General features: G+C 30.2%; 7 protein-coding genes across 10 annotated transcripts; 3 read left to right on the top strand and 4 right to left on the bottom strand.

Annotated features, from left to right (window-relative positions):
* Window positions 1–5,516: 5,516 nt before the first annotated feature.
* On the bottom strand, window positions 5,517–8,209 carry LOC137827651 (uncharacterized). The gene is made up of 6 exons (XM_068633868.1): window positions 7,798–8,209; window positions 7,457–7,612; window positions 6,560–6,640; window positions 6,333–6,458; window positions 6,094–6,180; window positions 5,517–5,835 (listed from the first exon to the last, which is right to left on the bottom strand). Exons 1-6 carry the CDS (start codon window positions 7,886–7,888, stop codon window positions 5,759–5,761), a joined length of 618 nt encoding a protein of 205 aa, XP_068489969.1. The 5' UTR covers window positions 7,889–8,209; the 3' UTR covers window positions 5,517–5,758.
* Window positions 8,210–10,683: 2,474 nt separating this feature from the next.
* On the bottom strand, window positions 10,684–12,375 carry LOC137827650 (uncharacterized). Its single transcript, XM_068633867.2, has 2 exons — window positions 11,653–12,375; window positions 10,684–11,084 (listed from the first exon to the last, which is right to left on the bottom strand). The coding sequence occupies exons 1-2, from the start codon at window positions 11,847–11,849 to the stop codon at window positions 10,802–10,804; spliced, it is 480 nt and encodes a 159-aa protein (XP_068489968.1). The 5' UTR covers window positions 11,850–12,375; the 3' UTR covers window positions 10,684–10,801.
* A 10,664-nt stretch (window positions 12,376–23,039) lies between these two features.
* Window positions 23,040–25,650, top strand: LOC137828766 (protein IQ-DOMAIN 19). The gene is made up of 4 exons (XM_068635451.2): window positions 23,040–23,815; window positions 23,916–24,140; window positions 24,394–25,074; window positions 25,282–25,650. Exons 1-4 carry the CDS (start codon window positions 23,354–23,356, stop codon window positions 25,300–25,302), a joined length of 1,389 nt encoding a protein of 462 aa, XP_068491552.2. The 5' UTR covers window positions 23,040–23,353; the 3' UTR covers window positions 25,303–25,650.
* Window positions 25,651–30,477: 4,827 nt separating this feature from the next.
* On the top strand, window positions 30,478–32,047 carry LOC137828649 (leucine-rich repeat extensin-like protein 4). Its single transcript, XM_068635306.2, has one exon. The coding sequence runs from the start codon at window positions 30,643–30,645 to the stop codon at window positions 31,834–31,836; it is 1,194 nt and encodes a 397-aa protein (XP_068491407.2). The 5' UTR covers window positions 30,478–30,642; the 3' UTR covers window positions 31,837–32,047.
* A 4,448-nt stretch (window positions 32,048–36,495) lies between these two features.
* LOC137827789 (small ribosomal subunit protein eS1) lies at window positions 36,496–38,833 on the top strand. The gene is made up of 6 exons (XM_068634109.2): window positions 36,496–36,618; window positions 36,721–36,826; window positions 37,333–37,470; window positions 37,568–37,753; window positions 37,970–38,170; window positions 38,549–38,833. The coding sequence occupies exons 1-6, from the start codon at window positions 36,560–36,562 to the stop codon at window positions 38,642–38,644; spliced, it is 786 nt and encodes a 261-aa protein (XP_068490210.1). The 5' UTR covers window positions 36,496–36,559; the 3' UTR covers window positions 38,645–38,833.
* A 2,130-nt stretch (window positions 38,834–40,963) lies between these two features.
* Window positions 40,964–48,430, bottom strand: NET1A (Kinase interacting (KIP1-like) family protein). Of its 3 annotated transcripts, XM_068633916.2 has the most exons (6): window positions 48,147–48,430; window positions 47,934–47,992; window positions 47,338–47,418; window positions 46,959–47,205; window positions 42,482–46,641; window positions 40,964–42,368 (listed from the first exon to the last, which is right to left on the bottom strand). In XM_068633916.2, exons 4-6 carry the CDS (start codon window positions 47,059–47,061, stop codon window positions 41,205–41,207), a joined length of 5,427 nt encoding a protein of 1,808 aa, XP_068490017.2. In that variant the 5' UTR covers window positions 47,062–47,205; window positions 47,338–47,418; window positions 47,934–47,992; window positions 48,147–48,430; the 3' UTR covers window positions 40,964–41,204. The 3 variants fall into 3 exon arrangements, with proteins under 3 accessions (XP_068490017.2, XP_068490018.2, XP_068490016.2); XM_068633917.2 differs by lacking the exon at window positions 47,934–47,992 and having other exon boundaries at window positions 48,147–48,395; XM_068633915.2 differs by having other exon boundaries at window positions 47,934–48,334.
* A 16,207-nt stretch (window positions 48,431–64,637) lies between these two features.
* On the bottom strand, window positions 64,638–70,376 carry LOC137827834 (protein tesmin/TSO1-like CXC 2). 2 transcript variants are annotated; one of them, XM_068634186.1, is made up of 10 exons: window positions 70,128–70,376; window positions 69,340–69,500; window positions 68,501–69,227; window positions 67,590–68,062; window positions 67,412–67,486; window positions 65,961–66,141; window positions 65,787–65,882; window positions 65,639–65,705; window positions 65,355–65,508; window positions 64,638–65,273 (listed from the first exon to the last, which is right to left on the bottom strand). In XM_068634186.1, exons 1-10 carry the CDS (start codon window positions 70,176–70,178, stop codon window positions 64,943–64,945), a joined length of 2,316 nt encoding a protein of 771 aa, XP_068490287.1. In that variant the 5' UTR covers window positions 70,179–70,376; the 3' UTR covers window positions 64,638–64,942. The 2 variants fall into 2 exon arrangements, with proteins under 2 accessions (XP_068490287.1, XP_068490288.1); XM_068634187.1 differs by having other exon boundaries at window positions 67,412–67,480.
* Window positions 70,377–71,838: the final 1,462 nt, after the last annotated feature.

Raw genomic sequence — 71,838 nt, 5'->3', positions numbered from 1 at the left:
TTATTAAAATTAAATTATAATAGGAACTGTGGTTTTTAGATTCAAAATAAATTATCATTATGATTATGAGTATGCGATTATTTTTAAATGTTGTATTCAAATTTTAAAGCAATTGTATTGTTTCCGCGTATTATGACTATGATCATACTTGTATATCTAAATTTAAATAAAAAAATAAACATTACTTCGGTAGTGATAGATTCACTAGAATCTATAACAATAGATAATAGCAATAAGTAGTGTTTTGGTTTTTATAGACACCTTTATCCTTCCATTACAGGTAATAAGTTATCTAACTTTCTTTACATCAATCAAACCTTTCTTTTTCTATAGTACACTTCTATTCTTTATATAATAATTCCCTCATTTACTCTATTTTTTAAAATAGAGAAATTTTAAATAGAAACAAATTTTATATTCGACTCAACTTTACAAAATTAATTTATAAAATAGAAATTTATATCCACATAATAAAATATTTTTATCCAAGACTAATTTTAGTTATTAAATTGAAGTTATATGGTATATTTTCTTAAATGTACTAATTAAAAGTAAAATATTTTTTATAAATTATAGATTTTGGTTTGAGAATAGTATGAAAAGAAGATTGGAGGACAGATTTGGGAAGTGAAATGGACATAAAGAGAATTAAAAGTAATTGGGTGAATGAATAGCAGTAAAAAATAAGAAAGAAAAATGAAGTAGCTAGAGGGTCTAAGTCAGTGACGTTAGTTTGTGGCTAGAAGGCAGTGCAATAATAATAATGGTAAGAATTTTGGGACGTATTTGCCGCCGAGAAAGGAAGCGCCGTAAATTGAGTAGTGGCGGTGAAGAGGATTGTGTTGCCAGTTCCCAGTTTAGATTTTCTTTGAGATTATGAGATGGGACAGAAATAAGTGTGTTGTTTTTAGCTTTATGAGAGTACCTGGTGATGGAGATGGAATTCAGGTTTTCTCTTTCTCTTTTCCCAAGTAGTAAGTAGTGTAGCAGGTTCCTCATCGATTGATTGAAATTAATGTCTTCATGGAAAATCACTGCCTCTTACTGCCACACAACTCACTTTTTTTAACCCTCTCTCTAATTATATTATTACTACCGTTTTTTGCATTCCTAACTTAATCTATATGTCTATTTCCATGATTAATGTGCTTCTTCTCTTTATACATTAACTTGTTACATTGACATTAAAATGGTTTGCGTTGAGATTCCACGTGAGACAAGAGATTAGAGTCTTTTATTGTATATAAGTGGTTGCAAACCTCAATTTTATGAACCGATTTTATGGAGTTGAGTTAGATTTAAAGTTTATTTCGTAATATGGTATCATAGTCATTTCGAGCTTATCCTAACGAGTGTTGGACTTACCAAGTCACCCGATATCGGACCGTTATCAGACCACCATAATATGTTATCCCATACACTAACTTCTATCTATCACGGGTGTGTAAATAAAATATTTATAAAATTGAATGGTTTGTCTGTAAATAAATGGTGAAGGGATTGATGTAGATGTGTAACTGAGGTCACTAATTACATTTCCTTTTAAGTTGTAGCTAGTTGTGGTGTGGATTAGATGGAGTAGGCGAGGAAGCTTAGAAGAGTGTAGCTAATTTGGTTTAAAATGGTGATTATATTTGGAGTTGAGGAAAAAAGATAGGATTAAAAAATGTAGAAATGATTGATAGTGGTGGTAGAGAGTGGAGAGGTATTTATCCAAAAACAGAAAAAGAAGAGAGAAAGAGTGAAAATGATGGAGTGGTGTATGGCAATTGAAGGGACAGGGACAGGGAAGATGTGTGTTGGAGGTCAGGATTCTGTGATCTCAATTTCAAGATCATTCACAACACAACACACAACCCACCAAACACATTAATTCCTTTAATAATTCCAAACAACCAGCCTGTGCCATCACCTATTTCAATTCAAGATGTGACACTCTTTTTTGTTTTTTCTTCTCACAATAACCCATTTCTTATACTCTCTATGGCCCAATATACTTCTATGGGCCCTTTTATGTACCTCTAGCCCATCAGTAGGTGCACCTTCACATCTTCACTCTAATTACCGTTACTATTTTAGATGGGCCAGGCCCATCTTCTCTTCTATACAATCATATCTGCCCAACTCGGTAACTACTGCTTCTTCTTAGTTGCAGCAACTCTTGTTTCTTCTTAATATTACATTTCTACTCAAATGCATCTTTTATAACTTTCTTCCCAAAATTTCACCTTAACATCACTTCTATCCGCTTAACACTCAAAAAATTATTATTTTATTATAAATATAATATTTTAGCAATAAATGTTACTATTGATGAGATGCATATGATTTTGTAAATGTTTTTAAATAATGCTATTATAGATAAAATTAAATTAATGTGTGGTATATTTTTTTTAAGATGTTACTAAAGTAATACTTTTTTTTAAAAAATATATTATTATTTTTTTCTTAATCACATCACTTTTTCTTTTACTTTCTAAAATTTCTAAGGCTGTGTTTGCTTGTAGGCATGTATTGTTCACGAAAATGGATCCCTCTCGCTTCTCACTTTTCCTCTTACTTTCTAAAATTCTTAACACCGTGTTTGATTATTGTTCAGATGATGGATAAATTTTTTTGTTTGTTTCTGTTAACTTGCTGAGAAATGTAAGCAAAGAAAGGGAAGGATGATGAATATAGAAAGAAAGACAAATGTTTCAATTCATATTATAATTTTCAACTGAATGTTGACATTACCATAAAATATGCGTGAAATAATTGATTATATTATAATTTCATTTATTCTATTAATTTATGTAATAGTATCAAAAATTATAAATTTATTAAAATAATTTTTATTTTGTTTTCAAATAAATTTTTAGTAAAATTTATTAAATGTTACAAAACTATTAGTAATATTTTTATAATATTTCCTCTATTCAAAAATATTACTAAAGGATTTTTTAAATATTACTAATTTTTTAGTAATATTCTTAAAAAGGTACTTTTTTATTACAAAAAATTATTAATATTTTTATAAAATTATTTTTATATTAAAAAATATTTTAAAAAATTAATAACACTTTTAAAACGTTAACTTATTTAAAAATGTCACTAAAAACTCTTAGCAAAATTTGTGTATGTGTAACTATTAATACGAAAAAGATGTTATTTAAAGTCATTAATAATATAGAAAATACCTTGCATTTAATAAAATATAAGTAAACTATGTTAATAACATTTTTTTTTATGATTTAATCATATTTTATTTAATGTTACTAAATACAACATGTCAAGTGCTAGGAGTGATCATTTTGCAAGAAACTATTTTGCAACAAGTTACATATACAGTGTGCAAAGGACAAAGAGCTAAAGACATAGATGATGTGGGTGAGTGAAGGTCATTAATTAGTCCAACACATAGTGCGACATATAGTGTTTTAGTCTGCCCTAGGACCATTCCCAAAATGTTCACATCATGTCCATAGAATTCTTCAAAATTAGACCCTTATTTGGATTCATTCCCTTAATCCTGCATTTCACAAAATGCTTAATGTGTCATCGTGCATAATAGGAGGATCTATAATATAGGAAAATTCTTGTTCACATAAAATGATTTATTGAAAGTTAAAATACTCATCATTTTCAAAGTCGTGGATTCGACAATCCTCTGTAGGGATACCCTACAAATACACATACTGACAGATCATCAAAATTAACCTTTTGTATTGTGTGCATGGCTTAGGCAACCTAAAGTTCTGATACAAGAATAGGTGGGTGCCCTAGCCATAGCCACACACACCCTAGAAATTTGATGGCCAAATTTGCTTGTAAGACAAGAGTTTAAGTTCTGTTTATAATTGACCTAGGTTTCCTCTACAATTCCCCATTCTCACGAGGGGTATAAACCAGTAAGATAAATGATTCCATTTTCAACATAGTAATTGTTTAAAACCTTAAACTTAGTACACCACTTTCACTACTCATGAGTTTAACCTTTTGAGCTAACAAAAATATATCGAATACCATAAAAAATCATTCAAGATGGTAAAATAGATAGAAAGCACCACTATAAGAACATAAATGATAAGCACCCCACAGATAAAAATGTATGAATTCAAAAGGGTTGATAGTTTTATTATGATTGGAATTAGAAAAAAAATGTCTTGTTTGCTTAGCTGTGAAGAAGATATGAAGCAAGTTCATGCTTATCATTCTGAACAGTATGAATACCAGGTTGATTGCAATGACACCCCATACGTTGGGCCACAGGGTGAAAGAATCGATTCCACTTGCTTTATGTGTCAGCATATGTGTGACTAAGAAACAATAGTAGACCCCCTTAACCAATTCTCACCCATACCACTGTCTGAAATACCATACACAAATTATTGGAAATTAGATTTGGCACATATCACGTTTTTGACAAAGTTTTTGTTCCTTCATTTACTGCAATGACCTTTTTTTCCATGGAAGACTCCAACTAAACAAGCTGCAATAACCTTCTCAACTTAGGTTCATATCAGTGTCCATGGCAACCAAAAGTTTGTTCTCTAGCTCACCAGTAATTTTCAATGGACGATACATATGCATTCTGTGTACATAATATATATTTACACACTTTACCATATAGGATTTAACAATTGACTTCAATGGTTCATTTATTTAATGTATACATATACATTGATTAGTTTAATTTAAGGTTTCACATCATACATGAGTAACGCCAATCCAGATACAAATTGAGATCATCAAACTCATTGATTGCTCTTGTATTCAATTCTTCGAAGGGTTATCTTCCACCTTGAGTGTAGTTTGTATATTTAAAACGCAGCAAACCAGTAATGAATATACTATGCTGAACAAAAGAAAGAGATTAAGTTTCATGTTTTGTTGTGTTTATATACAAACCTACGTACGCGTGTATCAGTTAATTACATTAGGTGTACGTAAATCTTATGATGAGCATATTTAACCAAATACTAAAGTGAGGTGCTTTAAGAAATTGGGTCAAGTGAGGCACACCATTTATACAGTAAGCACTGAGGTCAAGGTCATGCTAGCCATACTTTTGCCCAAATGTTTTATTGTGGAATCTGCCAAACTTTTCCTGCACGCCTGCTTTTTATCTTTAGGCTCCCCATAAAGGGAAAAACAAATATTTTTGGACCACTTTCTTTAATTTTCCCACGTTGGGGTCCCTTTAAACAGTACTACATCCCAAAATAATAAAAGTAAGGAGAAAGAGAAAGCTCTCAACAAGTAACTTTACTCTTATATTCACTCAGATTTACCAATTTTTTTCTCAATATATATTTTTTTTCCTTTAATATTACTAACACTTCTTATATATTACAACATTCTTACTATACGAGAGAAGTTGCTAAAATTCTAAAATTTGAAAACATGAACACAAGTAATTTTGTTCATGTTGGAGAGTCTAAATTTCATTTTATAACTCAAATTTATATAAGATTTAGATTTAAAGTTCCTTTTTCTTGTGTATTAACCTGAGGTTGTGTTAGATAGACTAGAGATAAGGGCACAAATGACCTCACAGATCTGTTATATCTATTTTATATATAATTTGTAGAGAGACAATGAAATACCACGAATAGGAAAAGTTGCAGGTGTGAACTTATAATCTCTCTCTTTCCGAAATAATGTTCAACTGTACCACGATGGAACTCTCTGCTGCCCTATATTTGTGACTTGGAACACCCACTTCTCACTAAAAAGGCATATATGATGAGATATTGCAAGAACAATGTGTCCAATTTCACTGCAACTGTACATTGGCTACGAATATAATCAGTAGCAGTAGCCAAGGGGAGCTTCCTCGTAGAATTAAGCTATCTGAGAATAAAACAATGTATACTAAATAACTAATCATGTGCTTAATGATAAGAGATAACTTAGAAATAATGTATAATCATGAAGCATCCTTCAGTTTCCATGAGATTGAAAAATGTTAGGAAAGAAAAATATAAGCAAGGTACAAAGATAGGCCAAGTCATTTAATTTGTATTTGTTTATATTTTGGGTGAGTGAAAAGAAAAGCAAAACCCAAATGCAGACCTAATCATACAGTTTTGACTTCACACACATTCTTACCATTCTCATTCAATGGTGGTGGTGGTGGAGCTGTGGATGAGTTCGTCATTGATATCCCAAGGTTGGAGCAATCCAAACCAAAAGCACCTTGAAGACAAATTTAAATTAATCTCAAGTTATTTTTGACGAATTTGGGAACAATGGAATTACAGATAAGTTTTTTCTGTCTAAAGCAGATTAAACATAGGACTTAATTCAAACAAAATGATTTAACTCTAACTGAGGTTTTATTTTCTTACATTCTCTGAAGCAAGGTAAAGCAGTGGCATTGAGAATATTGTAATAGCCAGCATCACAGATGCAATTATAAGAGAAAAATGATGTCTTGTTGCACGAGCCACCTCCACAATCAATCCAATGGCAAGCTACATAAACAAATTACCAAAATGTTACAACATCTTTACAACCACCCACCAGGGAAAAAAAGCTGAAACGTTTGCTGCAAATGATTATATTAGTCAATTACCATCAAATATTGATTCATTAGCTTTTCTTTCTTTCTGTTGAGCAGGAGCAGGGGCATTGGAGCAAGAGTGGTTCAGAGTACCTACATCGGGGATCATGCAAATCTTTCAGCGTCTGGTGATATACAATAAAATATCAGTAGTCATCAAGAAAAGGTGAGAATTGTTCTGAACAATCACAATTCAATTCTTAATCCGTGTGGAGGTTTTCATTAACTCACAATACTTTTCTTTTACTGATGAATTAAACTGTTTCACTTAACACTTTCTGAAGTTAAAACTTTATACTTGAAACAATCAACCAAATGCATAACATGGCAGGTTTAGGCAATATGTACTGATCCCACAATTGAAATAATTATTTCAATATCTAGTGTTTAATTGTTGTTTAAGTACGTGTTGTTGTGCCCATAAAAAAGAGTATGTGTTGTTGTTCTGCATTTTGAACTTAATTATTTGTGTTAATCACCTCTTAATGCAAATGAAATGTTGAACATATCATCACTTAATAGTATTTGTACTCCAGATTACAACATTACGTTGAAACTACAATGTTAGTAACTTCAGATTTATTATCTCTAAATTTAAGCAATGCTTGTGTCATAACACTATATATGTAATTTCACTATATTGTAGCGTACCAAATAGTTTCACCAAATAAAAAAAAATAGTCACAAAAAAACAAACGAACAACATTGTGTTAATATATCATATTAGTTTTATATACTTTTATTTGTAGAGAAAGAAAGAATAAACATAAAAGAGAAAAAAAAATTCAAATGACTGTGTTTTATTATCTATTCATATTAATTAAGAGTGTATTTATAGAGTAAATGAAAAAACAAAATAAAAGTTACAATTATAACTGAAAAATTGATATGAGAAAATATTTATCTTACAGTTAGGAACTACGCAGGGAAGAAACTTGAAGCCGTCATCATGAGAAGAAAGTGTTTGCCTCCAACCTGGATCGCAATCGCATTCAAACAATAAAGTGCCATTGTTAGAAGGCTTGCAAGCTCCCTTTCCACATTCCACTTCTTTGCACACATCCTCTGAACTCACCTCACATTGCAAACAGAACAGCAAGTCAAAACCAAATTCTCAACTCCAATTGAAAAAAAAAACATAACTTGAGAAGACCCAAAGGAATTAAAGTGATGGAACTTCAAGCCAGTGGCAAAAGCAACAAGTCCAGAACCCCAATAAAAGAAAATAAAAGAGGGTCACGTTGACAAACCAGATAATGGAGACATCAGAGGAGATAGGAAATCACTTGTGGTCGAAAGAGATTGCAGAAGAACAAAAAGAATGACAGTTGAGAACCCCATCTTTAACTATGACTAACTATCACGTTCTGCTCTCTCTCAAACTACAACAGCTGTTTTGTTTGTGAGTGTTTGCTCAAGATTCTTATGAATTGGTATCAGTTTTTTTACTGTATCTCTCATCTGCAAATAAGCGGCGGAAGTGGTGACCCTGGCATTAGAGTATTAATCTTGAACCAGTGCCCACGTGGTTGTCGAGTTCTGAAGAATTTATAAAGTCTTGGTCTCTCTCCTCCTACGTCCCAACTAACTTCTCTAGCTTAATTTTCCCAAAATTCTTATCACGAAGAGAGAGGGTCAAAATAGCAGTAACAATAGCTATCTAACAATTGGATACATGTATCCCACCTTTAACTGTTTCTACCTAGTAATTTGCAAACAAAGTCAATAGTCTTTGACTGTATTTAGTGCAATAATCTCATGTTTGATTCTAAACTGAAAAAAAAAATTACTTATTTGACAAAATAGAAATACGTGAAAAGGAAAAATAAATTATGTAATTTGATAACAAATAAGGAAAAACAAAAAAAAAACTGGATAAAAGATATCATACTATATTCTATTATTTTTTTAAAATATTTCTTCTCTTTTACTTTTTTTAGCCATTCCTATTTTAGACTAGTTCTCTTCCTTTCATTTTTCTCTTTCCAAATATAAATTCTCCTACTATGTGCTTTGATAGGTTTATTTTTTTTCAAAATGACATAATTCCATTTGTTATTTTTTAAAATAAACAAGAGAAATTATTCTAGAATTGAACAATTGAACAAGTTATATATGTGAAGTAAAATTTCATATGTGAAGTAAGATTTCAGTAAAATTTGACATAACTTGAATACAACTTCAGTTTAATATGAAAAATACCATTTGTGTAATTTTAAAATAATTTTTTCATCCATTTTAAAAATTATATCATTTATGAAAAAAAAATGATCCTACCAATTTATTCCACAATTTACATGATGAGTGTATTTTTGAAGATGTGATTTCAAGCTGGCATTGACAATACACATTGATTTGCGGGCCAATAAGGAAAAGAAGTACATTCCTCATCAATATTGGCCTTTGAATTTAATGAGGGTTGCAGTCATAACCAGCCGCGGCTAATGATCTGTTAGTTATAGTACATATGATTAGATAATAATTAATGATAACAAAATGATAAAAGTTTAAAAGTTTAATGGGAGTTTGTACTGTTGTTGAATAATTGAAATGCGCATCAGAAAGTGATACATTCAGTAGTTTAATTAATCAAATTCAAATAGGTTGATATATGCAGAACGTAAGAGCCAGAAGTAGAATTTTGTGGTGGTTGTGTAGAAGTTGTTGGCATGTGGTGTTGTGTGTATTTTGTAGTTTGTATTTAGAAAGCCCTTTTTCCTTGTTCAAGAAATCCACCCACAGCACCACGCCAAATATTGTTTTCTCCTTTCCCTTTCACTAATTAATTTTGTTCACAATTGATGAATACAAATTTGCAAATTAAAGAACTAACGTCAACGTTGTGTACCCAATCTTCAGAAGAGAGAGACTATTATACGCTTTCTTTTGTTGTTATGCAAATCATAATAATTAGTGATTGGATTAGCTGCCAAACCCCTAATTAACTAAATCTAGGAGATTCTTTTTTTATTAACTTCTGTTAAAACACACTGGAGAGTCAAAATTATGTTAAGCAATAGTCTAATTATGGTTTTTTTTATCAATGTATTATTAGTAAATGAAATTTATTTTGCATTCTTCTAATTTCAAAATGAACAAAGGTTTGGCATGTAAAAATTGTAATACAATTGCACGCGCTTAAGATTTTCGTGTAGCGTTTTTATAGGATTTGTGTATAGTAGTAATTGATAAAATAACATCTATTAGTATAAAAATTAGTTGTTTATTATTTTATCTTAATATTTTTAATAATACCAAAGATAATGTTTCTATTTTTGTTTTCAAATGTTTTCTTAAAAAATACAAGAGATAATAATGATTAAAACTTGTTAACATCTTAATGATAATAATAATAATAATAATAATAAGTATACTATTATACAAGACTGAAAGATTCGCCAAATCAGTGTTTCATTTCTATCAGTTAAATATGAATTAAGAAAATTCACATACTAAAATAGCAGTCATGTAAAATTTAAAATAACAATCAATAATGTAAACGTCTTTTTAGAGATTAAAATAACAAGTAAATTATTTACTAATTAATGAATAAAAAATTATTTAAAGAAATATGTTTTTTATATACTATATTAATATTTTTTGTTAAAAGAAAACACTGGGAAATTTATTTTTCAGAAAATATTAGTTTTAATTTCTTTAAATAGCTAAGTTTATCTATAATATATATATATATATATATATATATATATATATATATGTATATGTAACAATAATAGTAAATAAAGAGAATTTTTCGTATTGGTTTAACTGCTACTTTCTTAAACTTTTATTCAAACAGATTATTTTTTTAAACAAAAGAAGAGTTAAATGAAAAAGCTAGATGTTTCAAAAAAAATAATTAACTAATAAAATATATATTGATATTAAATTATAGCATATTTAAATAAGATATTAGGATTGAAATGGTAATATATCAAGTTCAAGAGAATTTGTGAATGCCATGTTTTAATATCTATATTTTAATTTAAATTTATTAAAACCCGAGGTTAATTTTACAAAATTAACATAAAATTTGGTTAAAATGTCATTTTTTTTTTATAAATTGCCTTATATATATATATTTATGTAACCAAATAGTTTGATTACAAGAAAGGATAAAGAAATATCCTATGGAATGAATAATAAGAAAGTTATTGAAATAGTTACTCTGATGTCTTTTGTAGTTTGTATAAGGCATGACTCTTACCAAACCAAATTAAGTGTTGAGGCTTATAGGAACTGTATTATATGAAATCAGAGTTGGACTGCAGTTCGACAATAAGGACAGTGGGGATGGGTTGCAAGCCAGGGAAGAAGACATGCAGAATGATACTTGTGGGAGCATGAAAGGTTCATAACATGTTGCTCTTCCCCCAAATCTTCAAGACAAACAGCACACACTTTTCTCTCTTCCTTAACCTTGTTTCCACGCAATAACCATGAACTCTCTAATAACTTCCGACCTAATCCTCCATCTTTCTTCTGGTTACTGCTTTCCCTCACTTTTCCTCCTTTTTTTCTTGGATTCTCTTCTGACCTGCAATATCATGCACGTATTAGGCAACTGGGGTACTTAATTATTCTTCCTCACTCACTCTTACTGTCACATAAGTTATAAATAAAAATGCTTTTTTATTAATCAGGAACCAAATCTGATGTAATAAACTGTTTCAGCTAGTAACCCAAGGTTGAAATTAGCCTTGTGACCTATTCAATCATAGGGAGTTTTCTCTTGGGGTAAAAAACATGTCTTGGATTGTAAAATTGATCAAACTTGATCTTCACAAGTCTAGGATTCTCCTGAGTTTCGTAGTGTATCACGTGGGTGCATCTAAATATTAATATTCCATTCAGACAGCATAGCATGTCTTTAGACCAGAAGGAATCACTAAATCTAGTTGTCAGTCAGATAGAGTTTGATTGCAAGGAAGCACATCGAATCTAACAAATAAAATCATGTGAATCTCCGAATCATTGGAAGAGGAAAAAGAAAATTCCTTAATTAGGGAAGTGGCAAAAAATGAAAAAGTATTAAGAAATGCAGAAAGTGTAGGAGGTGGGAAAATATGTACGATATATATATATATATATATATATATATATACCTGTATGAGGAAAAGAAGTGTCCAAGCTTCTGGTGAAGCCTCTGCCTGGCCTTGAGGGCAGTTTCATCTAAGACAGTGGGAGTCCAAGGTGGGTGGAGTGATTCCTTTAGGTAATAGTTGTGTCGATTTTCATGTCTATGGTGGCTCTCTGTTCTCTTTCTTGCAAGCAAACCAACTCCAGGTAACCTACCAGCCATGAACCAACCCTCTTTACCTGCTCATTCTTATCTCAATTTATGGCTACAAGACCCTCAAATAATGCATCCAAGTTTCTTATGCTTACTTGGGTGTGACAGGTGAGGAAGAGTGAGTTTGTTGTTACCTCTTGGTAAATATGAAAAGTTAAGGGGCCCAATTCTCATCACTCTGCAGCCCTTTCTAATGATTTCAATTTATGTGCCATACATGTGCATTACATGACACCTGTGTAAGTGTATGGCTCTTGGAGGGCATGACAGTGTCGTCTTCTGTGAACTGGCAAATTGTTACATGTTCTTTGGTGCACACCAATTTTACTGGATTCATTTCATCCAGATTCTTTCCATTGGACTTTTAGCAGTTTTTTCCGTAAAGAACACTCTTTTCAATATTATATCCCCAATACCTCATTTCCCCCCCTTATTTCTCCCAATACCACTCTTTTGTACCACCGTGACCCAATTCTCACCTTCATTTTCTAGTTGTGGAAAAAAATTGTTGTTAGGATTTGGTTTCTGAAGAACCGAATTCTAAAAAGTATTTTTTTTCCGATAATGATAACTGGAGCGAAAAAAAAGTTGTGTTTGGAGGATAACTGAAATTTGATTTGTTAAAAATATAATTTTGACTTTGAGTATGAATGTTACTCCGAAATTAGTTATACAATAATGTTCTTAGAAATTGATTACCGAAGGGATAATTTCGGACGATTTTCAATTTTTATTTCTTATTTTTAGTGTTGTAGTAAAAGTGATGTGGGGTTTTTGGTGACGGATAATTTCTTTTTTCTTTTTTTTCTAGCATTGAAGTAGAGTAGGACGAATGGATGTGGTTAATGATAATAATTTAGATATGTATTTTTTTTTTAAAAACTTCATTCAGAATGAACTCTTGGGTGGATGCATTGTCTAGAATTATAAAATTGTTAATTTGTTATATTTTTAAAAATTAAAGTTATCATTATTATTTGGTTAAAAATGAAAAGGAATTAATAAATAAAAAAATATCATTAATATTGGATGAATTAAAAAATAAATGTATTAGTTGTAAAAAATAGAAGAAAGAAACTTAAAATATAATTATTGAAGAAAGAAATGTGTTTTTACGAAATAAAAATAAAAATAATACATTAAAAATATTTAGTTTAAAATTTATTTATTTTTAATAATGAAGAAAATAAAAAATTTAAAACTATTAATGTTATTATTGAAAAAAAAAATATTATTGATGACACTAAATTAACATAGACTATTTGAAGTAGAAGTTGTTTACTAATAATTTCCATTTTTGTAAACAACAACTTTACTGATGACATGAGAATATATTAGTCTATCTAATTATGACTAGTTCTAGTTCCACAATGGCAACAACGTCTCTTACATGATAATTGTGTTGTTATGATTATAGTTCACTACAAGAAAATTATTAAATATAAATTAATTTTAGAAACCAAAATTAATTATTTAAATTCTAAATTTTGTAGCAAAAATTTTGGTAGCTAATTAGATACCAATTTAGAAATTATTTATCAATAATAGAAACTAATTTAGAAACCAATAACTTTTTTAGTTTTTAAAATGGTCTCTAATTTAGCCACTATACCAACTAATTATTTTTTGTCTCTAAAATTGGTTTCTATTAACGATTTTCTTGTAGTGGTTGTGGTTGGTTATTCAATTCAAATTGTGGGGGTGTTGTATTCATTTGGAATGCATTGGAAGAACTTCCTATTTCATTGTACAAGTATGTTGGATGCATATATTGCATGTAATCATTAGCAAAATATGTAGGTGTTGTAAAAAAATAATGATTTTGCATTGGATTCCTTTATAAGAAACGATAATTATGTTTGAACCTATAGGATCCTGTAGACCCCTTTGTGTTAAGTTAATTCCTTTCACTTAATATTTTTATTTATGAATTGAATGGAAAAAACTTCATGACCTTTGTACTTCTAAGAACTCCAAATTGTGTCTCAAAAAGATCCCTTAATGAATTTTTGTACAGGTAGTCATACATAGTGCCTGCTTTTAGGTATAAATGAGGTCGAATCGTAGGGGACCGGTTAATTCCTTTCACTTAATATTTTATTTATGAATTGAATGGAAAAAAATATCGTGACCCAATCGTAAAAAAAAACATTTAATTAATTATCTTTATTAAAAATATCCCAACAATTTTATTTAATTTTTACTATTACTTATTTTGATATCTTTTTAACAAACAAAAAATATCAATATTATAATTTATTATAATTTTTTCATCAAATTTAAATTTTATTATAAAAATATATTTAAAAATTTATTATAATTTATTCTCCTTAATTCAAATTTACTATAAAAAAAACAAACTAATGTTACAATTTTATATTTATTTTACCCATAATATTTACTTATCAAAATACTTATAAAATATTTTATTTCATTCTCTATTGATACTATCCTTTATAAATTTTTATATTTTTAATTTTCAAATTTCAAATTTCCTCCTATTTTAATTTTATAAATATTTAAATTTACTACAATTTTATAAATATTTAAAATTTATTCTTCCTAATTTTAATTAAATTTTCAAAACATTTTTTACTTAAAAAAAAGTTTTATAAAAATATTTTATTTGTTCCTAAATTTATTTTATATTTTTTTTTCATTCACTCCATAAAAAAAAATAAAAAAATATAAAACAACATCTCCAAATTTAATTCCTACATAATTAATTTCGGATAAGGCCAAAATCAAAAACTAAAAATCAAAATTATATTTTTTTAAAATCAGATTTTGATCTTCGAAAAACCAAAATCTCAAAAACCGTCTCAAAATTTAACCCATTATTAACCAATTTCTAAGAACACTCAGGAAAAGTCGAAATTATATTCTTGACAAATCGAATTTCAATCATCCTCAGAACGACTTTTTTCCGTTCATGTTATTTATCATCGAAAAAAACTTTAGAATTCAGTTCTCTAGAAACCAAATTCTCTCACAATGGCACAAAAGAGTGTTATTGGAAAAATAAAAGGAAAAAGATGCTATTGGGATATAATGTTGAAAAGAGTGTCATTTAGAAAAAAAAAATCGTTTTTTTTTTGTGTGTTTGCAAATGAAACACGTGGTTCCCTGTGACATCCTTAAAACGGACACACACATTCTTATGGAACTGAAGTTGTATTATAGCTTGATTGGGGAAACTCACTCGGGACATGTACTATTCAACACAAAATTTACTTGCAACCTATAGAGACCCTCAAAACATTTTCATTTCACATTCCCTAAAAATAATATAATAATATTTTACATTAAAAATAAAATAAATATAATTAAAATATTAGTTTAATGAATTGTTAGGTGTGTATTTTTTTGTGAAGAGTGTCATGTATTATCATCCAAACACTAAGTATCCTTTATACCATTTATTCTATTTGAATACACTACGGGGTTTCTTCGCAACTGGTATGAATTTGGATAAATAAATAAATATTTTGTATTTTTATAATAAATTTGAATTGAGGAGAATAAATTATAATAAATTTGTAACTATTTTTATAATAAAATTTAAATTGGATGAAAAAATTACAATAAATTATAATATTTGTACCGAAATTAAATCTTGATTTTTTTTTGTTAAAAGGATATTAAAATAAGTAATAGCAAAAATTAAATAAATTGTTGGGGTATTTTATAAAAAAATATTAATTGAATGATTTAAAATATTATAAATAAAAGTTAAGTTATGTATATAATGATAAAAAAAATTAAGTGAATAAGTGTATCATTGGGTTTAAAAAAATGTATAAATTATAATTAAAATAAAAGATTATATAAATAAAGAATGAGTTAAGTATAAATATATATATTATAAAGTATAATAAAAAATATTATGTAATAATATTTCATTATAAATATATATAAGAAAATATAAAGAGAAATAAAATATGTTGTAACAACTAATTAAAATATAATTTATATATTTTACGAAGTTTTAGATACCAAAATAAATAAATAAAATTGATATCCAAATTATGATCTAATCATACTATCATATTCATAGTTTTATTCCAATAGTTTTACATTATTAATGTATGTATTGTTTAATTTTAATTTTGTAAAATTCAAAAGATAATTGGTATTCTCTATCATTCGTTAATATAATTTTAATAGTTTGTTTATCCTGTAAAACTTAATGGAAATAAAAATAATTAAATGTAAATTGATTATTCTAATGGGTCTTTGTATGTATCTTGTTTGACAGGTCAAGATCTCAAGTGGTCTAGAATCTACGATGTCATTCGATTATGGAGGATGGGACCTTTCCTTTGAAGTTTGAAGTGAGACTTAGAAAACCATTTTGTAAAAACTGAACAAAAGCTATTTTTGGTAAAATCAGCGGCATTCCATAAATCCACACGCATCATGCAGTGCTAATGGATAATTGAATTTCTTAAAAATCGGTTAAATTCATAATCATAAGAATAGAAAATGACTAAGATAATGGTAAGTAAGAAGATGAAAAAGAAGGAAGAATTTTTATTTTTTATTTACATTATTTAATAAATATATACAAGTATACATAGACTTTCTTCCTCTAAATTAAAGTTAATTAGTTAGAGATCCACTAATTATGTGATTTTATCATTATTAAATTAATTGTATATAGTGTAATCGTATAATATCATATAGTATATTGCATATAATAATTATATATAATTAAATAATTTTTTTTAATGTCTTTAAACAAAATAGTCTCTCAAAAATAAGTTAAGCTGTCCTTCTTATTAAAAAAATTGTTAAGGCTGTCCTTCTTGATTAAAAAAATTGTTTTCTACGAATATGAAACCAACTATTAGTTTTGATTAATTTACTTACTGTTTTCTAAATGTTGTATATTTCGTTTACTATATATATATATAAAAGTGTTTTTGATATTGTGGATTAAATTTATGAAATAAAAGAAATCTATGTTTGGTTATTTTAGTTTTTACTTAACAAGTTGAAAAAGTTTATAAATAAAATTTGAAAGACGGAATACTCACCCAATTCTATCATTCATTTTAATATTTATATTTTCTATATATAAGTGATTGGAAGATCTTTTATAAATGGATGTTTTCTTCAATCTTCATTAATAATTTAGTGCTAAGTATTTGAAGATTCACCCTCGATTTTCAAAGAGTACCATCATTTTTACTTTGGAGAGCATTATTTCTTCCCACGAAAAAATGAATGTTATTCACTGGTAGGTTTAGATGTAAAGCGACGTTACAAAACTGCGTGAGAGATTGTTCTGGAATTAACAGTTTTGACTTTAAATACGAAAAAGAGAGGGGGAACTGTAAGATAATGGTTTCTGGTGTTGATTTCAACCACATTTGGATTTGTTTGAATATTTGATATGGAAAAATTCTTTACAAATTGGCACTTCCAATTGCCAAGTGACTGTGAATGATATAGTCATTTGTTAGGAAGGAGTAAAATATCTGATATTCCAACACCTACCTATCTGCAATTCGTGGTGGAGAATAGCTCGAAATTGTTGTTGATGAAGAGTGAGTGGTCTCTGACATAAATTACATGAAAATGATTGAGAAACCTACACTACATATAGGCCACCAATGTAATTGTGCAGAACAGAACTGTTAGATTGTGACAGCTACTGAGACATGAAGAAAATGAAACATGGACTCCCATTTCCCTGGTCCATTAAGGTTTCCACAATGTGGTCAGATATTGCTGGGCTTTAATCCACTCTTATCTGCACTTCTGCAGTTTTTTTCTTTTCAAACTTATGTCTAAGGTTAGGATAAGACTACTGTGGGGAGGAATACAACAAGAAATTATTAATTCATGGTTTAAAATAACTTTGCCTTTAACAATGTTTTATGTGACATGTCAATAACTCTATGTGATCATTGTTTGTGAAAAAAGAGTTAACGTGTTGGTTGCACACTGGAGCTCTATCATCCTTTTAATACCATTCTTTTAATACAGACCATTACACCAAATTTTTTACTTTAATAGAATTGTTGAAAAATCCTACATATTTTGTCTTGATTATTTGAATGTATATATATTATGAATATAATTTATAGCTTCATATTCTTTGAACTCTATTTATAGTTTTATCATAACTAAGATATACAACTTAGGAAGTTCAGATACTCCTTTTGAATGATGTGTCCGTGTGTGACACACGTATTAGATACCGACACTCATAAGACATTCGTAGGACACGTATCAATGAAATGTTCGATTAAAAAAATATTTGTTAGATTTATGACAATTCTAACACGGGTCTAACACAATTTTAAAAAGAATAAATACATTAATTTTCTAAAAATTCAAACTTATTGTATAAATTTTTATTATGATAATAAAAATAAGAAACAAATCTTTTGAACCAGTAATGGAAAAACATATCTCTACTAAAAAAACTGAAACATACTTAGTGCATTTAAAACTTTATTGTCAATTTATATATTTCATAATTATATTAGATTTGTATATTTAGAAATTATATGCATCTTCGTGTCCGTATTTGTATAGTATACAACGTGTTCTCCAAATTAGAAAATATTAACTCGCAAATGGATTGAATTCCATATATTAACATCTCACATCTTTTTATTGCTTGGAGCCTAGAACATAATTATGGTTTCTTTGGGTACACTTTTCTAAATTTTTGTCTAAAACTTTGTTGTCAGATAGTGAAGTTAGGTTATAGGTTTAAGTTTGTGTTTGATAGTTGTTGCACGGATACCAAACATAGATTCACATGTTCAACGGAGAAGCAAAAGGAGTGATGATGGATTGAAATACTCAACTCTAACCTAATCACACCCCTAATTAATCCGTTTTTTTGTCTTTTTTTTTGGTTCTTTATCCTCCTTCCTTTGGCAAACTTTGTCAATGAAGCACTTTGCTTGATAGTTTCCTCATTATGTAAAGCATAACAAGTGAAGCATGTGCTTGCAGCTGTACAAGGACCATACATATAAAAAAGTTTAAAGAATCAAAGAATCTTATCTCCGATTAAACATCTTTTGCATGCATTGGTAGTGAAATATCTTTGAAATCCATGTGAAGAGCATTACAACCATTAATATAATCTCTTTAATGTTTCCCCCCATAATTTTGTACTCTAAGACTCCTTTTTTATTTTGTGTTGAGAAATCCTAGGCATACATTCAAAAGTTAAAACACCAAAAGTTTACTTTTCTATTATCGTTTAGGTTTGTGTTAGAATTTAACTTCATTTCTTACCCCTTAATTCTATACCCTCTAATGAGTTCAGCTGTAATAAGTTTTTTTTATCATTTATTCTTCATTTAATTAAAATAAGTTGTTTATGATGTATGAGAAGATTTATAAATTGTTATTTTTTTCTTCTTTTATCAACAGACTACTTGAGTATATGTGAACACTTGTAATCATCTTTTTTATTGAATGATAATCTACAAAAGTAATTCTTTGTATAAATTTGTATTCATCAGATTTGCTTTTAGTGTGAACCATCTCTTCTGACAAAATATATATATATATATATATATATATATATATATAACATTTTCTTTTCCATTTTTTATCTCGTCTTTATTCACCAAAATTTTATATTTACTTTGATAATTTCTTTCATTGTTAACATTTAACATGCAATAAGAACTTAAATGTTCTCTGAGGGTTGTGTGAGAGAGAAAAAGATGTGAGAGAAAAAAAAAACTTGAAAAGTTAGAGAGAGAGAGAAATCATAAAAAAAACATCTAAAAGAAATATGGTATTTACCATTTGTTACCTTTATCATTATTTTTTTTTCTCTCGCATATACGAATTATATAGATGAAGACTTTGTAAGATTATATTGAAAAATTGTAATATTCAAACTCAATTATCTAAATACCTCATAGTCATACAATTCAAAAGACACAATGACAAAATGGAAAAGAAAGGAAAAATACTTTATCATCCAAACAACTTTATATGTTGATATTTTCATCAATATGGTGACTCTTAAAACTGTTAGGGAGCTTACATCAATCGAATAAAGTTTCAAGTGAGTGATAGTACAAAGATCATGCATATTTTAAATCCAAAAAGAGGGTTTGAAATTGTTAAAATCAAAGATAACGATTTTCTCAAAAATTTAGTTTACTCATTGAATTTTAAAGGTGGTCACTTCTATAATGTTGTTTGGAGAAGAATTTAGTGACTACTATGTGGTGGAGAAAAATCATCTTGTTTTGTGAGAGGTTTGAATTAAAAATATTTTTTTCATAAGATAATAATGATTCCTCCAAAAATAACGTGATATAGTTAATGAATGTTTAACAAGGAACTAAACACATGCTTTTAGTAAGAAGGAGAATATGGAAGATAACTATAACCTAGTAACACCCACCAAAGTTAAAGTCCAACAACGAAAAAGTCAATGGTGCTGAGAAAAAAAATTGAAAAACATAACAATAGGGGTAAATGTTTTGCTTATAGAAAAAAATCGTAGTATTTTTTTTTCCAATCCTAGAGTTTATGACCAACTTGGACACACAAAGATATCTAGTAAAAACAAACAAAATTAGTAAGGACATATTGTTGATGTTTTTTAACAATTTGTTGCAAGTACTCAACAAGAAAGATAATAAAAGTTTGATTGGTTTATAAACCATGCACAAATCACATGACTCAAAATGCTATCATCTTAAAAGCTCTACACAAACATACATGTTTAAAGTCGCTATAATTAATGGAGAACATGTGACACTAAAAAGAAAAATACAGAGTTGTGTTTTTTGAGACTTCCTTGAGTACAAAATACATGTCAAATATTCTATTTGTACATGACTCATGAGTGTATTAAGTTAGACAAATGATAGAGAAAAATTATTCTTTAATTTTTTTTAAAAATAAAGTGTAAAATATTTGATCTATTTAAAAGTGAATTAATGACCTACTAAATGAAAGATAAAAGTTTTCCAGTTAAATAAACGAAAAAAATGAGCATACTTTTGCAAGTATGGCAAACAAATCACATTTGTGACGGAAGAGATTTGGTCACTCAAATTATTCCACTCTAATACATAAGAGCTTAGGTAAAATTATTTGAAATAGTTTCAAAATTACTAAAAGTACTAACGCTTGTGAAGTGTGTGAATATGGAAATGGAGTACATTACCCTTTTCCACTTGTAGCAACCTGGAGACTGTATTCCCCATGTGGAGAAATCAAGGCAGAAGATAACTAAAAGCTAGAGACACTCCTACATGCCCCCACCTAGAGGATCTTCTCATCATAGATCATATTAATTAAATTTTAGATATTGATGTTCTAGACGTGTCTTTACATGTTTCATGTCAAATTCCATAATTTACATATTTTCCTTCTTCAGATAATGCAAGAACTTTCCAAGAAAATACATCATTGATGTCATATGATCAAGTGCCTCCCTATGGTTTTGGGTTGGATTCATTGAATCATCCTTTAATTAATATTTTAACCATAACAAGACAACCTTCTTCAAAAAACCTTATCACCAATCAAAATATTGTGTTCTGTTTTTGTCTCCTCTGTCATCTTATAACTTAATTCATAATTATTAGTATGATGTTTGATCAAGTTGAGTGCCCTAGGATCATATATTCGCTGGAATTACTGATAGTATTCCGTACTTTTTACCTTGCTTTGTTTCAGCTAGACTCATCTGCATATAACAAATACTCTGTATTAGATGTTACAACAAAGTACATCTACTGGGCTGGTTTTGGAATTAGAATAGGAAATTTACTTTTTCTGATTTCATCTATATCTTTTGATTTAAATATATTCATAAATGGCTATCACAATTTACAAGGATTATGCAGCTATAGGTGAATTTGTTTGGTTATAACATCCACTAAAACGCTGATTAAGAAATCAAGCAGAGAACTGGTGAAGGGAATGAACCAAATCCCAAGATGGTGTTTCCCTTAACAGAACACCAAGTCAAATGAGGAGCATATAAACATGCCATGTGATTGCCAACTCGTTGTATGCTAATGAAAAGATATCATTTAAACAATGCAAATCATCTGTCTATGATGGCTAAGATGGGCCCTATCCCTATTAATTTCATATTCATGTACATGAACCACTGCTTTACATCCATGCTAATTCACCTTTGGTTAGAATGCATTATTTGCGTGCAGTTTATCAAATCTTAATCATAGTTTTATTCATTCACCTACTTCCATATATGCCATTAGCCAAGTAAATAAAATGATGCGGATAATGCTTCCTCTTTGTACAATTCAGCATGAAAATCACAATTTCTTACATCAATTTCTCAATATGAAAAACCACCCTTTATAAGCTATTAGGCTATACTTCATTTTCAACAGATTTTTGACAGGTGAATCAAACACTTTACTGCATTCAGTCACCACCTAAGCCAACCAATTCAGTTGCCTAATAAAGGTTGTTGTCAGTGGCCCTCTGACTCATATGAGTATACTCCCCCATGCACAGTCCCAAAGTGAAAAATAATTTGATTTGACTACTTAAAAATGTAACTGTGCGTGTTTAAGTTCATTTATGAAGTTTTGCAAGTTCTTTAAACAATCTTGCAGGGAACCACTAGGGGATTCTGCTCGACATTGTAGCATAGAAGTTCTTGAACCCATGTAGTAGTAGCCTTTGCTTATAGGAAATGTAAAAGTTATGACTTCTCTCAAGGGCTTGGTATCAGGACAAAAAATTGGGTAGGGTCAACCGGGAAAACAAACAAACAAACTTACTTTTTTGTAGAAGAAAAAAAAGGTTAACAAAAACAAACACTAGAACAATAAATAACCCTATGTCTTAGCTAAACGGGGTGGACACGTGCACATCTTCAGGACCCCTACTCAATCATTTATCAGTGGATCATGCAAGGTCTTTTAACTTTCTTTAGTTCACGACCCCTGTAATGGACCCTCAATTGAACACTCTCCTACCCAAATATGAGTATTTTACACGGATGCTGCATGTTCTTGATCTACTATCACATGGTTTCTGATCTATCCCATTCCACATTAACTGACATAGTAGATTACTAAAACACCCTTATGGCCACTGATGAGGAATAACTACCTATAGGGATAGCACGGGAAAGGAAAATTCTTTTTCACTTTAGACTTTGGAGGGCAAGGAATCTTATTATCTTAATCAGTAACAGTTACATAATGCTCTAGAGTGTGGCTTATGAAGGGGGCTTCCTCTTGGCTTTTTTTTTCACACAGCCAGGCCTTACCTGTTGCATGGCATAGAGACCCCCAAAAATATATTCTCAAATTGGTGGTTAGTATTTAGTACGGAAAAGATGTGATGAGACAGTGAGTTTAAGCTGTCAAATAGCGTTATCTATTTTTAATAAGGGGACCATGATGTTGAAAGCAACTTAACAAATGTAGATATGAAGAGATCTACAGATCGTTTTTGTTACTTTCTTTAAGTGTTGTTGCTACTTGCTAGTATCATATCAGCTTACCAGGTGTTTGAAAGAGATGGGGAAGACAGGAAAATGGCTTAGAAACTTGTTGACAGGTAAGAAAGACAAGGAAAAGGAGAAGGAAAAATCTACATCTAACCTGATTTCTTCTTCAAATGGAACAGAAAACTCAGCCACTCCAACTTCCACAACCCCAAAGGAGAAAAAGAGATGGAGTTTCAGAAGATCATCAGCCACTTCCACAGCCACACCAATAGCAACTTCCAAGGAATTGAATTTTGTAGAACCAAATGCCACTGCTTCACAGACAGTGCAAGCTGACAATGATAATCAGAATGAGCAAAGGAAGCATACCATGGCTGTGGCTGCTGCCACTGCAGCAGCAGCTGATGCTGCGGTGGCAGCTGCTCAGGCTGTAGCTGTTGTGATCCGTTTGACTTCTGCTTCCAATGCAACATCTAAAAGCTTTGAAGAGGCTGCTGCCATTAAAATCCAATCAGTCTTTCGGTCTCACTTGGTATTTCACTTTTATGGAAGCTAGTTTTGTCTTTCATTCAATCGTTGATATTTGAGTGTGTGGTTGTGTGATATGATATGTATCATTGTTTATATGACAGGCAAGGAAAGCATTGTGCGCTCTAAGAGGACTAGTGAAGTTGCAGGCACTGGTAAGGGGTCACTTGGTGAGAAAACAAGCCAGAGCAACACTGAGATGCATGCAGGCTTTGGTGACGGCACAAGCTAGAGCTCGTATTCAGAGGATCCGAATGGGTTCAGAAGGAATTCCTAATCAACAACAAAGAAAAGCCACACATGATGATTTGTTCATGCATATATATAATGTTAGTATCATAACTGCTCTCAGTTATCTTTTGACAGTAATATGATAGTTCAAATTGAAATTTCAAGCGTTTATGGGATATATAATGTACATGATGATGTGAAATTCTTCGATTATTTGCGGTATCTTTTCAGCATGATAACGAAATTTTGCACGGAAAGAAAGTACAAAAATTTAATTTTTGAAATATATGCTAAAGCAGTCTAGGAAATGTGTGTATCATTGATATGAAGTATGGGTTTTTGTACATATAGGAAATGGAGAGAGGCTTGGAAGACAACATCAAGATTGTTGAGATGGATGTTGGTGAAAATAAAAATAACTCCAGAAGCAGCAGTGTGTATCATCATGAGCATCAAGAACAACATGACCACAGATTTTCCACACATTATTCAACAAATGGTTCCTACTCGAAGGAAGAAAACTACAAGGTGTCACCAGCTCCATCAGCATTGACAGAGTTGAGCCCAAGAGAATGCAGTGGCCATTTTGAGGACTGTTTCAGCACAGCCCAAAGCAGCCCTCAGTTCCACTCTGCTGTGTCAAGAACAGAAAATTCAAAGCACCCTTTTTCTTTCCCTAGGCCAGCTTATGCAGAATCTATCTGCTATGACTACCCTCTGTTCCCAAATTACATGGCCAACACTGAATCATCAAGGGCCAAAGTCAGATCACATAGTGCACCGAAACAAAGACCAGATTCATTTGAGAAGCAACCAAGCCGGCGAAGAGCTTCAGTTGAGGGAAGAAATGTCCCAAGGCCAATGAGGATGCAAAGGTCATCTTCACATGTGGGTGTTACTGCTCAAAACTATCAATATCCTTGGTCAATCAAGCTTGATAGATCCGCAGTTTCACTCAAAGGCAGCGAGTGTGGCTCTACAAGTACAGTACTTACTACAACTAATTATTGCAGATCTCTTGTTGCATTTGACGTGAGTACTTTCCATTCTCATACTCATCTCATACCACTTTTTTTTATCATACACTTGAATACTAGAGTAGAGATAAACAAGAACAATTAAGAGCAACCATGTTTGCTGTTTAATAATATACATGCTTATATGTCTGTATATTCTTAATATCAGTTTGTAACATTGTTGTGTCTGACCATGTTTTTTCGTTGCTTGCTTTGACTGCAGCCACGTGGAGATAGTTACTGAAGACAGTTTGCAAGAACCTTGTCTTAAATCAAATAAAGACAGTTTGCAAGATGACCAAGTCTAAACTTAAGAGTTTCAGTTTCCTGAGTTTTTCTTCTTTTAGATTTCAAAACAAAATAATAACTTGCTTTTACAACAGAGTTGTTGTGAGAGAGTTGTTGATTTCCAATGGTTATAGAGTTTCTTCTTCTATTCATTCTTTGTCATGTTTGTTGATTAATTTGTAATAAAACATTGTAACTATTCCTGACCTGTATAAATTTACCTACTCAGATTACTACAGATAAAAAAAATATATAGAAAGAATATCACAACAATAGATATTAGTTGGCTTTTTTATTTACCAAACTCACTCATACTTAATTATTATATTGAAGCTAGTAATTTTTTTATTATGCTGATATTTTTCATTCTATGTAAGTTAAGGGTTTTTACTTATTTATATAGGAGTATATTTTTGTCAAATTTATTTATTAGTCAACAATAGTCCAAATTTGTGATCAATGTCAACAGAATTATTTTAACTATATTTTTTATAAAGATATTTTTGTTATCGTTTTCGACTCAATATCTACTTTCTTTCTGGATTGATGTAATTTTTTGTCCAAAGCCACTTAGAAAAAAAAAATGTTTGTTGAGAAAACATTTGATCAATTTTGACTAAAATCGTTTTGGTCACTATCACTTGAGGAAATTCTTTTAACCAACATTACAAAAAAAAAGTTAACCAAAATGTTGACTAACTATGTCAAAAAATTTACAAATTTGACTAAAAAATAACAACAAAATGCGATTAAATAATGTCAATCATTAAGTATCACTACAATAAAATCATGAAATAAAAATCAATTTTTAGAGACCAAAATAATTAGTTGCAATAGTGAGACCAAAATAATTAGTTGCAATAGTAACTAAATTAGAGACCATTTTAAAAATTAAATAAAAAATTGGTTTTTAAATTAGTTTCTATTATTGTTAAATAGTTTCTAAATTGGTATGTAATTAGCAAACAAGGTTTTAACTACCAATTATTTAGTTTCTAAATTTGGTTTCTAAAACCTTGGTTGTGAATTAGATACTAATTTAGAAACTATTTAACAAACTAATTTAGAAACCAACAAATTTTGTAGTTTCTAAAATGATTTTTAATTTAGTTACTATTGCAACTAATTATTTTTGCTCTCTAAAAGTTGGTTTCTATTTCATGATTTTTTTTGTAGTGTATGTTTAATATTGAAATAAAAAATTTATTTTGTGGTAATTGAAATATTTATCTAATAAAAAATTTAGATTCAATAAATTTAAAATGCTTTATTCAAATAAAAATGAAAACAATTAAAATTTAGAATAATTGAATTTCTTTAAAAAAAAATTGTATCCGAATGATAAGAAAAATAAGTATATCTATTTTAAATGCAAATAAGATATAAATGTCATACGAAGTCAATATAAAATTTGACTTGGTCATTCTAATAAAAAAAGTCAAGTGCATTAAAGTTTGATAAATTATAAAAGTAGTATTATAGAACAAATTTTTTCATAAGTCTTAATCATAAAACATAAATTACACGTTACCATATAATATATTCATAAAACACATGTTATCCGTTATCATATAATATATTAAAAAAAACTAAGTAATATTGATGTACCTTAATTAAGTTTTAATAGTAATGAAGTACTTTATAAATTTTGGTATTTTAACAGAATCTCTATTTAAAAAAATATTCTTAAATATTTAAAATAAATAATTTTTATTTCTGTTTAATTATATTTTTGTTTGAGTTTCTTGTCAATGAAATGACATAATTATTAATTCATCTTGTGGCGGTGGAAGTTAGAGGTGGAGATTAACAGAGAAGGAGAATAAGGCGCTCAATGGAAAAGAAGAAAAAGAGGATAAAATTATGATATCGTTTATTATGTGGAGGGGAGGAAGAAGGCATGGAGGTGCAAAAAGAAAATATGGAGGTGCAGAAAGAATTTTCCCCAAATTTTGGTAGATTGACCTGTTTCACAGGCTTATTAATCAGCTCATTTTCTTAAAATAAAAATAGTTTTAAAAATATTATTTCTTTTGTGTTTTATTTGAAAGATTCAAAATATGTAATAATCATATAAATTAAATTATTAATATTTATAAATTACATTTTAATTATATAGAGTAACTTAGTATTAAAGGTAATAATTATTGTAATTTATTTAATTAGATATATTAATTAATTAAAATCTTAGAAAATATTTATATTTTTAATATATATGTATATATATATATGTATATATGAAAATACAAAATTAAAAAAATTGACAGTCTAACTCACACACTGTTTTTTGGCAAGATGTGTTAAGATTTTTAACTTATTTTACTATCTCATCAACTTTGTTACCCCTAATTATTCTTGGCGCATGTTTTCTTAACTTAATTATATAACATAAACGCTATTTAATAGACTGCAGTCTAAGTTATAGATTCGCAGTTCTAAAGATTTTGATGACACCTTATGTGTATAGAAAAAAGTTGGGTTGAAAGATTCTTATGCTATCTACCAACAAATAATGTATAAAAATGAAGAAAAAAAGAAAGAAAATTAAGAATGTCTAAGATCGAAGCATTTTCATCCTACTTTAATCACCTCCTATCCTAGTTTTCGCTTTTCTTATTCAAAATTTCACCTACTCAATGCGACAACGACAACTTTGCGTTTACTGAACCCATATATATAAAAATATGAATCTGTCTCAAACTTCCATAACCTTTAGTGTGGGTTTATAAATTCTTTCACTTACAATTGTTTATTGGCATATGTTTTTAATTGGAATTAAAAACAAAAAGAGACTTCAAATAATATATCAGACACCGTGTTGCTTGTGTTTTACTTAGTCTAATTCGTTCTGGTATGCTACATTGACTTTAAGGAAGCAAGATTCTAGAAAACATAAGGCACTATACGCCAGTTTTTCTATTATAAACCTTTTCATTTTCTCTTGTTTTCTGCAAAACAATACAAATACTTTATATAGTTTATCCTGTGATATCTAAGTTTCAATTAACAATAACTAAATTTTGTTATGAAACATAATATATTATAATTTCTGAAAAATGTGCTTTTTTTCTCCCAACGAAAATCTCATTATTTTTTTTAAATAGAACTATAATTAATACATTTTTTATAAGGATTATTTGAGATTATGGACGGCCATTTAACATATATGGCAGGGCAATCTTCCTGTAATAGATATTATTATATAAATGACAGTATGATGTGGTTGGTTCATCAGTTTTTATGTTTTTTTCTTTGTATTAATAAAATAAAACGATGAGAAGTTATATCTTCGTTGGCTATTTTGTTTGACTTTTTGGCTCTCTATCCTCTATGATAAGTATGCGATATTACAAGTGGGAAAAAAATTAATATTCGGGTTTCTTATCAGAGAAAATGATTTCTACATAGATTTTTTTTACTTAAATATAAAGCATGCTTGAATTGACCATATAGCTAAGTTTTATTCTGATATTGAAATTCATTACATATTCTACCGGCTTAAGTCTAACTCATTATGAAGACTTGGTTTCATGATTTCACTGTGAGAATTTAAAAGAAATTGAATGCATTATATTAAGTAAACGACACTCTATTTATGTCACTTGAATTACATAAAGTTGTCACATTAATTGAATATAACAAGGCAACAAATGTAGCAAAGGTGATTCTAATTTGCTGAATGAAGAAATGAAAAGAGTGAAAGATACAAGAAGAATAGGGACATATGATGAAATCGAAGGGAGCCAATGAAAACGCAAAAACCATTTGATAAGTTCTAACTTATCAAACTCACAGCTTTGCTTTCAGACACAGCATAAAAAATTGTTGACTTTTTGGTACACATTCACTGTACTGAAAGGGGGTTCTATCACACATCATTTGCCCAACTTCACAAACCACCATTAAAAATGTCATTTATATAATAAAGCTTGAAATTTCGTGTAGCGTGAGAATGTGAGAACTTAGTTATTTACATATTTTCTCACTTTGATAAAAGTTAAATTCTATTTTTTCGTACTATTAACAGAAAAACAAAAATGACACTTTTATGAGTACTTTACAAGAAAAATACTCATTAGGCAGCGCTTACATTTAGTTATTATCCTTTAGATTACATTTTCTTATCCTCATTGGTATATTTATTTATAACAAGAATACAATTAACCAACTATTGCTTTTGGGAAGCAAGTTGTTGTTGTTAAACATGGGTTGAATTTATAATCTAAACAAAATGCTTAGTCATTAATAATTTAAACGCCAGATAACATAAAAACAAATTGATTATATATATTATATTATATATAATTTAACTTAATCAGGACTTTTCTTAATAAATTATTTAAACCAAATTTGGCAAATGGTTTATCTCACAGCTAATGTGAAATTAGGCAAGGCCCATTTTCTAGGTTAATTAAATGCAACTGAAAATCAATTTGCTAATGGCTAGCTAGTTTGTAGTCAAAGGGTATAAAAATATATAATTTGATGATAAAAATAGGGAAAATATGGTAAAAACCGTGTTTTTGGTGAGATCAGGCACCAACAAAACATCAGCATTTGCTATAGTTTAGAATGCATGCCAGTTCATTGGCAATTTGCCATGATGTACTATTAAAAAAGTGTATACAGAATAAGAAATATACTTTGATTCTAGCTTATTGAATTAGGATTATAGTCAAACCAAACCATACAAATATAAAGTGCTTTGTAAAAGTCGTAGGCATTGTTCCATATTGGTGTGTATTGCTTCCAACTATCCACAAAGTTTAAAAGAAAAAGGATCAACATAACAGTTTTTTTATCAGTTATTCTTTTATAGTTTCAATCAAAATTAGTGTTTTTAATACCATTTCTTATTATATAAAATAGTTATATGTAGTTCTAACAAAGAGCATTTGATAGAGAAAAAGTATTTACCTATGAGAATTGTGTCGTGATTTATGTATAATTTGAGCAAGTGGAATATAAAGAAGAAGAATATAAACACCAGGAAACGAACCTATATAATACAAAAGAAAATGGGAAAAGAATGCAACTAAAAAAAGGGGGAGAAAGAAGAAATTGTAGAAAGCAAGAATGTGTCACATTCGTCTATAATTATCAAAAGTTGTCTAGAATTTAGATGTAACGTAGTAGTCCATGTAAATGCCAAACCAAAACACTGTCCCAACATTATTTTATGTCAATTTGCATCTCACCAAACTTGAGAAATTTCTCTAACACCTTTGCGTATATAAATCCAAGCTCCCATGACACAAAATCACTAGGAAAGTAAAAACCAAACTCAGCATCATTAATGGCCTCTCATTCTCCCAAGAGAAAAGGTCCTTATCTTAATGTACTATCCCAAGTTTCCCTTCTTCTAATTCTCATCTCCTTGATCAACCCTTCACAAGCTCAACACTCTTCTTCCCCTCTCCCCCCTCTAAACCCAAGGCTCTCCAAAGCCTACACAGCACTCCAAGCATGGAAACACAAAATCACATCAGACCCTAAGAACTTCACCTTGAACTGGTGTGGCCCCAATGTTTGCAACTACACTGGCATATACTGTGCACCTGCCCCAGATGACCCTCACATCTACACTGTTGCTGGAGTTGACCTAAACCATGCCACCATATCTGGCTCATTGCCAGAAGAACTTGGCCTCTTGACTGACCTAGCACTTTTCCACATAAACTCCAACCGTTTCTGTGGCTCCCTCCCCAGCACCTTCGACCAGCTGAACCTCCTGCATGAACTAGACATAAGTAACAACCAATTCTCAGGACCATTCCCCGAGGTTCTTCTCTGCATCTCTTCGTTAAAATACTTAGACATCAGATTCAATAACTTCTATGGCAGCATTCCCTCGCGCCTCTTCGATCTCAAACTCGATGCCCTTTTCATCAACAACAACAACTTCAAATTCTCCCTGCCTGACAACTTCGCCAACACTTCTGTTTCTGTCCTTGTGTTTGCGAACAATGACCTCAAGGGGTGTCTCCCTTCGAGTTTGGCCAAAATGAAGGGTACCCTTAACGAGATTATCATCACCAACAGTGGCTTAACGGGCTGTTTGCCTAGTGAGATAGGGGATTTGGACAAACTGACAGTGTTTGATGTGAGCTTCAACAAGCTGGTTGGAGATTTGCCCGAGTCCTTGGGGAAAATGAAGAAGTTGGAGCAGTTGAATGTGGCGCATAACATGCTTTCTGGAACGATTCCCGAGAGTGTGTGCATGTTGCCGAAGTTGGAGAATTTCACGTACTCGTACAACTACTTCTGCAGTGAGTCACCACTCTGTCTCAAGTTGAAGGATACGGATGATACCAAGAATTGTATTCCTTATAGGCCATTGCAAAGGTCACCTGATGAGTGTGAAGCTTTTTATAAATATCCTGTTCATTGCAGTGCCTTTGGTTGTGTATCTCCACCTCCTCCACCACCGCCTCCGCCACCTCCTCCACCACCACCTCCGCCACCTGCAAAATACCACCACTATCCTTGATGAGCCATGGGAGAAGTAAAAGTTTGCAATGTTTAATTTACTTTTTTCTTTATTTTTTTGGAGATTGGAGTATTAGCTCAGTGAATATAATCACAGATAGTTTTCATTTTTGGTCATACGTTTACCTTGTACAAATAAAAATAAAAAAGTGTGGAAATTAGCTATGTATTTCCACTATTTATTTTGAAACGTGTTTGGTTTGATTTGAGAACATTTGGGTCGTGACTCGTGACATATATTCTGTAGTATTATAACGAAAACATAACTTTTTTTAAGAAAAACACCTATCAACAATAGCGTCTTTTCCTTGTAAGTGGAATTCTAGAGTTACCTTTTCATGTTTTCTGGTTGCTGTAACAATAAATATAAAGGGAAAATTTTGTTGAAAGCGATGGAGAGGGTCGGATATTCGTGATTATGATCTTCAAACCATCATTTTAGAGGTAAAAGAACTATTATTTTGCTGCGGAAATTGATTACTATAGTATGAAAAAAATGAAAAGGAAACAAGTTCGACGAAGAAACTTAGTCTCTGAGCTCTGTTACTTTCCTTTTGAGTTGTTTTACTTACTCAATAACAAGTGGCTATAAGTATCTTTGTTCATCATTTCATGAAAGATTTTCTTTGTACTATATAGCATTGTTTTGATATTAAAGACAATTGATCCCTTGCCTAGTCAATGAAAATGATTTGTCTTCATATTATAAATGTCGGATGGGAAGTCCTTATCAGTCATCACCATTAATTCTCATTTTTTTTATATTTAGGTTTCAAATTACATAATTAGATTTAATATCCACAAATAAATCTAAAACTTACTCGGTCCAACATTAACTATTTCCAAAATTATAAATACTTGATAAATCACTTTCTTCCTTTGTGTTTTAAATTTGTGGAATATGTTATTCTTGCTAATTTTATTATTATATATATACAAAGTAATACTTGTTGTGTTCTGTTTGAACTTTTTGAATTAGAATAACGACTACGTTTAAAGAGTTAATACAGATAATAATAATAATAATAATAATAATAATAATAATAATAATACAAATCTAAGTTATTGTCTATGATTATCAAAAGTGGCGTAATAGAGCTGATTGGGAATATTAATCTAGTTTGGCAAGTCTTATTAAACATTAAAATTACATAAAAGAAAGAAAAAGAAAAACAAACATGAGGAACTAACAAAACTCATGTAAAGAAATACAAAGAAAATTTCCTAGAACAACCTAAGTAAAACATATATAAGAATTTATACTTATCATGAAAAAAAATCTAAAGAAATGTTAGGTAACATATTGATAACATATTCAAGCCTATTACTTAATTAATCCTAAAAAAATAAGTTTATCACCATAGTGGTTACCCTCTCTAAAATATGTAAAACTTAAACTCAATATCCTTAAAAAAGACAAACATTTATTACGCCTTATTTTCTTTTTACTGATATATAGCCGATATATTAGTAGATTTTAATTTGATTCATAATTTATTTTTTTATTGAATGGATTCGTTCAAAAATAAAGTACTGTTTTTGGTCGATCGTAACTTTAATTTGAATATGCATTCCATTTTGAAGGATAAAAATAAGGTGCACTTTCTTCTCTCTTTGATTTGAAAAAAAAAAGTTGGTTGAAAATAAGTTTAATGTTGTTTAAAATATTATCGTTGAATGTTAAAATGAGTTTTTGGTTAAAATAAAACTCTAATTCATTACACCATAGCTAGTTTTTTCCAAGTTTTAATCTTATTTCTTAGTAAAAATAAGTAAAATGTTTTTATCAGTAAAAATAATTATATAAATATGAAATACTTATAGTGTTTCAAGTTTCGACCCTTAAAAAAAACAAGAAAATATAATTTACATAAAATCTAAAAGTGTTTTTCACATTCACTATTTTTAGCCACAAGTAGAAACAATAATAAATAATAATGGGTCACCTATTTTAGTCTCTTCTCAAGTTTAAATCTTTTCGTGAGACTGATGATCCTGAACATCTAATATTTTCATCATATAAGATAGGAAGTTTCAATTGACTGAGTTGTGTGCTTTCTCAAAATCAACTTTAATTATAATACATTTTTTTCCTTCTAAAAAATTAATTTTTTAATATTTATGATCTTATGTAAATACTCTTTAGAGCTTATTTGGTATGATTTTAGAGATAATTTTATATATACATTCTACTAGTAAAATAGGTTGTAATCCTCCAACATCTAAGAAATTTCAACTTCAAGGGTTAGGTTAATGAAAGAGGAATTGAAATCTTTGGAGTATTTCCAAGATTGTGACAACAATTTAATACCTTTATAATATCTTGTCTTAAAGTACTCCAATTTTACTTAAGGAAGTTAAATAAAGTCATCCTAGACTTGTATGATCATCACATCTCCACACAACTTTCTTGGACTCTTCATATGTAATTCTACTAGTGAAGCAACCATTGTCCTCCAAGCTAATGATATGTATGTTATTCAATATAATATTGAAACTTTCATGTTTGGTAAATAATATTTCACATCATAAATTTATCAATTAAATAAGCTAAATAAACATAAAATTTAATTTTTGCATCAAATAAATATAAAGTTAAATATTGTATGAATAAGGAAACATAAAAAGAAATATTATTATGTAAACTTCTAACAAAAGTATAATAAATATTTATCATAATGTCTTGACTTTAAAAAATATATTTTTTATTGTTCTATTCCAACAACATTGAAAAGAATTATTTTTTTTTGCGAGTTAAGTGATCAATTCGTCTCATATCATTATTGATGTAAATAGAATATGAGTTGTGTATGACGAGTGTAAGTAGGTAAGTTAAAATAATTCGTCTATCTCACACTTTATTTAGTGAATTAGGTCTACCCACATGATTTGACTCACATTGTCATACTTAAATAGTTAAGTATTAGATTTTTTACTCTTTCACACTAAATTTTTGATTTTATAAGCTTATACAATAAAATACATATATTTTGCAAGATCTAATTGAAGATTGAATCAAAAATTATATATTTATAAAGTTTGAAAACTAAAGTTATGGAGAAAAAAATCCAATTAAAATAGACCAAAATTTTAATTTAGAGAAGAAATAGGATAAACAATGGCTTGATATTTTATTTTTTTTCTTATGCTCTGGATTAGAAAGTGTATGGCTTCTTCTGGCCTTGTGAAGGCACATTCTTCCTGCACCTGATCAATTAAAACTGGCACCTAATCATAGACTAGAAAAGACAAAAGTGCCCTTAATAAATTTTAAATTAGGTCAAGTGATGAATGTGAATTAGAGACCTGCACCCAACCCTCACTTCTGCACCCAACCCACAGTCGCAACTCATCTGCACCATCTTCCTTTTGGTTTTCGTAGGGAAGCACAACAAGCCCTTTCGTTCTGTTTGATTTCGGCGACAGACCATCAGTTGCGACGACAAAGGAGCCCTTGAACGGAGAGGAAACCCGGAGCGAACGTCGGAGAAGACAAGGTAAGTGACTTGTGGATATTTTTGTTCAAAATTATAGCTTGCGGAAAATAGTCAACTATTCCGGATATGGATATCCATAATTCAAAAAACAATTACGGATATGAATATCCATAATTCAAAATACAACTACGGATATGAATATCCATAATTCAAAATACAACTACGGATATTTAAATCCATAATACAAAACAAAATTTCGGATAATTATATCCGTTATACAGTGATATGGTGCAAAAAATGTTACTGATTTACGGACGCTTACATCCGTAAGGTTAAAAGAAGACTTCTGGATATCGGTATCCGTCACTACCTGAGCTCGAACAAAATGTGATAAAAAAACTTAAATCGGTTCTTACCTCAAAACAATGTCAAAGTGCAAACGACTCGTCCACCACCACTGTAAATCCACCTCCTATGCAACTCAAAACACCACTGTCACAACTTTTCCAAAGAAACCTTCACAGTTTTTCAAACTAAAGAAGACAAGGACATAGTTGGATTTTGAAAATTTCATCGGGTGCAAGAAGCAAATGATCGGGTGCAGGAAGTAATTACCTCTTGTGAAATGCTTTCTAAGATGGGCCTTACTATATTGAGATGGGCAGTTTCTTCCTGCACCCCACATTTTTCATCCTGCACCCCCACAATGTTATGCAAAGAACAAACTATCCCTATTTTTTTTTAAAAAAATCCTAAAATGCACTTGAACTATATTTATTTTTTTGCATTCTGGATTATGGAATTCAGAAAATTTTTGGATTGGTACTTCCGGTAAAATTTCGGATCCACCATTATGTAATTCAAAATATGCATTTCACATTCAAAAATTCATCATTCACAAAAAACATTCCGGATCTAAAAAAATATTCAGTTCCGGATTGATTAATCCATAGCACACTCCCAGATCCTTAACGACAGTGCCCTTTTTCAAATAAAAGGTCAATGCCAGTTTCGGGATTTAGAAAATTGTGGGAGTGCAGGAAGAAAAACGTAGGGGTGCTGGAAGAAGAAGCCCTTGAGATGAGGTCCGTGATTTAAAATCCCAGTGAGGCTGATCTTAAAGAGTCCAAGCCCATGCAATGTTGTGACGAGAAAAACCCTAAATTATTCATAATGAAGATAAAAGGAGAGAGGTATATAAAAGATTAGGGTTTGAGGTTTTTTGGTGCCATTGTTGCTCTTGTTGTCATTCGCAGCTGCTGTTTCTCACACCGCACGCAGTGAGCCATGGCCGTTGGAAAGAACAAGCGCATCTCCAAAGGAAAGAAGGGTGGCAAGAAGAAAGCGTTAGTATCTTCCATTTCAATTCTTTGCCATGTTTCTTCTCTTTTTTAGTTGCATTAATTATTCAATTGAAATATGGATTTCGTTTGTGAATGAATTTGCAGAGCTGATCCCTTTTCCAAGAAGGATTGGTATGACATTAAGGCTCCCTCTGTTTTCCAAGTAAAAAATGTTGGCAAAACCCTTGTCAGTCGTACTCAGGGTACCAAGGTATTTCTTTCGGAATATGTACACATAATTGGGATTTTACCATTTTAGGAAAAAAATTATTGGTTTTGTGTTGTGGATTTCTTGTAATAGGTCTTCATATTTTGAACTTTCGTTCTGAAATAGTTTGGACATAAATGGTGATACTGATGAGTTGGCTTTTACATATGTATAATATTTTACTTGGGGATTTTATTTTTTATAATTCTGGTACATTTCATCCAACGACTGGTTCCTATGAGAACTGGAGGAGTTAAACAGAATGAGAGCTTCCTTTTTTTTTTCTTCTTAGGTCTCTATAATATAAGGGAAAAATAATATTGGATGAACTTTGAGGTGGGTGCTTATTGCATTTTTGGTTGTGTTGGGGTAACAATTGTCTACGAATCATCCAAGGGTCTGCTGTCTATCCATCGACAGTTGCTTATCTAAATGCGATTTATGGACAGTGATTTGGTGTGTACAAACTTTTTTATGCTTATGTAGACCATGGTTGTTTCAAATTACAGATTGCTTCTGAAGGACTCAAACATAGAGTATTTGAGGTCTCGTTGGCTGATCTTCAAGGAGATGAGGACCATTCATTCAGGAAGATTAGGCTGAGAGCTGAAGATATACAAGGGAAGAATGTCCTGACGAATTTTTGGGTATGATAGGTGGCTGCAGCATTTTTTTTTCCATAATTTTATCTTTCGTTGTTTTTTTTTTTATCAAATTTGAATCCTTTAATCTTTGCATTTCTAGGGTATGGATTTCACCACTGACAAACTGAGGTCATTGGTTCGAAAATGGCAAACTCTAATTGAAGCCCACGTGGATGTGAAGACAACTGATAGTTACACATTGAGGATGTTTTGTATTGGATTTACTAAGAGAAGAGCAAACCAGGTGAAGAGAACCTGTTATGCACAATCAAGCCAGATTAGACAGGTATATTAACTAACTTTGTAGTCAGATTCTACTATTGAGCAATATTTTTGTTCATTAACATGGGAGTACAGAACATGTTCCTGGTTGCACTTCTCTGTATACAGTGAATATTTATAACGATAAGGATGTAGTGGATTTTGAACTATAGATTTTGTGTTTTTGCTATATTATTGCAGATTAATAATTATAATTAATATCGTACATTTAACTTTTCAGATTCGTAGGAAGATGAGAGAGATAATGAGCAACCAAGCAACATCCTGTGATTTGAAGGAGTTAGTCCGCAAGTTTATTCCTGAGATTATTGGAAAAGAGATTGAGAAGGCAACATCTAGTATTTATCCTCTGCAGAATGTGTTTGTTAGAAAAGTCAAGATCCTTAAAGCTCCTAAGTTTGATCTTGGGAAACTGATGGAGGTAATTTTTTAAAATAATTTTCTTTTCATCTTTCTTGTTTTTCTTACTTCATGATAAATATTTCACAATTTCTTTTACCTGAATAAAATTTGATATCTAGTGTGCGCTTTCTGTTCCGTTAGGAGATCATACCTATGTCCAGGGTTTTTGCATTCTTTCCTCTGAATAGATGTATCAAATGAGCTAGTATCCGCATGTTATATTGTTTTAATTTATAAATTAACATTTGCATTTTCTTATGTATATTGAAATAGATTTTACTGTACTTTGATTTATTTCTGATATCATTATTCCCTTTACAAATTTTATGATCCTCCCAATGATAACATCACCTTTTAAGTGGATTAGTTTGATGGCTATGCTGTTTGACCCTTGTAGGTTCATGGTGATTACTCGGAAGATGTTGGTACAAAGGTAGACAGACCTGTTGAAGAAACAACTGCAGAGGAACCCACCGAAATTGTTGGAGCTTAATTCAGTGATACTGCATTCAGTTTGTTGTAGTTTTCTGTTTCTGATGTTATCATTGAAAGTTAAGTTTAAAACTTCAGTCCAGTGTTTGTGTAAGCCAAGTAACCCAGTTTTGTTTTGACAATCAGACATTTTTTTTGCTCGTAATACATCTGGGTTTGTTCAGAACCCAAAATTAGATTTGGTTGCTTATAGCGATATTGAGTTACTGACATATTTTGTTCTTTTTATTATCTTAATTTTTTTCTAGAATTTCAAATCCGTACTTAAGTCGTAGTTGTGTAATTTGTTCGTAGACACCCCTTCCCCCTCCAAAATAATCGTGAGTAGTTTTGACAAATAGTTATTGGAACTGAAACTGATGTTGGTTGAAGAGCCAAACTGATGTTGCACTGTTACCCTATGCATAACTTTGAAAATTCTAGACTCTCATCCACCCATCAATATTTAATTGAAGATCCTTTGAGTTATCATACTTATTGTTTTGATCATGGTTGTAAAATTGTATGAATAACAGTTTGTAAAACTACATCGATGCTGATTTTTAAATTGCTTGAATCACAGAATAATATCATACTTTGACTTTGACTAATTTGAACCAATCAGAATATGCATTAATTTAAGATGGATCATGCATAAGGAACCCATGTTAGAAAAGATAAGAAAGATGACATTTCTTGTTAACTCTGAGTACTCGGGCTTCCTTGCTGAAAAAGAACCAAACAGCCGTAATATTGAAGTCCCTAACACTGCCCAAGCGCCAATCTGGAATTGTTACTAGACACCAATCCAAAAGATTTACTAATTCCTCAATTATTTTGGCTCTTTAACTCAAAATTATAAAAAATATCAAAATTCATTATTTAAATACTTTTTTAATAAAAAAGTTAAATTTTACACATTTAAAATTATTTTTAAATTATCTTTAACTATCACTTCACTCAGAAACTTTAATTAACTCTAATATTCCTTAATCCAAACCATACATTCTTACAAATTTACTCTCTCCTCTACCACAAATATCCTCTCCCAATTCAAACACAAATATCCTCTTCCAATTCAAACACATTGAGGTTAACATGAGAATCGATTCTCTCATAAAAACAACTAGAATCAATTCTTTTAAAAAAAATAACACAATCGATTTTCATGTTATATAATATTGTATGAAAAACGATTTTACCTCTCCCACTTACTCTTTCACAATTAACTTGTTGTTCCTCAACCACTAAAACAAATTGATTTCTCACATAGTGCCATTGTCTAAGAGGAGTGTCATGTATGCATAATATTAGGGTTAAGGAATGAAAGTGAAATGGTATTGTTCTACGTAATCAGCACTAATCCGTGTTCATTTGAGAAGAAAGGAAAAAAAAAACATAGCACCCACTCTCCATATGCACATTCATCTTCAAACCACCTAAACCAAATGTAAGTAATCCGCTCGTGAATCCACACAACGCTTGGAGAGAATCAGCGGAAGCAAACATGACATTAATGATCGCATACACACCCTCCCTTTGAAATCCAGCCTCCTCTAGCACCCTCTCAGAACCCCCATTTTCCACTAAGACCAGACCTTGAAGCCGTTCCAACTGTGGATACTCTGTGAATGCAGCTTTAACAACTTGTTTCACAGCATCTGTTGCAATCCCTTTAAGTTGATGCCTTCTTTTTATTTATTAGAAAAAAACTACATTATTTAAAATGCTCCCTTCAAGTATTTGTTGTCATTATTTTAAATAGAAATAAATTAATCTACATTATTTTCTGATAAGACAAACCTGGTTTTTCTATCTCTATTCGAAACTCACTTTCAACAATTTTATTTGTTAGTGGAAACTTAAAAGTTCTATTAGATTTATCAATCTGTCCAGTAATAACCCTTGTTCTATCAAGCTTACTGATATTGGCCTGCATGAGCTTAAAACTGGTGAAACTGTAGCATTTTATTCACAACCATTAGATTTTCCATCAAGAAGATTTACACGGTTATTAAATAAGGAATTAGGGATGGTGTTTAGGAACTCAAAAATGTAATATATAATAATTTTATACTTAAATATATTTATAAAATAATAGGTACATAATTTAATTAAAAATTATATAGTAAGAAAATCTTGAGGGATTCATACTCACATTACAAGTTTAAGATTTAGGTTTTATTAACCTCTTTTATTAGAATATGATAAGATGATATAAAATTTTAAATAAGATAATGGATTATAAAAATAAATAATTGCATAGTTGCATGCATAACCTCACTAGTTATGTCATGAAGTAGTGCAGATAACACGTGAAGGTGTTAAGAAACATTAAACGTTGAAGAAATAGTGAAAAGCTTTATTTCCTGCATTGTGCTTTCACAGCTTAAGCATTGTCAAAACATGACAGCGCAACTTCTTGGCTAAAATGTGGATCGGTACATGTCCTTTGAAAGCTACTGTGATCAGATAAAGCCTAACAACATTTTTACCAGCTAAAATTAAAAATTATTATGCTAGATTAGACACATACCAATCAGAAAAAGTACTTACAAGAAAATGGTTCTAAATTTTCTGACTTAGTTCTCATTAGTTGAAGGCCTTGAACACCCACAAAACCCCTTGCTGCGCTTTTTACTACTTTTATTCCCACTGTGAATGAAGTCCCTAAGCAAGATCACTGTTTTTCCAGTGAATCTGTTCTTCCCTTTGATCTTTTCATCAGCCAACTTAAGCAAAGAGTATTGGATGTTCTCCACCTCAAACTGCAACCGTCCTATCTGTTCAGAACCTTTTCGTGCCTGCTCGGTTACTCTTTTTCTCTGGATGAGTCTACTCTTTTCCAACTCAACGGAAGTCTCCCTATTCAAAGATGGGGCACACTCTTCAACATCCTTTGTCAGTTGATCATTAGTATCTGCTAATTTCACAACAGCTCCCTCAACTTCTTCTATCTGTCTTTTAACTGTTTCATATTCAGTGTCGTCTCCCTTCTTGTTTCTCTTCTTTGTCTCCATTTTCTGTTTCAAATCTAGCACGCTTGTCTTGAGAATGGTTAGTTTCTGCGCATCCGAAGCAAGCCTCTCCAGTATTTTTCTCCTCTTGCCATCTTGAGTTCTCTCTTTTATACTTCTTGACAACTGAAGCCTGTCAACACCCAATTCCTTTTCTACATCCAATTCTGAAGAGGTATTTTGGAATTTACCTGAATTGTCTGACTGATGGTATGTAATAACATCCTCTGTTGGTACAGAACTTTGTTTCATTGCTTCATTATCCATGGAACTATCACAGCAGTCCTGCTCAGCAGTTTCCCATAATTCAAGCATCTGATCATCAGTCCCACTGTTCCCTCTCCCGCGACTCTTGGAGGCTGGAGTGTCTGAGATATGATCAAGTGGAATGTCTTTCATCAATGACCCATTTTCAGGTTTTGTTCTCCATGAGTTAACGTTACAAGTGCTCCCATCCTTGAGTACCTTGCCTTCTTTACTGCTGCTATTCTCTACATAAGGTGAAACTTCCACATTTGGCACCTTTGTCAGAGCTCCTGGATTAGCTTTAGTGGTTACATTTTCTTCCTTCACATGCCTCTCAATCTCTTGCACCATTGACATTTCAACCGCTCTAATCCTTGCCTTCATGCTCAGCAAATCTGAAACCCCATCGGGTATCAAAGTGCTTTTGTTATCGGCTGAACTTTGATGGCCATTTTCTTGGAGACAAGTTTCAATTACTGCATCCTGGACAAACAAACATTCATGGTAAACAAGGATAAGTAGAGCTCATTTAACGAGAAGAAATAATAAAGAATAAAACAGAAGTTTAAGATAACAGAGTCAATACAGAATACTACCTTTTGTTTTGTATTGCATTCAACAGGCACTTTCTTTATTCGAAGCAGAGCAGTGTGTTCTAAAGAAGCAAAATCCTCTTTCAAAGAACTAATGACAGGTGTATATGCAGATAACTTCCCTTTCAATCCTCCAACTTCACTTTCCAGTAGACTGACTCTTTCTGTCATCTGTTTAATCTCCATGCTTTTTGCATCGCTTTCATCTTCAAGTTTCATGCAAACTCCAGAAAGCTCGTTGACCTTATTTTCCAACAATGCTTCACTTATAGACGAAATCTGAAGATCAAAATAGAATGTAGCAGCCTCAGCCTCCCAAATTTCAAATTCGTTTGTTTTATCCAGCAGCTCTGAACTCAATGTTTCCTCCCTAGCCCTCTGTTGGTCAACTTCTTGACGTAAGGACCTCATCTGTGACAGTAAACTTGTGTTTGCTACCGTAAGGTGTTCAATTTCTTTTTTGTGATTCATGCAACCTTCTGATAGTTCAAGAATCTGCCTCTCAAGATTCTCATTGATCAATATTAATTGTTGTTTTTCTGCCTTCAATTTCTCAATATTCCTGCAAAACTCTGCACTCAATGTTTCTGCAGCCTTTAGCCTTTCCAACATTTCTAACAGCTCCACATCCTTCTTCTCGAGAAGATTCTCTGAACGTTCAATTTGACAATTTAAATGCTCATTTTCAGCTTTCGATTCTTGCATATCTTTGCCCATCCTCTCAACTGACTCCTTCAAATAAACATTCTCAGCTTCTTTAACCTCAAACTTCTTCCTTAGTAGACCAAGCTCCCGTTTAAGGCCACTGTTCAAAGAGTGAAGATCACTGAGATTTTCAGCAAGTGCACGTTGTTCCAGGACCTTCTCTGCGAAAAAGCTCTCATAAACCAAACTAAGATTTTTCAGAGCCAGTGCCTCGTGGAGCATTATACTATTCTCTTGTTCTGTGGCAGACTTTGCATCTTTAAGGTCCAAAACACTCTCCAGTAGTGAATTTTTCTCCTCAAGCAACTTACAATTTTCTTCCTGATACACTAAACTAGTTCTCTGCAAATTTATCAAGTCCAGATGAAGGACTTCTAATTTGGACTGTAATTCATTCTCCTTTTCTTCTCCCTTCTTCACTTCAGACCTAAGCTGCATGTTCATCTCCAGAAGTTCAAGCTTAACCTTTTGCAACATTGCAAGCTGCTCTCTTGTGTTTTCAAACTCTTGCTCTAGGATCCCTTTCTCTGTCACTAGTTCTACTCCCTCAGATTCTTGATGCGAAAGTACAGTTAGGAGGACAGAATTCTCTACAAATAGCTGAAGCTTCTCCTCTTGGTTTTTCTCAAGGGATCCTTTCAAGCCCTCAATATTATTCAAAATATGAGATATAGGCATTTCCTCTTGCTTGATCCCTTTGCCATGACCACCTGAATCAACCTGAAGGGCTGCAAGCACTTGATGAATCCCCATTTTAAACTTTCTGATTTCATCTAACAAGAATTCTAGCTCCATCTGTTGTGTAAGGTTTTCACTCTCCAACTCAGAGATAATTTTATCAGAAAATTTTGATTCCTCCACGTGTTTTTGACATTCAAATAGTAAACCCACATTCTTCTGCTCCAAGTCTTCAACACATTTTTGCAAAATAAACATCTCAACTTGAGCATTTACAGCTTTATCAAGTTCTTCTTCAAATTCTATTTTACCCAATTGACGTTCTTCTTGTAACTGAATAACGAGATTCTCCAAATTTTCCATTCGGACCTCACTTGAATTTTTATGATTGGCGTGCTTTTCTTTCTGTGCCAAAAGCAGCAAATGGAGTTCTTGTACTTGACTGACTCTACTTTCTTTGTCTTTCTCCATATCAGCATATTTCTCTTCCAGTTTTGTAAACCTTCTTTCCAGATTACCTAATTTTGCTTCAACGCTCTCTAATTGAGATACCAGGACACTCCTTTCATTCAAAAGATTGTGCTTTTCATTATTCAGTAAATTGCAGAATTCTTCCAAGCTACTTGATTTTGCCCTTAAACCTTCAAGCTCAATTTTTGCATCACAAAGGGACTTCTCCAGCAAGGTATTCTTTTCCAATTGATTCTGCATACTTTCAGTGATAATTTGTAACTGTGAAAGTATAGCTGACTTTTCAGCAGCAAGAGTGGATTTTTCTTCCTGCAGAACACCACAGGATTCTTGAAGTTTCTTCACCGTAACACTTAATCCATCCAACTCATCATTCAAATTTGACAAGGAGGATTCCATAAATGCTTTTTCACTCAAAAGCTTAACCATATCCTTTGACTTTTCACGAAGAACTTCTTTTTCATCTTGCTCCATTTTGCACACCTCCTTTAGCACTGTGATCTCCTTCCGTAAATCCTTCACAGACGCTGCAAAAGATTTAGGATTTAAACCTACAGAGCCTAGTTCTTCCAATATAGTCTGGTATCTATCATTCAAGACCTGGATTTCACCCTTTATTTGGCCAGATTCCTGTTGGAGGACATTACTCTCTTCAACCTTTATGGCAAGCTCCCGTTCAAGTTTCTCTTTGATCCTCTTCAACTCTGAAATTTCTGTCTGCTGATTTTTTAATGAACTAGTAGAAGAGAAGTTAAGTTCATGCAAAGTCCTGTTTTCTTCCACAATCTGTTGCATTTCTTCCTTAAAACCTTGTTTGGAAAGCTCCAAGTCCCCCAATAGCTGAAGGCCATGTTTAAGCTCCAAAGCAAGAGATCTTTGATCCTCTTGTGATTGGGAATACGACTTCTGTAGAGTATGCAGAGTGGTTTCATTTTGAAGAAAACGAGACTGCTCCTCATGCATCAGAGTCTGCAGTCTCTCTAACTCAGTATGGTTCTCTAGAAGCTTTTGATCTTTCATAGAAATCTTCTGCAATAGAACATCAGCTTCTAGCTGAAGAGATTGATTTGATTTCTCCAACATATCACAATTTTTTTCAGCAGTCTTCAGTTTTTCAGCCCCAATCTCAATTTCTCTATTTAATCGTTTAGAAATTTCTTGAGCATGCAAAATTTCACTCTCCATTGTTGATACTTTCAGCAAACACTGCTTGTACAGGATAGCTACAGATTCTTTCTCTTCATTCAGATCAGCAAGATTTTTCCTCAATGATTTAACTTCCAGCTCTGTTCTTGCAATTTGCTGATTTAGCTTCATGGAATTCTCCTCAGCATGGATGATCTTGGCCTCCAAAACAGATATCTTTTCAAGACATTGCTTATATTGAAGATGAGCAGCATCCTTCTCAGTCTCTAATGTAGCAAGCTCTTTTCTGAGATTTTTAGCTTCAGCATCTGCTTTAGCAGCCCTTTCATCATTTCCATTTGCATCCATCTGGGCCAGATATAACGTAGTCTCCAGACTAGCTATCCTTTCCACGCACTGCTTGTACTGAACCAGACCAGCATCCTTCTCATATTTAAGCTCAGAAAGGGCTTCTTTCAATACTTTGATTTCAATTTCAGCTTTGGTTGCTCGTTCATCAAGGCCACCAGCATCTTGTTGTGCCTTAGTTAGCTCTCTTTCCATTTCAGATAACTTCTCCAAACTCTTCTGATATTGAAGAAAGATAGAATCCTTGTCAGACTGTATATCTTCCAGTTCTTTCCGTAAGGTTTCAACTTCGCTTTCTGCTTTCTGTGCACGCTCGGACTCAGAATGGTTCTGGGCCTTCACATTCTGATTTTCAGCCGATAATGGAGACAACCCAAACATATCGTTTAGCTGCTTTAGACCCTTTCTGCTAAGACCGCTTGCAGATTCTTCAAAAGTCTCTCCACTCGTTTTTGAAGTATTTTGGATGGAAGAAAACCCAAATGCATCTTTCTGTAAGACAACTGACTCCAATAATGAACGAATTGGATGTGGCCCTTCGGGTGTGTGTGGCTCAGCTCCCGTGCCTGAAGAACCACATGGTGAATCATCATTCAGCAAGTTGGGGAATGCTTCTGAAATGGTTTTATGGACCTGGCGTAGATCCCCTGTCGCATGATCATACCTCTCTGCTAAAGCACGGTATGCTCGATAGAACTCCTCAACTAATTTCATGAGTTCTGGCCGCTTCTTATAGTACATCTCTGCCCTCCTTGCAAATGAGTCCGCATCTTCTTCAATAAGCTTGATCATTGCTTTTACTTTGGCATCCATGTCTGCTTAAAGTATAAACACTTAATACCAACACTTAAAAGGCTACAGAAGCAAGGTTTTTTATGAATTTTGTTACTGCAAATCACTGTATTTGGACGAAATTTGGCTTAAGAAAATGAGCCACAGCTCAGTGTGCACAACAAAATGAAAAAAGTGAGCAGCCATTGCGATCTCAAATCCTCAATTCCAGTAATTTTTTTGTAAAACTAAATCGCAGTTTCTCGTTTACAAGGTTTTCAATGAATAAGGTGTACAAAGCAATATACAGATTCTTCTAGCAAAACGGTAGACATATAAGATATAGAGGAAAAATACATACCTGTAAGATTCTCCTGAAGCCATTTCGAATTCTTTGGGCTAATGTGGCTATCCCACCACCAAGAATATAAGCGCCTGGACTCAGAATGTAACAATGTTGCCATAACTCCAGCAAGGAACAGCAGTAAAGCTGGATTTGATTTGGCAAAAGCTTGATATGGGATCCAGGCCAGACTATCAGATTATAGATTTCCACCACCAATGTTCATCTAATTTCAGACTCTTAAGGTCTTCTCCATTTATTTCACCTGACATCATACAAATGATCACATAGTTAATTCAACAAGAATACCTCGTATTCATGAAGTCCAACTTTACTTCTATGGTTTAATCTTTAAGAAAATTGACTGTCGCACCACAAGAATGTTTACTTGTATTACCTGCTCAATTGGGTACGCCTCCACCCCTTATTGTTTTATTGGATTTTTTGCTCCAGCAACCCCAGTTCAAAATCAGGGAAACTGTCAAAAACATTAATAAAAATAAATAAATATCAGAAAGAGTTCAAAAGAAATTAACAGTAAAATTAGAGGTAACACCAAGCCCCTAAAATTTACAAAACATGGTTCCCCAAATCCGAAAATATACATAAAAAAATTGCATTTTTCTTCGACATTGCCTTTTAGAATTATCACAAACCAAGAGATCCTGAAGATAAACAGCAAAAAATTCACGCAACAAATGACCAAAAAGCACTAGTTACTAGAAGAAGAAGAAGAAGAAAAACTCTACCACAAAGGTTAGTAGAATCCAAAACGAAATATTTAATGATAAATTTGTTTCCACTAAACCATGACATCCACAACACGATGAAGCACATAAGAGAATGAGAGATGCTAAAAACACGGAAACGCAGGAAACAGTGAGTGACATCAAAAGGAAGAAAAGACATTGCTCGCTCGTGAGTTATGTCAGGATCAAACAAAAGATAACCTCGGCAAAAGAAAAAAGAAAAAAAAAAAACAGAAACACCTACGAGATCAAGAATGCGTCAAGTGAAACGAACTAGACGAGCAACCCCGACTCCACCGACCACTGAAATGAGAAGAAAACACAAAACTAAGCAAATGGGGACGGAGAAAACCACAAAAAGCACTGAACTTTAGTCCATTGCAGATCAGTGGCACCCCAAAAACACGGAATCTTGCAATGAGAAGTGGGAAACTCTATGAAGTTGTGATAACCTTACCCCCATTTTCTCTCTCTACATCTGTAACCCACAAAGTCGCAACTTTTCTCTCTCCTGGATGGGCTCTTGGCATTATATTCTGGGCATGCAGGTTCTGACACTCCAATGAGTCCTTCACTGTAAAAAAAGTACAAGTTTTGAGAGAGAGGAGCCAAAACGAGTAAAAGAAGAGTTATTGGTTTGGTTTTGTGATTTTGCTAATTTCTCTTGTTTTAGAAGAGGGCAATCGGTGGGCAAGGTGAATCCAACAAACCACACTGACTGTGGGATTACGCAGTTAATGCTATCATTATGTTTCAGTTAAACGTAAAATAACTTTGATTGTTTTAAGAAGGAAAAAAAAACGTATTCCTCAGGTTTTTCGCTGTCTTTCATCGTTATTTTCAAACTTTGTCTAGGAAATTTCCAAATTACCCTTAATCACCCATTATTTCTACCCGTTTTTCTCGCTTCACCTTGTGTTTCTTTTGCCCACCATATCCCTTTTTCATCCCAGCTGTAAAATATTTTTATCACTTCCCTTTTATTGTTTAATAATAAAGAATACATTGCTGACAGCTAAAAAAGTTAAAGTTAAATTCCACTAATTATAAGTTATTTGATTGTTTTAATTATTTTAAAAACTATTTAGTTCCTATTGTTGACTTTATCTCATGTTTTAACGTTTATTTGTGAAATTTTGTGCTGATTACTGACTTTATTTAACCTATTCATATAAATTCGGATTTGTTAATAACGAAAAATAGGTCAGGATTAACATATAAAAGTCGATAATATAGAAACAAAATATATTAATTATCTACGTCTAGTTATATATCAAAAAAATTTAATCGGCTGCATTGTGGTTAAATATATTAATTTAACATCAAATTTCTGTAGAGAGGGTTTAGTAGTATGCAATGAAATAAGGATTAGAAAAAAAATATAAATTATATAAAAAAATTATTATATGAATGACATTATTTTATTATATGATTTGAATGTTTTTAATATTTTAGTGATTTTTTATCTGGATCTCATAAAATAACTGTTGCGTATGAATATTTTATACCATAATTCTTACAGTTGAATTTAGATTAATCACTTTTGTTTAGCTAAAAACCACTTGTTTTCAATCAATAAGCAGAGTTTCGAAGATAACAGACTAAAACAATTATATTTATCACTAACTGTATAACTATATGGGTTTAAAAGTAAATGAAAATTAGAATATTGAACTTGTATTCCGTTAAGTACTTAAAGTTAGAGAATTATAATTTGATTAGTGAAGTTTCATTTCAGTTGTAGATTGAAAAGAGTTTAAAATAATTGTTGAGATGTTCGTGCACACTCACCTTCATGAATAAACTTTTTACAAAACCGACAATATGGGCGGTGTTGTGAGGAAAAAAGATAACATATCAAATCAAATATCATATTTGTAATTTAATTAAAAAGTTATCTTGTTTTATATATCTACACATTTTCCATCATGCACAATGTCACCTTCGCAAAGAAAATGACTGAGATAATACCAACAACAGTATAATGTAATAATTGCATATTCAATTTCAAAACTTTGTACACATTATTTGTACCAAATATTCATAAAAATAAAAAAAAACTGTTTGTAACAAAATATTGATGACAAATTGTGATATTTATCTTGGAGATATCTGTTACACAAATATTTTGACATATATAAAATGTATTTCTGATGGGGTATTGTTTATATATTAGATCCTTTCTTATATTAGTAATATTGAATTTGATGATAGAGAAGAGTGTTTGGTCGGAAAACGAAGGTGTCTTTAAGGAAGTAGAATTGGTGGTGGGTCATTTTGTGAGAAGGGGTGGCCATTAGCCAACCTTTTGCCCTCAAATACCATTATGATTTGCACAAGTTAAAATCACAATAAATGCAATAAGAAAATGCATGCCCAATAATATATAAACAATGGAAAAGTAAATAACTTAAAGGTTGAATTGTTAAGGAAGGAGAGTTTGACTTTAGAGGCTAGAATTTTTTTTTCACATTCTAAAATCGTAAATATTAAAAAAAATTATTAAAAATTATTATATTATGATCATTTAGTTAAGAAATATTATTGAATTTTTTTATACAAATTTTAAAGAAATAAAAATTAATATTTTTTTACTGAAGTATTTAACATATTATCATTTTTAATTATTTAATAAAAAGTAACACTTTGTTTTCTCATTTATATAACATCTCATAAACTCAACTAATATAAATCAATATTTACATCTTAAAATTATTACAAATTTTTAATATATATATATGGTTTTGTACGAGTTAATAGTAAATATAATTTAAATATATATTTAATTATCCAAAATGTCTTTTAATGATAAAATTGTGACATAATTTCAAGTTCTAAAGTGAATAATATCTCAAATGTGATGATTAACTATAACGATATTGTCTTAGTGGACTTGAAGTCAAAACATTGACACCATCTATGAGAATAAAAAAGTATTTTTAAAGACGAATTTTTGTTCTCTTAGCCCTCAACTGAAAGGAATAGATAAGTAGTTTCAAAGACAAACTTTTATTTCCCTTAGACTTCAAGTGTGGAGGTTTGTTCTCAATAGCCTCATATTTTTTTGACAATTTAAATACACCTCATTCTATTGACCATACAAGACGTCTTTTAAGAACAAAACTATTATGGAACTCTAAGCTTCAAAGAATGATGATTGACGTGATGATGTTAACTCAATGAACTTGAAATTTAAATTATATATATATACACACACACGAGAGCATGATATAATAAAATCACATATATTAAATAAAATATAAATAGGTAAATTGATATTTTAATTAAATACATATTGAAAATAATACATGTTTATTTTCAAAATATATATATATATATATATATATATTACAAGAAAAATCATTCAATAAAAAACTAATTTTAGAAACAAAAACTAATTAGTTATTATATTGACTAAATTAGATATTATTTTATAGATTAAAAAAATATTGGTATCTAAATTAGTTTCTATTATAATAAATAAATTTTAAATTGATGTCTAATTAGCTACAAAGATTTTAGTTACCAATCAAATTGATGTTTAAAATCAATCTCCTACTAGTGAAAAACATAGAAAATTAATATCATGCAACAACTTGAAAATACATCTAAACATCAAATGTTTGTTTGTTGGTGACATCAATTGTCTCGTGACAAAAATTAGGTAGGTCAAGTCACAATTGAATCATGGGACTTGAGTTGCTACACACTAAAGTAGAAAGAATTGTACCCTAACTATCAGCTATAACATTTGACCTAATAGTAAATGTTCGATCAACACAATTGATATCAGATTCAAGGTTAGAACTTGATTTCCAATGAAAAAATTGTTAAGGGAAATTTTTTTTATGACATCAATGGAACAATTTCCTTTTGACTTAGCAATAAACGCTTAATCCAAATGTTTCATTTCATTATTATTGATTATATTTGCATTCAAAACCATATCTACATGAAATCAAAATTTATCCATGTAAAATGCCGTTCAAAATAACTAAAACATGTAACTTAATAAGTTTGTAATATTCAAATACAACTATGTCAAAATGCGCACGGTTGGTTAAGAACCACCAAAATAAAAACCCTAAACCTATAATACCTAACAACTAGGCATTTTATCCACTCATGTTAATTAACATCCATTTTCATTCTAGATTCCATATTTACATCCGAAATTGTTACATCAAAGCACATCTTTCTTGACAAACATTTTTTTTCTTCCATAGTACTAGAATATCAATTATGAAAAGGTCAAAAACTAGTACTAAAAGTTTCAGTCAGCTTAAAAACATCATAACATTAACGTTACCGAATAATTTTGGTGAAACATCATCTTATCATCTCATTTAACTTATGAAATTCCACACTATTACATATTTATAGAAAAACTAGACAAAGAGTTTATAGAACCAAACATTTTTTTTATAGAAAATATGTAATCTTTAATATTTTGTCATATATTTAATTATTTAACAAAAGTAACATGTGTTTTCTTATTAATTTTTATTTTAATTTGAAAATCTTATGTAAGAATTTCAGCCATTTTTTTTAATGAAAAAAAAAACAATTCAGCCATCTTATTTTACAATTTGGATATATATGATAAATCTTAACATTTTGAAGAAAACTGAAATAGGCACATTGGTATAAAAAAAATCTTATTTCAATCCCTAACTTATAAAATTATTAAATACAAACTAAATTTAAAGACCAAAATAACTAATTATTATATTGATTAAATTAAAAAAGTTATTGATTTCTAAAATAATTTTTATTATTAATAAAAATTTATAATGTAGTTTTTAAATTGATATCTAACCATCTATTCTAGAAAGGTTTTACCTACTAATTATTATATATTTTAAATTAATCTCTATTAATTTTTTATAAATTAATTTAGAATATAAAATATTAACTAATTTGAATAGTAATTTAGAAATTATTTTATAAAATTTTATTAATAATAGAAACTACTTTAAATATCAATAATTTTTTAATCTTTAAAAAAATATTTGATTTAATTAATATAATAATTAATCATTATTTATCTTTAAATTTGATTGTTATTTAATAATTTGTTTATAATAAGTTAAATTATCTTTTTAAAACATATGGAAATATTTTTTAAAAGAAACTTCTCAAATTACTTTTTTACACACTTATCTTCTCACATAAGTGTGTAGTTTTTATATTTATGACACGTTAGAAGATATATTTAGTATTTACTAATTATTTATTAAAATAAAACATATATGATATCTTTAATCTCATTTAAATTTTAATCAAATGAAATATTTAGAAATTATATATCAATTTAGAAATTAATTTATAAATATTAATTAATAATAGAAACTACTTTAAATATTAATAATTTTTTAAATTTATAAAATAGTATTTAATTTAGTAGTTAATTATTTTTTATCTTTAAAATTAATTTTTATTTAATAATTATCTTGTTAATAATCATAAAATTTAAATAAGATAAAAGTAAATTATACCTTTGAAAATTTACTAGTTTAGTAATTTTGAAATAAATTATTGAAATAAGTATAAATATATTTAATACGTCTAATAATTATCAATAAATGTATAATATTTAAATGTATTTTATAAATATTTCACTCTTTTATAGATATGTTGTTTTCTTAGTCTTTATAATATGTAATTTTGTTTATACTCTCGGTCAATATTTTTTTATTTTAGACCTGGAATATATGTTATTTTTATACCGATTTTTGTGTGTTAAATTAGCACTGTTTAACCTGATAACATCGTAATGACATTATCGTGCTTAATAGTAGCAACAGAAATAAAAACTGATTGTTTACTTTATTTTTATTAAAAATAATTAAAAAAATGATTTATTATAATTTTTAACATGTTTGAATAAACTTATTTTAAAAACAAAAACAAAAATAAAACTTATGCTTGCTTCTCATGAAAGGAGATGGCATAAGGTAAACAACAAAACAAAGTGTTGGGAATTTCTCCTTCATTTAATGGGATACATTGACCAATAAATATTGGTAATGGATCCATTGAATATATTTAATAATGAATATTTCAAAGTCTTGGAAATGGATTTTTTTGAAAACTTTGAATATCAGTCTAGAAAGTTGAAGATAGTATTTTCAAAATATCTTGAAAATACCACAAACATTAATTATCCACTATCTTTTTATAAAAAAAAATTCTTTCATTCTCTATATAAAGTAAACTTGCGAGGAAGAGATGTAAGCAAGTAAGAAGAGTAACATAGAGAAAAATGAGATAATAAATATTTATCTAAGATTAGAAATCCTAGTGACATGCTAAAGATACATTATATTTCATTATTGTTGGATAAGATTAAGTGTTATCCTCACAGGGTGAAAGAAACCAATGTTGTAATCTGATTTGCATAATAGAGACATTTTCTGGACCAGATATTGTCTAAAGTTGAGAAAGTTTTTCACCTTACAAAATTTTTGATATCATTTTCTCTTTTGTTCTATTTTTCATTATTTGCTTATTGATTACACAAATGTCCATTTTCTATTTATATAAAAAAGAAAGAATTAGTTTTCATTTTTCCCAACACAAACAAGAGATATATAGTTATAATTTTTTTAGAAAATAATCTTTATAATGTTTTAAAGAATCGTACTTCATCTTCATCAAGATAAAGAGTACATCGTCTGCTGAAAAGATAAAATCTCTACCTTTAACTTTAAGAGTAACTTTTTTATAAGATTTTTCAGAAAATTAAAAATGATAAAAAAAAAGTATATTTAAGTTTTCGTTTACTACCAGATCTTAAAAACAGTACTTAATATCTTAAAATGAGATGTACTATTATAATCCAAATTAAGATGTTCATAAGTAATATGAAAGAGCCTACCAAAATGCAGTAAAGATTTTAAAGTAACTTTTTGCATCAAAGATATTTTTAGAATTTCAAAATATTCTTATCTTATATATTTTTTTCCTTGGTATACAAATTATTTTCTAAATATTTCTTATTTCTTATTGCTGACTTTTTTTTTATCTCGTTACACAATATTCACTACAAGAAAATCATGAAATAGAAACCAATTTTTAGAAATCAAAATAATTAGTTGCAATAATAACTAAATTAAAAATCATTTTAGAAACTAAAAAATAAATTAGTTTCTATTATTGTTAAATAGTTTCTAAATTGGTATCTAAGTAGTAACCAATGTTTTAACTACCAATTATTTAGTTTCTAAATTTGGTCTTTAAAACCTTGGTTGTTAATTACCAATTTAGAAACTATTTAACCATAATAACAACTAATTTAGAAACCAAATTTTGTTTTAGTTTATAAGATGGTCTCTAATTTAGTTACTATTGTAACTAATTATTTTGGTCTCTAAATTTTTTTTTTCTATTTCAATTGTAGTGATTTGTATTTAAATTGAGGAATGAAAATGAAGAAGTGAAAAATAAAATTAGAAAAGAAAGAGAATAAAAATGTAGTTGTTTGGATTAGAGTTAAATAAAATAAATAAATTAAAATTTGTATTGATTGATATAATAATTTTTTTTTAAAAATTATAAAGTGATATATTTAAAAATAATCACACGTTATAAATTAATTTTAATCAAATATTAAATTATTTTTATTGTTACTAACAAAAACATATGCACTTTTGACACGTATTCATATTTTTATTATATTATTCTATTTTATTATAGATTTTTATTTATTTCTTCTAACAACTCTGCGGGTTCGCAAAACTTCTCTATATTGACATATAATTTCCCTTCCATTCTCTCTCTTATTATTTGAGTTTTGTTCTCTTAACATGTGATAAAAAAAAACAATTTCATTTATATAAAATGAATCTAAAATAATATATTTTTGAATAGTTATTACTTTTTAGTACCGACATGTTACTTAAGTCTTTATCTCTCAATATTTTAATTTATATTTTAGAATAATAATAACATATTCTCTTTTTGAGATAAAGTGACAATGTACAAGTAATCCAAAATTGAAGAAAAGTAGAAAGTGAATTATTTTGGGTAGTGGGGACGATGGCGTTTGAACAGTCAAGCATTTGGCATGTGATTTTCTGCTACCCTAATAAAGAAGGACTGTGGGCCCCCATGTGTCCTTCACCACGTCCTCCATTATGAACGCCACATGCAAACCATCCACGCGGATCTTACACCTTGCTTTCATATTTCTCATACGTTATATTCATACATTTAAATACATGCATACTCCAATTTTTATAAATAAGAGAGTTAATAAAATAACAATAGGCGAAGCAAAAAAAATTATACGTATGACATATTTTATATACGATCATGCACTACTGTGGGGCATACTATTCACATGGTTTGCTAGATTTTTATTTTTTTCAAGATCAATTTGCTTAATGACATGGTATTTCGATTACTTCATTTTATAAATTGTTAAAGAAATTGTGTGAGGATTATTTTTATTTTGTAGTCTTTAAATCATCAATAAATTTACACGTTCTTTGAACAAATTTATCCCTCTCACTCTTTTCCCATCTTCAAAATTGAGTTTTTGACTCACAAATTAGCGAAGATTTGAGAAGAAATGAACAAATTAATGGGACAATTAGAAATAGTAAGACCATCCAATCACATTTATGACAAAATCTACATTATTTAAATAAAAATGAAAAAGAAAAATTACACACCTAATATAACAAAATAATTTAATAGACACTCGATTTAAAATACTAAACACTTCAAATTTAATTAAAGAGTTTGTTTAGTATGTGAAGAAAGATGCCAATAAATTCTATAATAATAAAGATTTCAAATTTTTTAAAATTATAATTTGACTTACTAGTAAAATTGAAATTATATTATTTTTTGTGAGTATAGTTAAACTTTAAATAATAATCATAAAAAATTTAAAATAATAAAATATGTTATTAATAGTAATTATTTCTATACCAGTTATTGTTATACTGGGAAACATAAATGAAGTCTATAAAATAGAAGTTAAAATGTTATTTTCTTAGTTCATTCTAAAACCTTCATATTAGAAATTCTGGTAGATTAAGGTCTTGAAAAGCTAATGAAAAAAATTGATGATTTTGATATGTTGAATATTAATTTTGTTAACTAACTGCTTGAGTTTTAGTTATTTTCACTTTCTCTTTTTCGATTAATGGTTGAGAGAGGATGTTGGCAGTGTATGATTTATTGAGTTGTTGGAAAAAATCTCAAACTTTTTGGTTAAAAACCCACTTTAATCCTAGTAAGAGAAAGTAATAATCCTTTTTAATGCAATGTTAGTTTTGAACGAATGGATTGTATGAAAGGAGATGTTGTGAGAAAAGTGGTAATACGTGAAAGTTAAAAAATGTGGATAAATCATATGAATTTTGTATGAGGTATTTTCAAGTGGTACTATTATGTTTGTTGTTTTGGACATAAAATTGGTATATTTATTGAATTTAGATATTATAAACTTGTTGTTGATGATAAGAAACTTTTACGTTATTTTTAAATTTAATATCGTTTGAGCAACTTGTTCTTATTCAAGTGAGGTTCAACTAGTGTGTAATTATTATAGTAATCATCAACGTGTTGGTCACTCAAGCGATGAACCATACAAATCAAGTGATGATTTGTAGTTTAAGCGAGAGAGATGTTGAATCGATTCTCTCTCCTATGGAAGTTTATTGCTCAAGCATTGTGCTAGACACTCAATGGATATAACATGTGGCTTAATGTTGTTTTGTATGCTTAAGCGTGGTGTAAAGGCCATATATACATGTCTTGGTATGTGACGAATGGCATGAGCGTTTAGGCGTTGTTGGACACTAAAGCGTCTTAAGGTGGTGGATGAATATTTTGAAACTTGTTGGATTATTTCCAACAAAAAAGTTGTCACTTAAGCAACGAGGTGATCGTTGGAGTGAGAAGAACAAAAAAATGTTGTTCTTAGGTTATGTTTTGTTTAAGTGAGATGATTCATATATTGTTTATGTAAAGATGATTGCTCAAGTGATCCATATTTATTTACTGTTTCTTTGTTGATAAAAAAAAGCAATGATATAATGTTATATTTGAGCTTTTTATACACATGATAAATGTTTTGTTAATGATATGTTGTATAAAGAAATAAATAACTACATATACTATGAAAGGTATATAATCATGACGAGATGTATGATCGATGTATTGTATGCATGAGATATGTCATTTTTGGATGTTGTGAATGGTGAATCCTAATGGGATCACTTATATACATGTGCATGTGTTGTTATATATGTATATAAGGTTCGACTCTAAATAGGTGGCCTTGAAGTGGTTTTTGCATGACCCTTGATGGGTGTTGTGAGGTTACTCGAGGTGATATCTTGTTTTAGGGACGATGATAAATATACAACTCACGTTAATAAATGTATACTGGTTCTAATGTTGTCTAGACATGTAGACATGACTTCAAGTGGATAAAAGTTGAACAAAATTTGCATATATGACATACTAATGAGTGTATATATGATCTGGTCATAAATAATTAGTGTCATTTTGACATATCTTGCATTTAGTCATGATGTGTGACTAATATAGGTTTATTAACGTTCATATCATCCATGATGACACAACTATAATGATAATATTTATAAGTAATGATGTGTTTTACGTAATTATCACATGTTTCTTGTATATCACTCTGATAATTATAGTTAGTATATGAAAATGTAAATTGTTATACAACTTTTTGTATATCACTCTGATAATTATAGTTAGTATATGAAAATGTAAATTGTTATACAACTAAAAGTGGAAACAAATTGAGTTGTTTATATTAGAATTTTTGTTACACAATTTTAAGGACCTTATTCCTAAATATATTTGTATATTAAAGTGTGTTTATAATATTTATATACAATTTTATCGTTTTATTCGAGATAATAAGTTATTCTCTTTTGAGAGGAGCTACATAATTTATTTACTGTTTCCATTTGTTTCCAATATAAAAACAAAATATTATTTTTATGGATAAACATTATTTAGATATTAAAATAAAACATAAGTTTTAGTGATAAACAGTGAGTGTAAGTAGTGGTGTAATCTAAGTGATAAGTCTCATAGTTTGGATAATGGAGAGGGAAGCTAATTTGATCCCAAAACATTCTTCTTTCTTTCTTTTAGATGTTACTCCCAAACAAACAAACCTACCATTCTTTCAAGACCAACACTTGTAAAAGTTGTACATCATTACCGACCCGCATGATGTGATCTTTCTCCACTCTTTTCCCCTCTCTCTAACATTATTGGTCGTGAAAAAAGAGGAATGAGACGTTTATATCTTCTTCCACCCACCCACACACGCACAATAAATAATAATATATCTTCTTATATTTTCTCGTAGAAAAGAAAGCTTTATCTACCTAGCTACGACTCTTAATTCACACTCACTAGCACAACCCCCACCAACCATATACAGGTGCAATTGGTCTTTCAAAACCACAAAGGATTTGTAGAAAAAAAAGGTCATATATATGGTCCCACTCCTACCTATTGCATAAAAAGCTATGAATCATAGAATTGTTTTTTCGTTTCTTACTGGTTGTGTTAGGCATGGCCACATCCCTCCCTCAAACATTCTCAAAACTTTTCCCTAAATCAACTTGAAAATCTTCTTCGTCAATCTGCAGAGTATCATGCTAAAAGTTAGGGGAAAGAGAAAAAGAGCATCGGAAGACGATGATGCTAACATTTTCGATCATGCATTACTAAGTTAATAGCATGCATATACTGTAAAAAAGGGAATCCAGATTTACATTTCTTCCTCATCACCACCACACGTGCTAACAGCTAGCTTATCATAATATATATATATATATATAATATTTTCTATTCCTGCATCTCATAATTGTTCATTGTGCTTGTGTAAGTAAGTAGCATGTAATAGTTTTTCCTTTGCTTTTTTTGAAATATTGAATTTTTTATTAATCTTACGTATATTCAATCGTCTAATATTTATGATGTTCTAGAAAAGAAAATGGTTAGCGTAAACATGAAAGAAACATTGGATATTGATGCAATAGTTTGAAACTTCTGAAATGTTAAATGAAAGAGTAAGAGGGATAATAACTCAAGTAAGAATGCATAGAAAGAAACTTTAACCTAAAAGTCACTATCAATCACTAGGCTGATATAAGATGATTTTTTTTTTCTTAACTAAGGCAAGGAGGTGAAAAGAAATTTCAATTTCAACATAAAAAATAATGCATTCAACTATTCAATAATACATTTAATGAGTTGGTAGAGTGGTTATAATCTATTTAACAAAGAATTTCATATTTAATTTATATACTATGTAAAAATTTATTACCTCAGTCACGTTGTCATGAACGAATTTAATCTTTACCTCAAAAGATTAAAGGTGATAATAATAAAAGCTGTTTAAAAGTAAATATGATGAATGAATATTAAGATAATGTAGAAGCAAGTAAATACGATGTTTGAATTTGTTGAGTATCCTTTGCAAGTTGTTTTGTTCGTACAATAAGTATTGTTGATTTATCTATGAGTGGTATGACTTTTTGGTATTTTTAGTTTGAATGTATTTAAAGGTCTCTTTATTATTTTGTGTCATGTGTGGAAATAAGTATTTTTTATATTATTTAGTATCTAAAATTAAATAACTTATGAAGTTATAATTTGACGAGTTATTCTTAAATTTTACTTTTTAATATGATATAATAATTATTTAAAATTTATTTTAGTCTTATCATGTATTCGTTATTGAACCGTGAGAGCACCGATGAATATATAGTCTTACACATAAATTGATAATCTCAACCGGAAAGAAGTATCTTAAAGATTTTCTACCGATTAAAGATAAAAACATTTGATACTATATAAATGGATGCAAATATTATTTTATTATGTTTAATAAAATTAAGTTGTTTTACATGGATTGAGTATCTCATTACTCTCATTTATTAAAATTATTTATTATCAATAAAAAATATAATGTGTTTGAATACCATAAAACAACTACCCATAACTAAAAGGAGTTAATTAAATAGCAGTGAAATAAAGTATAAACTGAAGATGTAGGGTCTGGTTTGACGTAGGAGAATAGGTAGAGTGAGCAATGGCGGTGGGACCAAGATGATAGTGTAGGATGGACACAAGCAAGTAGTTCGATGGGTTAAAATGAGTTATCCTCGTAAGTGCATCCATTCTTGAACAAAAAAAGTAAATCTCACCATTTATATATCATCTTTTTTTTATGAATTATTCAATCACCAAATGGATTTGAGCAATTTAAAGTATTATAAATTATTATAAAGAGTTAGAATGGAAACTTGTAGAAGAAGAAAATACATTAGTTATTAAAAAATTATGAATTTGGTGTGAGATTTCCATTACTTATGTCGAGACTGTCAATTTGTATGTAAATATATATTTATAAGTGATCTGATAGCGATAACAGATAACTTATAAAGTCAACAAATTTTTATTAAAATAGATTTAAAAATAGTTAAGTTTAGTTCAACTTCCTCAAATTAGTTTATAAGATGAATTTTGTCCTTATTTATATATCGTAAAATGTCATAATCTTTAATCATTTAATCAGTATGAAATGAAATCTCAATTAGAGGAGAATGCGAAACTAATAATTGTAATTGAAAATGTGTAGGAGATAATGATGGAACACTTGATGACTACTTTTGATGACTACTTTTGTAAAATTGCGGAATATACAAATGTTTGATTTTAGAGAAAGTTTGAAATGAAAAACCATTGTTGCTCCAAATTGTAGATGAATGGGGCAACCATGATGATTAATTGAAACAAAGTTGGATGCAACCGGTAGAAGAGTCTCTAGCCATTGTAACGGTGCATTATCACTATTCAAATCGGTGAGACCACTGCACTATAATGCCTAAAGATATTTGCAGGAGATATCAATGAAACTTTTCAGGGTTAATTAAGACGATCTAACAAAATTATTTAAGCTACCTGTTATAAATGGGGGACACGTGGTTTGCTATATATTAGGTTCAATTAATTGTATGTACTGGAAATAAATAAATAAATAAATAAAATTGTCTTATAGCTTGAGACAGTCACAGGAGATAATCATGGTAAATCCACAATTAGCAGTGCATTTTTTATGAATGGAACCTAATATAATATAAGATATTACTATCTAGCAAATGAAATATATTGAGATTTGAGATAATTATCTCAATGCTGAGCAAAATTTAAAAGTACTACAATCTCACTTCACAGTACGTGCTTGAAAGATAGGTCACGTTTATGTGCATCATATTGCATAACATAATTATTTATGATGAACAAAACACATATCAGAGTAATTATGAATTGGTTTTATGATCATTTAGACACTAGTACATCTAGTACTCTAATAATCACTCATCGCAATGACTTTAAAACATATTTTCAAATGAGAGCGTACATGTATGAAAGACAAATTGATTAACTTTGGGGGCCATCTTTAAACACGTTTTGGTCCTAAATAATTTTTAGATGTCAAGTAAAATTGTCTTTTGGATATTTCATGTTGTGTAAGTTTTTTTTAAAAAATATTTATTATTACATATTTTTCTTATTTTTAATTTATTATCAATTGTGAAGAGAATGTGTGTTGATAAGTTGATTAATTTACAAATAGAGAAATATTTCATTGGTATAATAAGTTTTTATTTAGTCTGTTCTTATAATTTTTTATGAATATGTATAATTTATTTATTTGTTAACATATAAGTTTTGATATAATTCTCCATATTTTTGTATTTTTGTATTTTATTTATTTATTTTAATAATAATATTTTTTTTCATGTATTATTATTACTTGAATTGTCAATCTATCTGGAATGTCAAGTTACACAGTAATATCTAACATAAAACATATTATAAAAAAAAGTTATTGTTAACTAAAAGTAGTATAATGTATTTATCTGATTTTTAATTTATTGATTATTATAATTTGGAATTGTTTTAATTTAAAATAATAAAATATGTGGAGTAACATATGAAATCCAATTAAATTTCTTAAATAAAAAAATAAATTAGATATAGGTCTTCATATGAATCCTACAAAAACTTGTATAAAACTTTATAAAGGAGTTCTTCATTATTAATCCTCTTACTATCAAACCGAGGAGAGATTTAGATAGTCTTATAGGATCATATATTTTAATCTCATTGTCGTCATAGTAAAGAAAAATCTTAAAATCCTTCACAAATCTATTAAATTACTAAAATATCACATTTTTAAATTTAAATGATTTTTTTAAACGTCCCCAACCCATTGAACTTTGAAGCAAAACAAAATATTTAGCATTAAACCAGCTATCATATTTGTTGAATAAATTAATATTTTCATTAAATTAAATATTTCTCGATGAAAAAGGAAGAAGGCAGATCAAAATTATTCCTTCTTTTTTTATTCATTCTCATATTCCTTAATTGATAAGCCCAGTACTGTTACTTTAATTTTTATTTAGCGACTTTTTCTCTCTCTTTTTTCTTTCTATTATTATTATTATTATTATTATTATTATTATTATTATTATTATTATTATTATTATTACTATTATTATTATTATTTTTTATAAGCTTCTTCTTCGACTTAAAAAAAAGAAAAGAATGTAAGTATTTTTTCTGTTACCATGCATATTTACTTACATTTTTGTTATGGAACCGAACAAAAGGATGCATTCGCTCTACTATCATGCTGTAAAAATAAACTAATTTATCACGGGTAACAAAAATTGATCAATTTAATTGTTAATATTAAATATCTGCAATATTTTTCTCATGTTTAGTTTATCTCTTAAAAAACAGCCGTCATAAATTTCCTGGAAAAGTTTTAATTTTTCCATAAAAACATTTATTCGGAGCTGTGAATCCAACTTTCTTAAATTTAATATATTACTAATATATATATATATATATTATTAAATTTTAATGTGGTGATGATTAAAGATTTTATCATAAAAATATCATATAACTCTTTTATTTCTAAAACACTTGTATAAATATTTCTCAATCACAAAAAGAAAATCATAAAATAAAATCAATTTTTAGAAACAAAAAATAATTAGTTGTTATATTGACTAAATTAGAGACTATTTTAGAAACTAAAAAAAATGGTTAGTTTCTATTATTGTTAAATAGTTTCTAAATGGGTATCTAATTAGCTATCAAGGTTTTAACTATCAATTATTTATATTCTAAATTTGTTAGCAAAAACTGGATTGCTAATTAGATACCAATTTAGAAACCATTTAACAATAATAGAAACTAATTTAGAAATCAAATTTTTTTTATTACTAAAATAGTCGATAATTTAGTCACTATAACAACTAATTATTTTTGTTTCTAAAAATTGGTTTCTATTTCATAATTTTCTTGAATATTCAAGTTTTCCTAAAATTAAGATTCTGGAATATGAAAAAAAATCTATAATATAAAGTTTTGTTTTAATGTATTCCACTAGGAAAAAAAAACAACTACTGTAAGCCTATTACTCCTATTCCTGGTTATCACGAAAGAATGAGAAAAAGGCAATGAGAGGTGTCAGGAATGGACTATGGTATTAGGCATCCCCTTACCTCGTCCATGTCCTTCCTTGTATCTGACTCCTATGTCTTCTCTATAGTCGTTGATTCGTTTAGGAAAAGGAAAGAAAATGCTATTTGATTATAAAGACATTTAAGAATGATTAGCGGTTACTCAAAGTAACTTCCAGTCAAACATTTAAATTCAAGAAAACCAGGATTAAGCTTTCATTACAGGGATTCTCATATATCATTGATATTCCAGATTAAATGGTGCTAAGTTGCTAGTAACATGCCACCTTATAAAAATATTGGATCTAATATTTTATTCCCCTGAAGGAGCAGAATTCACCAATACAATAATGAAATTGTAATTGAAAACTAAACCATGCTAAATTGGATTCCACGGCACCAACCACATTTACTTCATGTAACAAATCAAATTGCTGTTCAAAAGGAATAGTCTAACACGACCAATAGGGACTTAATAACAAATCATTCTCCAAGTACTCTTAGGATAGATGATAACCAGTCGTTAAGATATTATACAACTGAAGTGAAGTTGTACATTAGGAAATGAAAGCAACAAATTATTACGAAAGTAAAATAGAGCTCAATCATGTACATCCATTCACCTACGCATACAGCTCCAACTGCAACAAACTGGACCCGTGAACCAAGGGGCTAACTTGAGAAGATTAGATCCTCAGTCACTCCGAAGATTGTGAGGGGTGAGAGAAGGAAAGGAAGGGATAGATTGTAAAATCAACTTCCTCCCACCTCTGCGAGTAGGAGATGATCCCACGTCACAATTAGGAGAGGAGATCCTCTTGCCATTTGGAGAAGAAGTTTTGATGCAGGTGACAGGAGAGTCATCATCCGGAACAGTTTGTAAAGGCTTGTCAAATTTAGGTTGAGACCGCGGAGCACTTGATTTCCCGAGCTTTTGGCTCACAAACAATCCAGAACTGGAGATGGTAGTAACAAAAGATCTCGGTGGCTTGCCCTTTGATGAAAAGGGTAATGGGAGCAATGATCTGTAACATAAAAATGAACCAACATAAATAACGGGCAAAATTTTTATCATCGTCAGCTGACAAAAACACAGCATATCAAACCTGGAAATACGTAATGGTGTTGTAGGAAGAGCATGGTCTGGATGGTTTTCAATATTCTGTGTTTCAGTTTTATGTGAAGCATTTTCCATCACACCCTTTTCACATGCTTCTGTTTCTTCTTCGGGCTTGGCTTCTATTCCAGAAGGAACAGAACCTGAACATAAAAAAAGAAGTTGCCATAAAATATTACCCCTAACAGAAAACAATTTTTAGAAGAGTAATATAGAGAATAGAGATTTAAAGAGCAAAGTTGATGGTTTTGATTGGTAATGTACGAGACTTACCATCCTTTCTACCATATGTGTTCTTGCATCCTTCACATCTGCAGCTTATGGAGCAACCAACACCACCCTTCAAAACAAAGTAATAGCTGTTTGTAATTCAAGTTAAAACTGCAACGGGTGGCATACATGATATAACAATGAAGAAAACCTGATAACATTCACAGTATTTCTTTAAGCAGCTTGATTTCTTGCAATTACATCCTCTTTTGTGTCGGGCTGAAGCTGGAGTTTTGTTAGGGTCATCCTGCAAGGAAAATAATTGATATAGGAGAAACGTGGTTTAAATTTGAGTGAAAAATAAAGCTAAATTTTATTTTCTGACCCCAATTTCAGGCACAGAATCAGAACTCCGTATGACTTTAGGAGCAAAAGCAAGTGGATTTCGAGACTCAATCTGCTGGCGAGTTTGAAGAACGGTATCAACATGAATAGGCTTGTTGAAGCAATCACGACATGAACATGGCTCTATGCAGTAGACTCCCGCAGCAAAGCACTCACAATAACTGATAAAAAAAAATAAAAGCTTAATTAGAAAGACATCAAAGCCAGATTTCATCCCAATCTTTCATGTCCCAATATTTTAATTGTAACAGTAAGAGAACACAGTATTCACAAAGCTCAAGGAAATTGTGAAGATTCATGTTCATCATAAGTCCATAAGCAAAGCCAATATAACTTGGATACCTGACACACATTTACTTGGCAGAAATAATTTTAAATTAGAGGATACAAACCGTAGCTGACATTTTTTTGAAGTTTTAGTCAAAGAGACTGGGGGTCAAAGGCATTTTCTAAATTACATTATATGAGAATAGCATGAGATTACGCATTAAATCATGTTAAACTAAACACGATAGAAATGGCTATGGAAAATCATAGCAGCACCAACATAAGTTCAAAGAAAAGAAGTTATTCACAAAAGCATACTTCCTGGATGATAAAATTTAGAAAAGTACATTTTCAATTCAAAAGATAACCTTTTTAAATCATTTTGACTAAGATGCCATCTGTCAGGAGGACTTTTACTCCCTGAAACCAGATCAACTGCTGAGCTAAATGTTTAGCTGTTGCATTTCAGTATTTCAAGAGGCAGGTGAAGCCCAAATTAAAACCTGACTGCTTACACAAAGGTAAGCATTATTTATGCAAAACAACTAGGTCAATCCTTAAAAGTTCTAGCCAATCTTTTTAGGACAGAACTGAAAGGAGCGTACATAATCTGATTACCAAGACTTGCATATTTACAAACCATTATATATAGCACCTCCTAGAACAATCATTGTATTTATGCAACCCAATAGCTCCCTTTAACAACCTACTGTCCCTCTCCATATTTAGGCTGTCAATACTTCCTAACAAGTCAATTGAGTGATTTCAGATAATATCTGGCTGTCAATACTTCCTAACAAGTCACTTGAGTAATTTCAGATAACATTTAACATAAGGAAAGGCCAAGTGGCAATATTAAGCAGCATTTCTTGCAGTGTGGATTGGAATTTTGCACACTATATTTCTAGGTGTATATGCAACTTCGACAAAGGCATTATCTAGAGGACTTAATTAATTCAACAAATAAGTTCAGTGAAAGTCTACATCTAAGTCTTCAACAGCCAGAACTCAATCACGCCATAACTTCATGAAAAAAGAAGTAGACACAGTAAATCAAATGACAATAAACCAGTTCGTTAAAAGAAAATACAAAAATCAAAGGTCGTTGCAGAATGAGATAGTATGCCAACCCAAAAGAAAAGAGGAGTTTTTCTTTGAACTTACAGCTTTAAACACTTTGATTTCTTACAATTACAACGCTTGCAAGACTCCCCTTCCCCATCTGGTTCTAACCTGCGCCTGTGAATCTAGCTTTAGTACCAAACTAATGAAGAAAGGAAAAGCTAAAATATAATCGAATGAAGGTAATCAAGCAGACTAGATAATCAGAAACTGTACTTGCCTTTTCCTTTTTGGACTATTCTGCTGGAAATCTTCACCAGCCATGAGAAGCAAAGGCTGGGTACAATCTTCACCAGGCTGAACTTCATTCTCTGATGGCTCCAAATCTTTTTCCACTGATGCAGGCACCAACGCTAGTTGATGTTCTTGGCTTGCAGAAAGTTGCACGGATGAAGAGGAGCTGGGCATGTTAGGTTGCCTTCCAGCTAGCAACTTCTCAATTTTTATGTTTTTGCAATCATTTAAGGTTGCAAGTGCATTCAAGTGCAAACCAATTCCAGGCAAAACACACTTCCGTGAATCCCCACTATGTTTTATGGGGAGCACTTGCTTTCCTTTACTAACATCCATCTCATCAGACTTTTCTGTACTAGAATTGGTGTGTGATTTACCATCTAGGTTCTTCCTTTGCACACTGGCCATCTCAAAATCTAGACAGCGTCTCCGTATACCACGGTGTGTCACATAAAGAAGCTGAATACAAAGACAAAAGTAATTTTAGATTGATTGATGTGTTCACCAGTAAACATAATGACACAGAAAAATATTCAACTCTCATCAAAATTTTGTAAACCATAATATACAAAATTGTGTATCACTCCACTGTGACACATGTTTGGGAATGCAAAATGTGCAAAAGGTCAAAATAATGATTCATTTTTATAGGATGTGCTTTAAAAGTAATGAGTGACTACAACCAACAGTCATACAATATTTTCCTAGAGTTGTAAATTTCATATATAAACAATGCATGAATTAAGTTACAAATATAATCAAGTGTGTGATAGTGGATATGAACAGTAATCAAGATTAAAGTCTTTATAACATGAATTCATGAAACATCTAACCATGTGTAAGAAAAGTTCTCATACACACGGTTCACTGCAAGTGAAACAGACTTCATTTTCCTACCTTATCATCCATTTTCTCAGTTGGATTGCTAGCCACCAAAGCAACATTGCTATGATTGTCCTGTCTCTGAACTGTGTCTGTGGCTGCTCCAGGTTCACAAGGATGATTTTCAATTTCATGTTCTGAACCAGAAGCAACTGCATCAACAATGTGCATTTGTTGACCATCATTGGTGGCAGATTGTTGTAACAAAGTCCTAAAATTGGTAAGCTTTGTAGAAGGATTTAATTGTTTATTTATATCCTTAAAAGCTTCTGTCAAATTTGGGGGACTAAACATTAACAGATCAGAGGCTTCAGTAATTAAATCATCCACACCACAATCCGGGCCTTCAATTTTTTCCTCATTTTGACATAACCCTGGAGGATGCATTTCACCCTCAATTGAATTCTTTTCAGAGTCATCTGGAACATAGGCAACATCTGATCCTGGCTTGCCCGGCAGTTCCAAAAGAGAGTCAGCCTCATCAGCAGAGATCACAGGATCATACCCTGGGCTAGCCAAATTATATTTTAGGCCTTGTGGGACCTCAACTGAGATATTTGGGTTTTCATTACATAGCTCGTTTGAGGCATCTCTTATGGAAATATTTGGATTGGTATTTTCCTGCGGCTCACTTGATTCATGACATGGCTGAGATGAATCTGCTGGAGTCTTTTCACATAAATAAACATTATTTATATCTTCAGATGAACCCTTGGGTTTGGATGCGTCCAAAAGGTTATGCCTAAAAAATCAGAGAACAAACACAATCATGTCACTAAAACATCCACAATTCTGTACAGACCAATGTCACTTGCAGTCATCAAAAGCAGCAAACAAGAAAAAAAGTTAGTTACCTCCTGAGGAATCTGGATTCCCTGTGACAGTTGACATGGGGTGATGTGAAAACAGAAGGAGGGGATGAAAAGCTGAGCGAATTGAAGGTCTGAGTAATGTGAACAGACTTAACGGGCTCTATAGGAGATAGATTACTGATATAGTTAAATACAGGTGAATCCTGCATATCACCAAGCATAGAAATATGTTTAAACCCGGAGAAGCAAAGCAAAACTATGCATGCAAATCACAAAAGTTCATCCAATGTTGCATTAAGACAGACCAGGACAAATCAGGAAATAGCTTACCAAAGAATGGAATAACAAACCAGATCACACACAGATTGCTTTCATAACAGCTTGAAATTGTGCAGATTAACCAAAAACGAAAGCCTAAATCCTTTCAAGCGCAGAACCCACAACAAAATGGCCATTGACCACAAAACAGAAGATAGAAAAAACCTAAAATGACAACCTAAATACCATATTTTAACATATTTGGAAAAAGAAAATCAATATAAACTTCAGTAAAAGTCGAATCTGGGGTTAGAAACTTAACTTCCCTCACAGGCATACACTCTGGGGAACAACCACAAAAAATTAAGCCAACAAAAAAACAACTTTCCCAAATTGGTTGCAGGCACAGAAAGTGTCGAATTGAACATGGGGAACGATCTAGAACACAGAAACTGAACCTTTCACTAGCACTTCAACATGAATTAACAGAAAACAAATTTAACCTAAAAAAATAGTAAAATTGAGAGAAAGTGAAGCAGGTAGAAAGAAGAAAGTGAATGAGGAAGGTAAACCTCAAACTGGGAAAGAGGGGTGTTGATCTTGCTCCTATCCGGCGTGTCCATTTGCAGCAGAAAGGGAGAGAAGAAGAATCAACAACATTCGATCCTCTCTCTGAGACTGAGAGTGGTGTGTGTGTGAAAAAGAGGGGTTTGCTTACTTTACTGTTTCAGGGATTCAAGAATTCAATAGGCGGGAGAACCAAGTCTCTCTCTCCCCGTCCCTACCACCCTCACCTTCTCCTATTATTAATTCATCCTTCTACAGTTACTGTGCTAACACTATTATTATTTGGTCAAATTTTTTATTTTCAGTTTAATGCTAATAAATTTTATATTTTTCTGATTATTTATAGTCTAAACCAATTTTACCTCAGAAATCAATCAAAACTATTGATTCTGTAACTTTTTAAGGTAAATAATAAATAAAGTTAACAAATCAATAAAATTTATTATTCATGATCATATGTAATTAAATAATAGAATAAAACTGTAAAATATGTCATAAATTTATAGTGTAGTTTCCCTTATATTTAACATATTAATGTATTATTATAAATTCCTTAAACTTATGTGTAATTGATAGAATAAAATACTTTTAGTATATATCAATTTATATACTATTTGAGTAGTTGAAATTATATTTTTTCTGACTTATTTGAAAGTTCTAGTGTTCTATTTTTCTAGGACTTTATTTACTCTTTCTAATTGAACAAGATTAAAGAGTAGTATACAGGTACATTGAGATAAAAATGTAATATTCCATTATGATTATATCATTGACTGAAACTGTGCTAATAATGAGGTTTTTTTTTTCTTGACTACTTATTATACAAACTAGTAAAAATGAATCTGGTACACTGAAAGTTGTACCCGGTTTTCACTATACTTAAATCAACATTTTTTTTTTCTTGAAACGTTTCTTTCTTATTTCTGACACTGGTTATTATATTTGTATTATTTTTTATTTTCATTGCTTGGTGAGTAGATTTTTGTGGTTTAGTGTGCAGTGATAAAAGCATCAAATTCCAATTATCACATGAAACCAGTGGCAGCATTATATGATAATGACGTGCGTTATTAAAAACAAAAACTCGGTCATTTTTACTACTGTATAACTTATTCTAATCAATATAAATATATATATATATATATATATATAATTCTTATTAGAAAGTTTCCCTATTCATATAAATTATATCTAATTGTACTTTATCTATAATTTAGACAGAATAGTATTTGTATTAGGTTGAATATGTATTAAATCCAATTCAAATAAACTTAGACATGAACAAGTTGAATTGACTAAGTAAATTGAGTTAGAATTTTAAAATTTTATAAATAAAATATAAAATTAAGAGTTTTGAGATTTTCAGATAAATTACATTTAATATATTTTACTTATGCATGTATTAATTAAATTATATTTTAGTAGTGAAAATGAGAGTTGATGTAGACATGTTTTCATGGTAAAAAATAAAAAAAGTAAAAGTAATTACTATAATATTTGTTAAAATTAAAAAGTATTTTGGAAATTTATATTGAAATTGTAAAAATTGTACGGATGGAAAAATCATAAAGATATTATTTTGTTAGTTTTTATAATGTTATAACTTTATAATTAAAATACTTGCAGTTTTTATCACAATAAAAGTAAATTTGTAATGAAATATCTATGAAAAATAACTATAAAAATATATTATTATAATTGTATAATAAAAACTCT

The sequence above is a fragment of the Phaseolus vulgaris genome, chromosome 7 (assembly GCF_051622355.1).
Source record: "Phaseolus vulgaris cultivar YP4 chromosome 7, ASM5162235v1, whole genome shotgun sequence".
NCBI lineage: Eukaryota > Viridiplantae > Streptophyta > Magnoliopsida > Fabales > Fabaceae > Phaseolus > Phaseolus vulgaris.
Note: the sequence above shows the minus strand (reverse complement) of the source record. Positions and strands in the feature narration are given on the sequence as shown.

What these genes read in the sequence shown, in the direction of transcription:
- LOC137827834 (XM_068634186.1), bottom strand. Translation starts at nt 70,178, where the DNA reads ATGGACACGCCGGATAGGAGCAAGATCAACACCCCTCTTTCCCAGTTT. An exon ending in AAATCAAAGTGTTTAAAGCT is followed by an intron (nt 66,142 to 67,411) that starts GTAAGTTCAAAG and finishes TTTTTTTATCAG; the next exon opens with TTATTGTGAGTGCTTTGCTG. An exon ending in ATTCTGTGCCTGAAATTGGG is followed by an intron (nt 65,883 to 65,960) that starts GTCAGAAAATAA and finishes TTTTCCTTGCAG; the next exon opens with GATGACCCTAACAAAACTCC.
- LOC137827651 (XM_068633868.1), bottom strand. Translation starts at nt 7,888, where the DNA reads ATGGGGTTCTCAACTGTCATTCTTTTTGTTCTTCTGCAATCTCTTTCG. An exon ending in TCTGATGTCTCCATTATCTG is followed by an intron (nt 7,613 to 7,797) that starts GTTTGTCAACGT and finishes AGGTGAGTTCAG; the next exon opens with AGGATGTGTGCAAAGAAGTG. An exon ending in TAATGAATCAATATTTGATG is followed by an intron (nt 6,459 to 6,559) that starts GTAATTGACTAA and finishes TTGTTTATGTAG; the next exon opens with CTTGCCATTGGATTGATTGT.
- LOC137827650 (XM_068633867.2), bottom strand. Translation starts at nt 11,849, where the DNA reads ATGGCTGGTAGGTTACCTGGAGTTGGTTTGCTTGCAAGAAAGAGAACA. An exon ending in CACTTCTTTTCCTCATACAG is followed by an intron (nt 11,085 to 11,652) that starts GTATATATATAT and finishes ATGATATTGCAG; the next exon opens with GTCAGAAGAGAATCCAAGAA.
- LOC137828649 (XM_068635306.2), top strand. Translation starts at nt 30,643, where the DNA reads ATGGCCTCTCATTCTCCCAAGAGAAAAGGTCCTTATCTTAATGTACTA.
- LOC137827789 (XM_068634109.2), top strand. Translation starts at nt 36,560, where the DNA reads ATGGCCGTTGGAAAGAACAAGCGCATCTCCAAAGGAAAGAAGGGTGGC. An exon ending in ATGTCCTGACGAATTTTTGG is followed by an intron (nt 37,471 to 37,567) that starts GTATGATAGGTG and finishes TTGCATTTCTAG; the next exon opens with GGTATGGATTTCACCACTGA. An exon ending in AATCAAGCCAGATTAGACAG is followed by an intron (nt 37,754 to 37,969) that starts GTATATTAACTA and finishes TTAACTTTTCAG; the next exon opens with ATTCGTAGGAAGATGAGAGA.
- LOC137828766 (XM_068635451.2), top strand. Translation starts at nt 23,354, where the DNA reads ATGGGGAAGACAGGAAAATGGCTTAGAAACTTGTTGACAGGTAAGAAA. An exon ending in CAGTCTTTCGGTCTCACTTG is followed by an intron (nt 23,816 to 23,915) that starts GTATTTCACTTT and finishes TTTATATGACAG; the next exon opens with GCAAGGAAAGCATTGTGCGC. An exon ending in TGTTCATGCATATATATAAT is followed by an intron (nt 24,141 to 24,393) that starts GTTAGTATCATA and finishes TTGTACATATAG; the next exon opens with GAAATGGAGAGAGGCTTGGA.
- NET1A (XM_068633916.2), bottom strand. Translation starts at nt 47,061, where the DNA reads ATGGCAACATTGTTACATTCTGAGTCCAGGCGCTTATATTCTTGGTGG. An exon ending in GCTTCAGGAGAATCTTACAG is followed by an intron (nt 46,642 to 46,958) that starts GTATGTATTTTT and finishes TACTTTAAGCAG; the next exon opens with ACATGGATGCCAAAGTAAAA. An exon ending in AATGCAATACAAAACAAAAG is followed by an intron (nt 42,369 to 42,481) that starts GTAGTATTCTGT and finishes TTGTTTGTCCAG; the next exon opens with GATGCAGTAATTGAAACTTG.